Genomic DNA, 72089 nt, shown 5'->3' with positions numbered 1-72089 from the left:
TGTTTTATATTGGAACTATTTTATCTAATTAATTATGTTTCATATTTTATTATGAATATCTTTTATCACATTTAAAGTGTTCTGATTTACTGTTCCCAATAATTAAGATTTCATGGTCTGCTCTTGTTTATACGTTTTGTTTTATAAATTTTTAATAATGATTACTTTATTATTTATTATAATAATAATATGATTGGGTATAAGCTTATTTGGTTTCAAATTGTTTATTCGTTTTTATATCGTATAACGGTTTATTTATGAAGGCACTGATACGATTATTGATTATTTTAGTTTCAAATTGTTTATTCGTTTTTATAAATTAAAATATTTAAAAACTTTTTAATCTTATTTCAAGTTATTTGACATTAGTATTTTTCCCTTATTTAATTTAAATTATAGTTATAAAAATGTATATTAATTTCATGTATGGCCCATTTTTGTTGCTACGCCCCGAGCCTATAAAATGATAAGATCGGGCCTGCCCATGGGCTCCCCTTTGTAAATGATGTGGGATCAATTTGATCCCACATCGAAAATGTTTGGAAAGAAGAGCCCTTGAGCTCCTCTATATTAAGAGGAGCAATGCTCCTCTTCCAAACATAATTGATTGTCCATCAATATGGGCAAGTATTGAAAAGCGAAAAGGCTCGTATTTAAGAAACCTTAGCATAATGACTTCTTATTTTAGTTTTTTTTACCCTTTGTAAATGATGTGGGATCATTTTGATCCCACATCGAAAATGTTTGGAAAGATGAGCTCTTATATAGAGGAGATTAAGAGCTCCTCTTTCCAAACATTTTTGATGTGGGATCAAAATGATCTCACATCATTTACAAAGGGTAAAAAAAAAACTAAAATAAGAAGTCATTAAGCTAATGCTTCTTAAATAAGAGTCTTTTGGCTACTCAATACTTGCCCACATTGATGGGCAAGCAATTATGTTTGGAAGAGGAACATTACTCCTCTTATACCTTGAGCTCCTCTTTCCAAACACCTCTTATATAGAGGAGCTCAAGAACTCCTCTTTCCAAACATTTTCGATGTGGGATCAAAGTGATCTCACATCATTTACAAATGGGAGCCCCCTTTGTCTCTCTTTTTTTAAAAAAAAAATTTTCTTTTTGTATATAGTTTTGTTTGGATTATTATTATTATTATTTTTTTATTATTATTATTATTATTATTATTATTATTATTAATGTAATTTTATTTTATTATTACATAGGGTTTTTATTATACTTGAACAATAATATTATCAATTATATTATAGAATATTTTTTTTTATCTAAAAATGAAGGGAAACACCCGAATTACAAAGTTTGATTGCCAAGTTGACACCAAAAAGGAAGCCCAAGCTTGTCTTCTTCTAGAATCTGATGTAAGTCCTCAGGGGGGTGATCAAATAATGACAGCTGGGTTTTAGCGAGATGATCAGCAGCCCGGTTGGTTTCTCTTTGGGTGAAGGCGAGATGCCAGGAGTTAATACTGTAGAGTTCGCGTTTGCATGCGTCTAGAATATTGTCTAACAGGTTTCCATGCCCTGTATTGTCGTTTATAGCATCCACAACCAGCATGGAGTTACTTTCGAAGCAAAGATGATCGTTGGCTATACTCTTCGCGAGTTGGATTCCCTTTAGGAGGGCCCAAGCTTCTGCTGAATCAGCATGGCAAGTCCCAATTACGTAAGAGAAACCTTTTATCCACTCGCCTTTTTCGTTCCTGGCCAGACCACCACACCTCGCCCTTTGGGACTGGAGATCATAGCTGCCATCCACATTAGTTTTTATCCAACCTGCTGGAGGTTTCGACCAAATGACCAGACTCCAATCTCTCTTGGCGAGCTGGTGGCCAATGCCTTTAGCCCGATCAAAAGTTCTGTTAAACTCCGCAGCTTACATTTGGATCCAGTAATTCTTCTGTCTGATGTCGAGCCTTCTGTTGTCAAATATCCTTTCATTTCTCCATTTCCATAACCACCAGAGAGTTGTAGAAAATAGAACGTTGTTGTTGTTTTTCCTACGACCAGAGAAACCCCTTATTCCTTCATCAAACAATACTATGAAAGGCAGATCTTGGTTGTTGTCAATCATGTTAGGGAAAACCAGATCCCAGATCTCTTTAGCTTCTGGGCACCAGCGAAGAAGGTGTTCAGAAGTTTCGATCTCATTGGAACAGAAACCACATTTGTTATTTTCCGTGAACTTCCTTCTTGCACTATTTGCATTTGTCATCAGCCTATGTAACACCCCGTGTTACGGACTTTAATCCAGGATTAATTATTTAATTAATTCTATTAAAGAATAGTTGAAAAGGATTTAATTTAGTTAGAATCTCCTTAATTAATTAATGTGGTCCACAATGGATCGTGGACCCTTGCCTATATTAAAGACATTAAGCCTGTTAGAAATAAAGAAAGTAGATCTTTTATTATTCAGATTTTGATTAGGAATCATAGACCTATGTATCTGTTAGGAATAGGGAAAGTAGACCTTTTCTTAATCAGATTCTAATTAGGAATCCTAAACCTCTTACCCAGTTAGATTCATATTAGGGATCCTAACCTATATACAGGGGGGATTAGAAGGCATTAGAACCCTATCACCCATATCTCCCTCTCTCCACACGAAATCCCCTCCAGGCCAAGGAATTCCCCATCACCAAGCTTATGGAGGATCGATTGAGGAAAGACCTTAGGAAGTTGTAAGGAGTTTTAATTAAAACTACCAGGTAACCCATGTCTTACAAAACCTATTTTCCTCTCTATATCTTATTTATTGGCTCCTTTGGAAATCGTATGTGTGATTCTGTGATTGAGTCTTGATAGAGCCCTTACCTAGGATTTATATTGTGTTTATTTGATAATCTAGATGATCTTGATGTTGTGGATTGATTATATGTGTGATCTTGTATTTTAATTATGTCTAGAGCTTGTCCCTAGGGTTTGTATCGTGAATCTCGTTGTTAGATGTTCTTGGTATATTTGGGAGGGTTTATGCATGATCGGGTGTTAAATCTAGCCTAGGACTTGTCTTTAGGGCTTTGCATATAGATTTCTTGATGTTCTTGAGGTTCCGGATGCTCCCAAACTGTTATACGATTAATGTTGAGTCTTGGCATGTTTAGGAATCGTGTTAGAACGTATTTGGAATGTTTCTTGATTTAATTCCGTTAATTGAATCCGTGGTGTTGTTGTTATGTGTTGGAATATGCCTGGACATGGTTTTGGGTTCCACGAGAGATCCCGGGACCGAAAAGTTGTCTGTGTATCAGTGGGTGGTGTAGGTGGGAGGATGAACACCCGCCACCTACCCACTGCCCGTGCCCCCTTTCCAGCGGGCAGGCGACTGCCCGCCGGGCGCCCGCTGGAATTGTACGCCGCCACCGGCCACCGTGGTCCTCCACCCGCCGCCCACCCGCTGGAAAATTGGTGTGGGTCATGATGTTTTTCGCCGTTTTTTATTTCCCCGAGTCCCGTTGTGCCCCGTTGTACCCCATTTGTCGTGTATGAGTCTCGTTTGATGTTTTGAATACCGTTCTAAGAATTTATGTGCAGTGCGTGTCGGTGTTGTTATGTCTTGATTGGAGTGAATTCCATTTTTGGTCCTACTGTTATAGGGGCATTTCCAATTTGAGTCCACTTTAATTTTTTTTGCCACTTTACAACCACTGTTATTGAATGTGTTCCACTTTTAGTCCACCGTTAATATTTCCATCAAGAGGCCGTATAATCAAAGGGTATTTTGGTCTTTTTATGTTTGTCTCTTCTCTTTTAATCCAGGCGCTTCGTCCTCCTCCTCCGATATTCGAAGATGGCTCTTCGAACAACGACAATGGGAAGCCAAAGCTACATCGTTTCGTTCGTTCCAACATGGGTCGGCGAGGTTTCTTATGTTTTAGGTTTAATGTTCTCATTTCTTTAGTCAAACATAGTCTTGGATGAGAAGAAAGGTCAAAATACCCCTAGATTACACGACCTCTTGATGGAAATACTAACGGTGGGACTAAAAGTGGAACACATTCAATAATAGTGGTTATAAAGTGGCAAAAAAAATTAAGGTGGACTAAAATTGGAAACGCCCTTATAACAGTAGGACCTAAAATGGAATTCACTCTCTTGATTGCTATTGATTGATTATGTGTTGATTGATTGAATGATGATGGGTATCGTGGTCATTGCGCAATGACCGGTGTGAGTTGTGATTGGTGGAAATGAATTGTTGGCGGATGGCACAACGAGTTCCCGGCCATTGTACTAAAGGTACAGACCTAGCAGTTACTGTGCTGAAGGCACAAACCCACCTTCGACTAGCTTGCCGTTGAGCATGGGTCAGGTTATAAGTGCTGCGGTGCCATGTCGGGGCTATATGCGCTAACCCCTTGGTATTGGTACTAGAGGTACGGATCATGCGAATGGCACTGCGGTGCTATCATGATATGAGGTGGTTGATAGGTGGTTTGTCGGTGGAGGCATGTAGTTGCCCGGAGGAATAAGGGAGGCGATATAAGGGTGGCCTGGAGGTTCAGGTTGGAACTGATATAAGGACAGAGGGGAGTCAAAAGGTTGGAACTTGGTATAAGGTTGGAAGATGGATTGTGTGCTTTGATGATTACTTGTTAATTGATTGTCTTTGGGTGCCCTCACTACAAGAAAAATGCACATAGACAACGGTTAATAACCGTTGTCATAGGGGTAAAATTTATGTTGTTGAAGCCGGTGTTGTTGTAAGTCCCGCGCATAGACAACGGTTAAAAAACCGTTGTCTTTTCTAGAAAAGACAACGGTTTTTTAACTGCTGTCTATTAAGTGTTGTTGAAGTTGGTGTTGTTGTAAGTCACGCACATAGACAACGGTTTTAAATCGTTGAATTTTCTAGAAACCATAACGGTTTTTTAACTGTTGTCTAATAAGTGTTGTTGAAACCGGTGTTGTTAAAAGTCATTCACATAGACAACAGTTTAAAACCGTTGTCTTTTCTCGAAACGACAACGGTTTTTTAACCGTTGTCTATTAAGTGTTGTTGAAACCGGTGTTGTTAAAAGTCACGCAGATAGACAACGGTTTTTAACCGTTGTCTTTTCTATAAACGACAACGGTTTTTTAACCGTTGTCTATTAAGTGTTGTTGAAACCAGTGTTGTTAAAAGTCACGTACATAGACAACGGTTTTAAACCGTTGTCGTTTCTTTCAAAGACAACGGTTTTTGACCCGTTGTCTATTTAATATTGTTGAAACCGGTGTTGTTAAAAGTGATGCACATAGACAACGGTTTTTAACTGTTGTCTTTTCTTTAAAAGACAACAGTTATAAACTGTTGTCTATTGTGTGTTGTTGAAATCGCTGTTGTTAAAAGTCACGCCCATAAACTGTTGTCTTTTGTAGAAAAGTTAACAGTTTCAAACTGTTGTCTATTGTAAAATAGACAACGGTTTTTAACCGTTTTTAACCTGCTTAAATTTTAATCATATAAAAAATCAATTTATCCATTCACCATGGCCAAGTGTAGTTACATAATTTTGCACAAGCTAATAAGGTTCAAAATAACAAGTCAAAATACTTCCATCACCAATTCTAATTATCATCCAAGTCATAATACTACAAAAAACAATTCCATGAACCAAGTCTAAATGATCACAACGTTCTAATGATCAAATCATACCTACTCTATATAACTTGATAGAATATCCGCCCATTGAGAACGCACCAGATCAACAACCGCTTTGTCATAATCAACATCTTGGAACTACATGTAAAAAGTGAGGAAATAAATTAGTATAGATATAATAAATTTGAAATGAAATGAGAAATAAGTTAGCCATGAACAACATATTAAAGAGATTCCCATGCGAAATAAGTTAGCCATGCGAAATAAATGCCATATAATATAATAACTTGCTGGAAAGAGATTCCCAGATTAAAGAAGTTGTTCCATATTTCCATGAACAACAGAAGTACAGAACAACAGCAAATTAACTGCTTTTTCAAACATATATATAAATTTGAATTGCAGAACACACCGTTTTTCTTCATGATCAAATCCCCCATTTTTTCTTGCCCAATTACACATTGAATTTATTCATTATTCCATATCTGAAACCCTAAGCATTGATCATTGATTCTCAATGTCTGCAGCTTCACAATTCTATAGAGATGGGGTTGATAGGTGCTTTCATGGATTATGCTATTGGTTTTTATAAAACTTGAGCAATTTTGGTTAATAAAATGTGGACTGCCCAATCACCATGCATGCTTATTCTCCTCATACTTTTATCATCTTTATAAAACTAACATCCTACCATAATATATATCTAATTGTCCTCAGCTATAGTGTTTTTTCTCAATTTTGTCTTAAAAGATTTTGGTGTCATAAAGTAGTCTTAGACTTTTGTGTTAGAGAAAATGGAATTAACTCTAATAACACAACCAAACATATTAATATAACATACACTAATATTAACCAAACACAATTCCAATACAACATCCCAATAACCTAGCATTCCGAACTAAACTCCCCCCAAGTGCTTGGTGATAACCATTAACCAGATAAGGTGGGAAAAGGACCTACAAGGATAAGTTGTGGATTTCCTTTCCAGGAAAATTTTAGTTAAATGTTTTTTAAACATCAGTCAAAAACCATATTTTCAAAGAATAGAAATACACCGTAATTAACTAATAGCAATAAATCAATACTCCATAACCTTGTGTACGGGAAACAAAAAACTATATTTTTATAATGCCTCAAAATCCTATACCTTCCTAGTACACAATATTGTACACTGCCAGTCTAGAAATCTACATGAAGTTGAATAATATATTTGAGTAGATTCATGGATATGAAACCATGCAATAAAGAAATGAGGTGATTTCTACTCCATTGATCATGTAAACAATTAGTGAAGAGATTTGAAAATAAAGAGCTGCAACAATAATAATCTATGTAGTAATTAGCCAACAAGACACCGGTAAAAGCTAGGGTACAAACAATAAGCTAGGTGAAGGAAAACTACGGAGTGAAAAGATGCCATAGAAGAAATTATAAAAACAATTAAATAACATCATATCGTATTCCTTGACAGATCAAAACATGAACTATAGAGACAATCATTGTCTTGGTTCTACAGAGACGTAGTAATTAGAGGTTTCGGGTTCTATCCTTCTTGGTGGCCTCCTTACCCTATTTTATACAATCATTGTCTTGGTTCTCAGAGACAACATAGAAGCAAACTGGTTATATCCTAGATGTTGCGCTTAAGTTCATAACTATTGGTGTGATTTGGTGGGTTTAGTTTAGTTTGTTATGTTAGAGGTCTCATGTTTTATTCTTCCTGCGGGCATCCTTAACTTATTTTATAAAATCGTTGTCTTGATTTTCACAAACAACACAGAATCAACCCAATTATATACCAGATGTTGCACTTTTATAGATAAGAATTTGTGTTGCTTAGTTGGTTAAACCTTATTTGCTATGTTTGAGGTCATAGGTTTGACTCTTGTTATTTACATCTTTGTTTATATTTTATACAACTGTTGTCTTTTATAAAATAATGATGCGCAAAGACAACGATTTTTTAACCGTTGTCTTTGTAGTGTTGTGTATTCAAATACGCTTAAAGACAACATACCAAAGACAACAGTTAAATAAAACTGTTGTCTTAAACAAATAAAGAACGCGCAACGACTGTCGTTGTAATGTTGTGTATTCAAGTGCTATTAAAGACAACACATAAATGACAACGGTTAAATAAAACCGTTGCCTTTTAAAATATAATAATGCGCAAAGATGACGGTTTTAAAAAATCGTTGTCTTTGTAGTGTTGTATATTCTAATGAGCTTAAAGACAACATACAACGACAACGGTAAAAAAAACCGTTGTCCTTTAAATAAAAAAGAGTGTGCAAAGACAACGGTTTTTTAAAAACCGTTGTCTTTGTAGTGTTGTGTATTCGAGTGCGCTTAAAGACCACACCAACGACAACGGTTAAATAAAAATGTTGTCTTTTTTAAAAAAAAAAAAAAAAAAGAGTGCACAAAGACAACGGTTTTAAACAACCGTTGTCTTTCTAGTGTTGTGTATTCCAGTACGCTTAAAGACAACACACCAACGACAACGGTTAAAAAAACTGTTGTCTTTTAAAAAAAAAACGCACATAGACAACGGTTTTAAAAAACCGGTGTCGTTGTGGTGTTGTCTTTTCACAAAATGCACAAAGACAACACACTTACAAAAACAGTTAAGTAAAAACCGTTGTCTTTGACAAAAGTGTAGCATCATAGAAAACGGTTTTGGACCAAACTGTTGTCTTTTATACAAAAGACAACACTTTTCTTAAAAACAGTTGTCTTTCTAGTGTTGTCTATGTGCATTTTTCTTGTAGTGCCTTGTTGCCTCCATTTGTTATTTATATGCTTATCTGTCTATTATGTCTCTTATCGTGTTCTTAGGACGCATGCTAGTCTTTATGATTGTTCTATAATGTCGAGTTTGTTGCTGTTGCATCTTGAGTCTTGATCTTGGATTTAAATTAGAGTCTCGTAAGTTATATATGTATGCCAGTTTCAAAATGATCTTTCCTATATCTACCTATATTGTACTTAACGCGTTGGAGTGGGTTACTAGCATTTTTCGCTGACGGTTGTTACAAGAGTTAATACCATCTGAGATCCTCCGAATATAGTGGTTTTTCCACGTTTAGTCCTAAACTTTCAAATTGACCATTTGTGGTCCTTCGACTTTCAAATTTAACCATTCGTAGTGCAAGTTAACCACCCATGGTCCTTCAACTATTAAATTTTAACCAACCATGGTCCTTTCAAGAGGACCACGGCTGGTTAAATTTTGAAACTCAAAGGACCATTGGTGGTTAACATGGACCACGAATGGTTAAATTTGAAAGTCGAAGGACCACAGATGGTCAATTTGAAAGTTTAGGATTAAACGTGGCAAAACCTCTATACTTGGAGGACCCCATGTGGCATTAACTCGTTGTTACAACGTATGTTTTTCAGGTGCTGATCATTAGCTACGAAGTGCGCTAGTTGGACCTGTGGACTTAGCTTAGTTAGTTATAGCATTAGTAGATGGCATGTGTGTCTTGGATTGTATTTGAATATTGATTTATGGATTACATATGTTTGGTTAGTTTAGCTTGTGCATCTAGGTTCTCAAACCTAGGTGTGGCATAGCACCCCGACTCTTATGGATAGTTTATGCTCTGTTTGGATGATTATCATTAGATTGAATTTATTATATAAGCTTTAAATGTTTTAAAAATTAGGGGTGTTACAGTTGGTATCAGAGCCTATGTTCGACCCTATGATAAGGCCCTTAAGACAAGACTTTAGGACATTAAGCTTGAACTTTAGGTGTTTAAGTTCTTAGGATATAAGAATCTTAGGACACGCGGTGAGACTGTGAGTTTATTTATCGCTTTCTGTTAAGTTCCCTATACTTGTTCCTTGTTTCCTACGCTTGCTCCAAAGTTGTGATATCCTTGCATACTTTTACATGCTTTGTCACATATCATTCTTTGATTATTAATGATTTACCTTGACATGCTATTGATTCTGTTTCTTAATAAATGCCGGCCCTTAGTTATTTGCTTAAGCATGAAAGTTGGGTTATTTTCCTAATTAATTCATTCATATATCGGCTAAGGACTTACATATTATTATTGCTTAATTATTTGGTCAATATGCATTATTTGGATATTTGTTATTTATTGGAATATTTTGGAACTTGCAATTGGCGACTTTATTTGACCGATAATTGCTCACTTTTCTTAATTATGATTGTTCGATTATTTTGATAATTAACTTACTTATAGCTTGATAAGTACTTGTATGAGTTTGCGTGAAAGTTGTGGGAACGTAGCTTTATTCTTTAGGAGGGGAGGAATGTGATGTGTGATCCTTATGATGTCTTGAACTTTCGTTTAAGTCTTCCGTGTTCCTTGTTGATATCATAATAATGTTATTCCTTGATGTTTACCATGTATTCAAGTCCCTTTTGTTGTTCATATGAGTGTGGAATTGTTTGGACTTGAATTTGTGCATTCTTGGGACTCTTCCCGAAGTGATTCCTTCTTCATAGTCACGTTCCAGTGGGACCCTGGCAGGAGGTCGACCTCCCACCGCGTGCCCACTGTCACGTTCCAGTGGGACCCTGGCAGGCGGTTGACCGCCCACCGCGTGCCCACTAGTACGGTGTGTTGATTTCTTGACTTCTCGTTTTATTGATCCATTGTGTGCTTGTATGTCTTCCTTGATGATTCCTTATGTGTTTAATATGTGAATAACAATCTATACTTGAACATGAAGGTTGGATTATTTCCTAATTATATATATATATATATATATATATATATATATATATATATATATATATATATATATATATATATATAATTAATAGATAAATGCATAGGTACGTAGGAGCATATATATGTACGGTACGTAGTAATCCTTGTCCCCTAACTCCATTACCTAATATCGTCATAAACCCTATTACATGTTGGGCCCAATACTATACTCGTAGTTCTAATATACGTGTACATAGTTATACATATATGTACCAAGTTTTGACCCAGAAGACAATCTGAGAGAAACCGGGAGAAATCTCTGAATCCTAAACCAAGTGGTCACTTCAAAACTATTTTTGGAAGAAATCCATCTTGACCCCCCAACTATCCTTCTAGACTTTGGTCCATGTTGCATGGTGGACCACAAGCTTCCAATGCCTTGTCTAATACTCTTGATCATTAAGATAAGAACCCACTGAACAAACATTTATACATAAATAGGTATATCCCTACTATTCTAAACATATTCCCCTAAACTTCAATTATATATATATATATATATATATATATATATATATATATATATATATATATATATATATATATATATACACGTTCCTAAACTATGTAGTAATCCCAATTATATTCGTATGCTACACTTACACGCATATTATTATTATTATTATTATTATTATTATTATTATTATTATTATTATTATTATTATTATTATTATTATTATTATTATTATTATTATTATTATTATTATTATTATTATTATTATTATTATTATTATTATTATATCCTAACCCTAATCACTTTGCCTAATCCTAAATAATACATATGTACCCTAGCTATGTTAATCCTATATGTATCTACAAGTTTACACTTAGCGTATCCTAACCCTGAAATATTATTCCGTACAAATTACATTACTCTTATATATATACACATATCCTGAGATAACCCTAATTATATATTTCCTCCTCGCATAATCTCTCTGTTACCAAACCTATCTTCCCTAAATAATTCAAAAAAAAAAAAAAAAACTTTAGCCTCATCATCAAGTCATCAATTGATTCAGGAATTAGCAATCAAGGGTCTTCAATTCTAAGTTGTTTAGGTATTCTGGGCTTCTAGAGGTAAGATTTATGCCTACCTAAAATTTATTTACCCCGAGATAAAATTGATTTTCCTAAGTGCTTGTGTGATCAAATTCTTTCAAGATTTCTCAAAGATAAATATTTCAGTATTTATGAACCTAGGTTATTTTACTCATAATTATTAAAGAATATTTGTATGTGAATTGCATGTTCAAATTGTAGGTGGAGATTTATATTTTCATGGTGTATGTATTGTGTGTCAAATCAGATAGCTCGCATGTTTGTGTTAAAATACATACTTACACTCATTCATGTATATATAAAGCATGATAGACAAAACTGTATGTTATAAGGCATCCCATTATGCATATATACAATATTATTAATTGCAAGCAATCTGCATATACATGCTAATACTTGTATACTTAGTATGCCATGAACAATCTCGTATAACACCTCGTGTATTCATGGCGTACGAATTAGACATAAAGTATTCGTCTATGAAATCCGATGAAATATTCTGTATGTGCTAAACATTAGTATTTATGTAAATACTTGTTATGTGATTATCCATCATTATTCGTAATGTGTAATATGAGGGTCCTAATTCTACCGTCTCCCCAAAAAGTTTATTTACCCCATAAGAAGCAAGAACCTTTCTCCTAATTGCTTACATGAAGATCTTTTCATCGAAAATTGATCTTTTACTAGTTTGGGTAATTGTTATATGATTTATGACCTTCCTGAATTTATATGACAATTGTTTGGTTATGCCACGATGTTGAGTACGTGAATTTATTTGTTAATCATGCACTAGTCTAACATATTGAATAATACATATATGTGTTGTGTGATTCCATAGGACTAGTTATTATCTAAGACTTGAAATATGTTCACATGCCTTCATACTCTATTCCTATAGACTTAAGAAATTGCATATTTAGCATAACTACGCCTGTATACATATAGGCATGCCAACTTGCAGGTTCCGCATATAAATAGTTAATTATCATACGTGTTAGGCTTGTTATTTTGTAATTGTGAGTATTTGGTATAGTCTGTTTAGCACAATGATTAGGTATAGATCCTGTATATATGGCATTTGGTTCACGACATGCTACACTACAGATTAAATGTTTGCATCCATTCGTAAATGTGATTCGCCTGTGTTGATATACGTGCATATGTACTTTATAATGATTATGTGGCTATTCGAATCTGCACCCGCGTGACATTAACCTCTTATTTAGGTACATAAATAATTATATTTGCATGTTCGGTGCAACTCGTGATCCTATATGTTAAATCATTATAAATTATTTAAACAATGAACATGCCGTGGGCAAGACTTCTATGTTATGTTATTATTCATTCATAAAATTAACATAATGTGAGTTGCATATTCATAACCTTATTATTTGGTGCATTTTGCTAGCACAATAGTTAGCTTTATACCTAGTATATTTATATGTATATATTTTCCATATAATATTTTCCCTATGGGGATTAATTATTTAATTAATTCCGTTAAAGAATAGTTAAAAAAGAATTAATTTAGTTAGAATCATCTTAATTAATTAATGTGGTCCATAATGTACCGTGGACCCTTGCCTATATTAAATACATTAAGACTGTTAGGAATAAAGAAAGTAGATCTTTTATTATTCAGATTTTGATTAGGAATCTTAGACCTACGTATCTGTTAGGAATAGGGAAAGTAGACCTTTTATTAATCAAATTCTAATTAGGAATCTTAAACCTCTTACCCAGTTAGATTCGTATTAGTGATCCTAACCTATATAAAGGGGGGATTAGAAGGCATTAGAACCCTATCACCCATATCTCCATCTCCCCACACGAAATCCCCTCCAGGCCAAGGAATTTCCCATCACCAAGCTTAGGGAGGATCGATTGAGGAAAGACCTTAGGAAGTTGTAAGGAGTTTTAATCAAAACTACCAGGTAACCCATGTCTTACAAAACCTATTTGCCCTCTATATCTTATTTATTGGCTCCTTTGGTAATTGTATGTGTGATTCTATGATTGAGTCTTGATAGATCCCTTGCCTAGGATTTATATTGTGTTTATTTGATAATCTTGATGATCTTGATGTTGTGGATTGATTATATGTGTGATCATGTATTTTAATTATGTCTAGAGCTTGTCCCTTGGGTTTGTATCGTGAAGCTCGTTGTTATGGTGTTCTTGGTATATTTGGGAGGGTTTATGCATGATCGAGTGTTGAGTTTAGCCTAGGACTTGTCTTTAGGGCTTCGCATATAGATTTCTTGATGTTCTTGAGGTTCCGGATACTCCCGAACCGTTATACGGTTAATGTTGAGTCTTGACATGTTTAGGAATCGTGTTATAACGTATTTGGAATGATCCTTGATTTAATTCCGTTAATTGAATCCGTGGTGTTGTTGTTATGTGTTGGAATGTGTCTGGACATGGTTTTGGGTTCCACGAGAGATCCTAGGACCGAAAAATTGTCTGTGTATCAGTTGGGGGTAGGAGGGGGGGATGAACACCCGCCAGCTACCCGCTGCCTGTGCCCCCTTTCAAGCGGGCAGGCGACTGCCCGCTGGGCACCCGCTGGAATTGTACGCCGCCCACCCGCTAGAAAATTGGTGTGGGTCGTGATGTTTTTCCCCATTTGTTGTTTCCCCGTGTCTCGTTGTACCCCGTTTGTCGTGTATGAGTCTCGTTTGATATTTTGAATACCGTTCTAAGAATTTATGTGCAGTGCGTGTCGTTGTTGTTATGTCTTGATTGCTATTGATTGATTATGTGTTGATTGATTAAATGATGATGGGTATCGTGGTCAATGCGCAATGACCGGTGTGACTAATAATGATGATGATGATGATGATGATGAGATTGTGATTGGTGAAAATGAATTGTTGGCGGATGGCACAACGAGTTCCCGGTCATTGTACTAAAGGTACAGACCTAGCAGTTACTGTGCTGAAGGCACAAACCCACCTTCGACTAGCTTGCCGTTGAGCATGGGTCAGGTTATAAGTGCTACGGTGCCATGTCGGGGCTATATGCGTTGACCCCTTGGTATTGGTACTAGAGGTACGGATCATGCGAATGGCACTGCGACACTATCATGATATGAGGTGGTTGATAGGTGGTTTGTCGGTGGGGGCATGTAGTTGTCCAGAGGAATAAGGGAGGCAATATAAGGTGGCCTGGAGGTACAGGTTGGAACTGATATAATGATGGAGAGGAGTCAAAAGGTTGGAACTTTGTATAAGGTTGGAAGATGGATTGTGTGCTTTGATGATTACTTGTTAATTGATTGTCTTTGGGTGCCCTTGTTGCCTCCATTTGTTATATATATGCTTATCTGTCTATTATATCTTGTATCGTGTTCTTAGGACGCATGCTAGTCTTTATGATTGTTCTATAATGTCGAGTTTGTTGTTGTTGTGTCTTGAGTCTTGATCTTGGATTTAAATTAGAGTCTTATAAGTTATATATGTATTCCAGTTTCAAAATGATTTTTCCTATATCTACTTATATTGTACTTAACGCGTTGGAGGCTGACGGTTGTTACACCGTATGTTTTTCAGGTGCTGATCGTTAGCTACGAAGTGCGTTAGTTGGACCTGTGGACTTAGCTTAGTTAGTTATAGCATTAGTAGATGGCCTGTGTGCCTTGGATTGTATTTGAATATTGATTTATGGATTATATATGTTTGGTTAGTTTAGCCGGTGCATCTAGGTTCTCAAACCTAGGTGTGGCATAACACCACGACACTTATGGATAGTTTATGCTCTGTTTTGATGATTATCGTTAGATTGCATTTATTATATACGCTTTAAATGTTTTAAAAATTAGGGGTGTTACAACCTATCTCTTCTTGCAAGCCATAGGAACTTATGAATGCGGCTTGGAACCTTGAGCTTCCATATGTTACACCAGGAACTTGTGCTGCCTGCATCTGCATTATTCATGATGATTTTGTAGGCCGAAGACACTGAGAATTCTCTAGTTTTCTCTTCTCCCCAACCTATAGTGTCTTCCGTGTTCTTTGAACGCACAACAGCTGCTAATTTATCCTTGATGTCAGGAGGCAAGAGGCTGATTTGAAAAGCCTAGTTCCATCCTACTTGGGCATCCCAATACCCTGCTACATTAGTGTATAATTCCGGCAATGGTAGGTTGATGGTAATAAATTCCTTTAGCGGTGTTTGGCTTAGCTAGATGTCTAGCCAGAAGAGCATGCTCCTTCCATTCCGAACTAATTTCCTAGTGCCTTTGATTAGGGTGGGGGCTGCTTTCATGATACCTTTCCACACATTCGAAGAGGCTGGTTTACTTAGCCAGGTCTGGGGATCAGAGCTGTGAATAGCGTATTTAGCTTTGACCATTTGGAACCATAAGTTGCTGTCTCCGGATTGGAGTCTCCAACCTGTTTTAGCGAACAAAGCAATATTCATAGCTTCTAGATTCTTTATTCCAAGACCTCCTTTGTCTGTAATTTCCGTGACTGTATCCCATGCCACCATGCTACATTTACTTGTGCCTTCATTACCTCCCCAAAGAAAGTTTCGTTCTATTTTCTCTAAAGCCTTAGTTATCCCAGTAGGCAGAAAGATGGATTGCATTGTAAACAAAGGTATTGATGACAAAACATATTGAACCAGCGTCCTTCTGCCTGCGAAAGAAAGAGTCTTACCGCGCTAACCAGACAACCTGCTCTGTACTTTGTTGATAAGACCATCCAAAGACTCTTTTCTTTAGACCACCATGTAACGATGGCACCCCCAGGTATCTTCCGAGATTGTCAAGTTTTGGGATCCCCAGAATTTGAATCACTTCCTGCTGATCATTCAGACTGTTGTTTTTAGAAAAGTGGATGGTCAATTTTTGGAGGTTAACCCTTTGTCCAGAAAACTTGCAGAACGCGTCCAGGCAACATTTAATGGTGGTAGCTTGATGCGTAAAGACTTCTCCAAACAAGACCATATCGTCTGCAAATAGTAAATGAGACAAACTGAGGGCATTCCTGGATACCCTAATGCCTCTCCATTCTCCCGAATCGACTTTACTTCTAATTAGGTAGCTAAGGCGTTCGATACAGAGCACAAACAAGAGAGGTGATATGGGGTCGCCCTGCCGAATCCCTTTGCTTGGTTTGAACAAGTCTGCCTGCTCCCCATTGAATGAAATAGATAATCTGGAGGTTGACACACAGCTCATGATGTTTCGAACCCTGCTGCCTTTAGTGAATCTTGGATAAAATCCCACCTTAAGCGATCATACGCCTTCTCAAGGTCAATTTTAAGAATCATTCATCCCCCCTTTCCTCGTTTCGTGCTCATTGAATGGAGAACCTCCTGGTAAGCCAAGATGTTGTCTGAAATAACTCTGTCGGGAATGAAGCTCGATTGGTGCGGGCCAACTAGCTTCTGCATGACATTTTTTAGCCTTATAGCCATGGCCTTCGTGATGACTTTGTAGGATACATTGCACAGTCCAATAGGCCTTAGTTGTTTAACATTCTCCGGACTTGGTACCTTGGGAATTAAAGTGATGATTGTGTCATTACTACCTTCGGGAAGAAGCCCAGTTTTGAAGAAATCCAGAGAAAAGGCAGTAAGATCTCCACCTACGGTAGCCCAAGCTTGTTGGTAGAAACTAACATGATAACCATCGGGTCCTGGGGTTTTGAATGCTGACATCTCGAATAAAGATTCCTTAATCTCCTGTTGAGTGAAAGGCATGTTAACTTGATGCCAGTCTAATTGTTTAAGAGCTGGGAAAGACCTTGTCCACATGGAGCCCGACTATGCATCTTCATCCTCTGTGAATAGTTGAACAAAATAGTTATGGATATGGGACAAAATCAGACCTTTGTCCATAATCCAAACCCCTTGATCATCCTGAAGTTTGAGAATTTTCGAATTAGCTTTCTTAGCAACTTTAACGGCATGATAAAACCTTGTATTCCTATCACCGGATGTAATCCATTCCTCACGAGACCTTTGGAACCACAAGAAATCCTCTTGTTGTAGTATTTCCTCAAATTCTTTTTGGAGCTTTTTCTGTAGTTTGATAAGATCAAATCTATAATTGGAAGCCAGGCATCGTTGGATTCCTTCTATTCTGGCCATGACCCCTATTTTTTCGTTGAAAGATATTGCCAAAAGTATCTTTATTCTAGTTTTGCAGCTTTGCTGGCAACTCCTCTTTATTTTATTCTAGCACCTTTCCAGGAAACCAATTATTTTCAATGAAGCGAAGAAAATCTGGGTGGGTAGTCCAGGATGCATTAAATCTGAACCTCTTACTGTGATTGGCTACTTCAGGTGGTGAAGTCTTGACCATAAGAGGGGCATGGTCAGACCTAATCATTGGTAGGTAAATCACTTCTGCGTTTGGGAACTGCATGCGCCACTCCACGTTACAAACTTCGTGGTCTAGTGATAGGTAGGCATATTTTTACACTCTTATTTCACGTACATCTTTATAATATTTTTACATTAATTAATTACTATTATATAATAATTATTTATTTTTAGAGTTTAATTAATTAATTAGTGTTTATAATAATAATTATCCTTTTCCTCCCTAATAATAATAATAATAATAATAATAATAATAATAATAATAATCCTATAACATGATACCCACCGCCCCTAATCTTAGAAAAAGACAAAAACAAATAAAACATGAAACACTATATTTACATTTGTTTCTTTCTAATCCCTACGTACAGTACATGCGGAGACTTCATCTTCAGCGCAAATTTTGGAGAGGCGTGCAGCTGGCGAATGGTTTCATGGATTGGCGCAAAAATAGTGAATGAAGGGCAGATAATAGATTAATCCTATTTTTAGAATACTATAAATAGATGTTAGAGTAGTATTGAAAAATATTCATTCTTCCCTTCTCGATTATTCTTCAAAGCTGTTATCAATGTCCATTCGTTGCTAATTTCGTTATCTTGGTTTAGTGAATTGAAGCCCTGGAATTGATTATGCTGTAAGATTATTTATTTATTTTTATTATATAATTTTTATGCATTTGGGTATTAAATATTCTTCTAAGTTATTTATTTAATATAATTATTTGCTATATTAGTTAATGTTGTGCTACAAATTATTCTAATATTCAGTAGCAACTGAGGTTAATTATTGACGGCTTAGTGATAATTGGTCTCGGGTAGAATATTTTCCTAAATTAAATGCAACCGCTTGTGCTTGTGTTATTTAGTTTGTCGATTTTCCTAGTTCCTATTGCTGCTATTAAATTAAATCTACAACGCTTGTCTTAGATTATTTAGTAGTTAGGGGTAATTAAACCACGTGTGCTTTAGTTATCTACAACTAAGGGAAAACAGAAATGAAATAATTTCACGATAAATATTCAATTGCATATCAATTACCTTTTTGAATCAATGATCAGCGTTAAATGCCGGTGGTGGATCTTTACTAACCAAGGTTTTCTATTATGAGTGTTTTCAATATATTGTCTGCATTGCTTTATTTGATTATTTACTTTGATTATCACTTTCATACCAAACCCACCCCCCCCCCCCCTCTCCTTTCCTTTAATTTGAGCACATACGTTAAACTAGTTACTCCTCGTGGGCTCGACCCTTACTCCCGCTACTACGTTTGTAAGGTTCTAATTTGGGAGCCTACAACAGCTCACCAAATTTTGGCGCCGTTGCCGGGGAGATTTTCTAGCTTATTTTGTGTTTATTTAATTATTTATTTCTTTATTTGTTTATTTGCTTCTCATTTGTCCCAAAAAAAAATTAAAAACAATCTTTTCTTTCGTTACTTTTACATAAATGCTGCAATATATTTCTTTTTTTTTTATGCCTATAACTCGATCTGCTAATAAAAAAAAATCTTGTCGTACTATCTGGAAATTGAAAGAACTATACGCAGGTGGAAGAAACAAGCTTTGAGAAAATTGGAGTTTAGTGATCTGGCTACCGATTCTACCAATTCTGATTTAGAAGAGGAACTCATGGCTCAAAATCAGACTTTAAATGAGCTTGGAGCTCCAAATTTAGATCAGCAACCTTTATGCATCAATTTTCACGCTCTAGATGCTAAAATACAATTTGAATTAAAATCTGGATTAATTCATCTTTTGCCTTCTTTTCATGGACTTGCAGGTGAAGATCCTCACAAACACTTAAAGGAATTCCATGTGGTGTGATCAAGCATGAAACCCACTGGGGTTACTGAGGAACAAATCAAGTTGAGAGACTTCCCATTTTCGTTGAAAGATTCAGCGAAGGATTGGCTAGATTATTTACCCTTTGGAAGCATCACCACATGGAATAACTTAAAAACATCATTCCTTGAAAAATATTTCCCCGCTTCAAGGGCGGCCAATGTTAGAAAGGAAATCAGTGGTATAAGGCAAAACAATGGAGAGTCATTATATGAATATTGGGAGCGTTTCAAAAATCTTTGTGCAAGCTGCCCACACCATCAAATTAGTGATCAATTACTCATTCAATACTTTTATGAAGGACTTTTTCCAATGGATAGAAGCATGATTGATGCCGCAAGCGGTGGTGCTTTAGTTGACAAGACACCAGACTCTGCAAGAACTCTAATTGCGAACATAGCTGCAAAGTCTCAACAGTTTGGCAATAGAATAGTCCAACCGTCTAAGCAAGTGAATGAGGTAAATATTTCTTCTCTTGAACAACAAATTTCTGGTTTAACTACTCTTGTTCGTCAATTAGCTGTATGCAATATGCAAACTGTAAAAGCATGTGGAATTTGCTCGGTAGTTGGGCACCAAACTGATGCTTGCCCAACTCTTCAAGAAGAACATATTGAACAAGTCAACATGGCTGGAGGTTTTCGTGAACAACCTCAAGGTAAGTATGATCCATTTTCCAATACATATAATCCTGGATGGAGGGATCACCCAAACCTTAGCTATGGAAACTCACAAGGGAACCAGTTTGTTCAGAATCGTTCTAATTTTCAACAGTATAGACAACCATTTCCTTCAAGACAACAACCGACCCAAGGCTCTAGCTCAGGTATGAATCTAGAAGATATTGTTAAATCTCTTGCTACAAACACTCTGCAGTTTCAACAAGAAACACAAATATTCCGTCATGAAACAAAGGCTAGTATTCAAGAAACAAATGCTAGTATTCAAAATTTGGAAAGACAAATGGGCCAACTAGCAACTACGGTTAGTCGGTTGGAAGCACAGAGTTCTGGCAAACTACCCTCTCAAACGGTGGTTAATCCAAAAGAGAGTGTAAGTGCAATTAGTGTTGACAGTATGTCGCTGGAAAAGAATGTTGATTTAAATAAGGGAATAAGTGCAGGAATCATTGCCAACAATAAAGAGAAGTCCCAAGGTAAGCTTTCTTCTTTTTCTGATTATGAACCAGTACCCCCATTTCCTCAAGCTCTTTTAGAACCAATAAGAGGAAACTCAAATAATGATCTGTATGAGACCTTTCGTGAATGTTATGCTAATAAACCACTTTTAGATTCTATGGAAAAACTACCTCGCTATGCAAATTTTCTAAAAGAGGTACGCACTATGAAAAAGAAACGAAATAATGAAAGAATTGAGGAAGTGAAAGTGCAAGAGAATGTCTCTATGGCTAGTCAAAGCAATCTTCCTGAAAAGTGCAAAGACCCAGGTATGTTTACTATTCCATGCACGGTAAGTGGGGTGAAATTTGAAAATGCTATGTTAGATTTAGGAGCTTCTATTAATGTCATGCCATATTCTGTTTATGCTTCTTTAAATCTTGAACCCCTGAATAAATCTAGTATAATAATTCAATTGGCTGATGGATCTACTACATATCCTAGGGGTGTGATTGAGGATTTGATTGTTGAAGTTGATAACTTGGTTTTTCCTGCTGATTTTTATGTGCTTGATATGGAAAATAATAATCATATTTTGTTTGGAAGGCCATTCTTAAAAACTGCAAAAACAAAAATTGATATTCATAGTGGTATGCTTACTATGGAGTCTAATGGTAAACTTGTGACTTTTAATATTTATGATACCATGAAATCTCCTTGTGATGATAATTTTGCATTTTTTGTTGATTCTTTGAAGTTTGTTACATTTGATGAAATTGCTTCGAATGAAAAAGAAAGAAATAATAAATCATCTTTGAGTACTAATCTGCATGAAGGGATTGTTTCTTTGAATACTCATAATCATCGAAGATACTCAAAAAAGACGATGGAAATTTAAAGAAATATCATAAGTCGAGCCAACGACGATAAACAAAGGCGCTGCTTGGGAGGCAACCTAAGATGTGTTTGTTCCATTCTTTTTCTTTTATTCCCTTTTCTCATTCAATAACCCTTTTTCTGTGCTTTTTTGTTCAACATTGGGGACAATGTTGATAATAAGTGTGGGGGAGGGAATTTAGTTTTATTATTTGTTTGCTTATGTCAAAATTTTCAAAAATTTTCACAAATATTTTACTAGTATTTTATGCTAAATAACTATTATTTTGAAAAATTATCATATTTTCCTTTCTTGGAATTCATAACATGATTGAATAAATAGTTTGGCAAATTGTGATTAGTTTGTTATCATTTCTTGTTTGATATGTAGTGGCTATATTAAGTAAGCAATAAACCTGTGAGTGTTTTGAGCCATTGACTGACACTTCGGTCTTATTTTCTTTCTATTGTGTGATTTCTTCCATAATTTTGTTTCTCTAGAACTTGCCTTGATTCTCTTTTAAAGCTAATTAGACCATGCATGACTCAAGTGTGATTAAGACCATTATATGATTTTGAGCCTCACTAGCCAAATAACCGGTTTGTCCTATGATTTATTTTTCCTTTGTTAACCCACTTTGAGCTTTATGGCCATTCTTTTCTTTATATTGAACCACATTATAAGCCCTTTATATCTAAAAATAATGCCTTGACCCAGCTGAATAACTAGTGGAGCAAATTTTGAATTATTCTTGTAATCTACGTGAGGTCGTGAAGAATAAGTGTGGGGGAGACCGTTTGTTTTGTTGACATGATTGAGAGTGAGGTGGGTTGTATCTTCGTTGCCAATGTCGTTTTGGCCTTTTATGGAAAAGAAAAAATGAAGGCAGTTCATCATTTCAAAAAAAAAAAAGTATGGAACATTGAAAAAATGAAATGGAAAAAATAGAGAATATATGTTTGAAAAAGAAAAATATTTCTGAAAATTTATGAGAAAATGAGAAAGAATCAGCAATTGATTTTGAGTTGAAGTTACATCCAAATAAGTTAAGCAAGGGAATACTGAGGAAGAATTCTATATTTTTAAGAATGATAGTCATGTTGAAACCTCAATAGATTGTGTTTTTGAATGGAAATTGAGGGTGTTGAGCAAGTATCTTGAATTATTTGCACATATTTTGTTCCTCTAGTTTAAAGCTTTTGCTTAAGCTACTTTCCTAAATATTCCCTACCTTAACCCTAGCCCCATTACAACCTGTGAAAAGTCCTTATGATTTGTGTCATGCATGACTCTTGTAGTGGTGATTGAGAAGATATGCAAGCCTATGGTAGAGCAATTTTATAGGAATGAACTTGAGTGAAATTTATATCCATCAAACACTTGAGTGATGAGTGATATTCCTGTGAGGGCTTACTTACTTAGTTCACTTTATTTTCAGACAAGGGTGTAAACTTATTAATTGTAGGGTGCTTCAGATTGTTGTTCATGATGTGTTATGAGTTTTGAGAATTTCATTTTAATTTACTTTGCAAATAATATTTTGCTTGGGGACAAGCAAACGTTCTAGTGTGGGGAAATTTGATAGGCATATTTTTACACTCTTATTTTACGTACATCTTTATAATATTTTTACATTAATTAATTACTATTATATATTAATTATTTATTTTTAGAGTTTAATTAATTAATTAGTGTTTATAGTAATAATTATCCTTTTCTTCCCTAATAATAATAATAATAATAATAATAATAATAATAATAATAATCCTATAACATGATACCCACCGCCCCTAATCTTAGAAAAAGAAAAAAACAAATAAAACATGAAACATTATATTTACATTTGTTTCTTTCTAATCCCTACGTATAGTACATGCGGAGACTTCATCTTCAGCGCAAATTTTGGAGAGGCGTGCAGCTGGCGAATGGTTTCATGGATTGGCGCAAAAATAGGGAATGAAGGGCAGATAATAGATTAATCCTATTTTTAGAATACTATAAATAGATGTTAGATTAGTATTGAAAAATGTTCATTCTTCCCTTCTCGATTATTCTTCAAAGCTGTTATTAATGTCCATTCGTTGCTAATTTCGTTAGCTTGGTTTAGTGAATTGGAGCCCCGGAATTGATTATGCTGTAAGATTATTTATTTATTTTTATTATATAATTTTTATGCATTTGGGTATTAAATATTCTTCTAAGTTATTTATTTAATATAATTATTTGCTATATTAGTTAATGTTGTGCTACAAATTATTCTAATATTCAGTAGCAACTGAGGTTAATTATTGACGGCTTAGTGATAATTGGTCTCGGGTAGAATATTTTCCTAAATTAAATGCAACCGCTTGTGCTTGTATTATTTAGTTTGTCGGTTTTCTTAGTTCCTATTACTGCTATTAAATTAAATCTACCGCGCTTGTCTTAGATTATTTAGTAGTTAGGGGTAATTAAACCGCGTGTGCTTTAGTTATCTACAACTAAGGGAAAACAGAAATGAAATAATTTCACGACAAATATTCAATTGCATATCAATTACCTTTTTGAATCAATGATCAGCGTTAAATTCCGGTGGTGGATCTTTACTAACCAAGGTTTTCTATTCTGAGTGTTTTCAATATATTGTCTACATTGCTTTATTTGGTTATTTACTTTGATTATCACTTTCATACCAACCCCCCCCCCCCCCCCCCTTCCTTTAATTTGAGCACATACGTTAAACTAGTTACTCCTCGTGGGTTCGACCCTTACTCCCGCTACTACGTTTGTAAGGTTCTAATTTGGAAGCCTACGACAGCTCACCATCTAGACATGCAGCTCTGAAAGAAGAATCATTAAGACCTCTTTGCCATGTGAATCTTGATCCAATATAGCCGAGATCAACCATCCCTTCCCTCGATAGCCATTCGTTAAAACCTAAACAGCGTGTGGACGAAAAGCTGGAACTGTTTGATACTTCCTCTTTTCCCGTAACAGAGTTGTAATCTCTGATTGATAGCCCTGGGCCCTGCAAATGAAGATAATCTTGTGAGAGAAGAGTAAATAAATCCTTCCTAAGGTAGTGGTCGGGGCTCCCATACACCACAGAAAGGTTCCAAGATTGGGAGTTCAAATCGGTGAGTCTTAGAACTACAAATTGGGGATGAGTGCAGAGGACTTCCAAAGTAATGGTGTTCTTCCACAACACCCAGATCCCTCACGAGAAGCCAACAGCTTCAACTCTAAGCCATTGATCATAAGCTAGCCTAAAACAGATTTCGTCCGCATGACATCCTGAAACCTTTGGTTCCAAGAGGCAAACGATGGTTGGTTTGTATTCACTAAGGCGTTAGTGAAGGGTGCGATGAAACGTCTGTGACGCCGTACCCTGACAATTCCACACTAGGACATTCATCATATAGGGTAAGAAGAAGGGAAAAGAGGGCTCAAGAGAGCATGTGAGAATCCGCATCAAGGCCAAACTGGCCATCAACATTAATGTCCTGCTCTATAGCGTCCTTTGGAGTGTCACAGTCATAGAAATCGAGACCATCCTCCTGCTGAACATTGAACAGAGGAGAGCCAACCAGTGGTGGTGATTTTATTCCCGGATCCTTTGGGCGATGATGGATCGTGGACCTGATCACAGCCTTTCTCTTGGTTGATCCTCTCACCAATACATGCTCACCTTCTGCCGCCGCCCTACGGGGGGTGGCTACTCTGTCCCCACTCCCTTTGGGCGTTGCTCTTCTAGGGATCCTGATTTTCATGGGACTGGATGTGGGTGATGATTGTTGTATCACGTTCTTCATGGAGGTGCCACCTGGCTATGAAGACGACGAAGGTTCATCTTGCATACGCAGTTGAGGTTGAGTCATTGACGGTGGTGTGTTCTCAGGTTGCTCTTCTTCTATATCTCTTAAGGGAGTAAAACGAGAGTTGAATAAAGGGTTTTTTTGAATTGAGTGGTTCTGGCTCTCAACCGGAGGTTTGGAAATATCAATCTCAACGCAGATTCTTGCGAACTTTCCCCTTGATGCCAAGCATGTGGTGGTGTCGGCTTTCACTGCTCGCCCAATCATATTGCCTAAACACATCAGTATCTTTTCATCAAAATATTCCATTGGGATGGCTGGTAATCTTATCCATGTCAGGGTCTTCTCCGTAGTATTCGACCGTGTGTAGAAGTTGGGAATCCATTGTTGAACAACGAGATAGTGGTCCAAGATCATCCATGGGCCTTCGAAATGTGCAACATCATAATTATCTTGTGACTCAAATCTTGCTAGGTAGTAATCTTGATCAAGGTCTATGAGTTCCATGTGTGTCTCGGGTTTCCAGAGAGCTTGGAGGCGTCTCAAGAGGTAATTCTACCCTACAGTCTTGCCTAGCAGGCGGAGGATCAGCGAACGACGCCATGGACGCCTTATGCGTTCTTTATCTTCTTCTGAGATCTTGAGTCGGGGGCAATCCGAGTTTCCAACGTCCACCATTGTTTCATCAGTCGAGGCAGTCTCCTTCGGAAGATCATCGTTCCTGTAGAGGTCGAAGTTCATCAGACTTTCTTTGTAATTACTGACTGCTGGCAGACTCCCATTGTTTGTCTTTGTCGTCTTCTGGAGCACCGCGTCTTGTAGAGGTTCAGACTCAGTGGCTTGTATTAGAGGAGCATCTTGTTTAGTTTTTTTTATGCTGCGTTCAAGAAAATCTTGAACTTCTGGCCGCCTTGCTCTGGCTTCCGGCGAATCCGTCATAGAGAGCACCATTTTTCTTCTCGGTTTTCAATTATATTATAGAATATAATACCATACATAATATTACTGATTATGCAATATTACCAATTAATAGATTTTAATTAATTTCCATTTGACATTTACTTACCAAATAAGCTTTACTACAAAAGTTTGGACGAGAAAATGAAATAGGAAGATTTTGTTTATATATATATATATATAGGGTTGAGTTCAAATGAGGACAACAATATATAGAGGACTGTGAGGACAAATAATGAGCACACAACAAATTACAATCATGCACACAGTTTAATACATAATGGCACACAAGAATACATGTAAACACCAGGTATCGAACCCAGGCTGTATTAATTAACAAATGTATGCACACGACATACAAACTGTGGCACACGACTACATTCGGCCATGCACACGACATACAGACTAATGGCACACACTACATATGTCCTCACAGTCCTCTATAATATACTTGTCCTCATTTGAACGCAAGTCTATATATATATATATATATATATATATATATATATATATATATATATATATATATATATATATATATATATAGTTCAAATGAGGATTGAAATACATAGAGGACTTTGAGGACCAATATTTGGGCACACAACAAATTAGTATCAGGCACACAACTTAATACACAATGGCACACAAGAATACATGTAAATAGCAGGTTTCGAACCCAGGCTCTATTAATTAACAAATTTGTGCACAAGACATACAAACTGTGGCACACGTCTACATAAAGCCATGCACACGACATATAGAGTAATGGCAAACGTTATATTAGTCCTCACAGTCCTCTATGTTTGTTCAGTCCTCATTTAATCTCAAGTCTATATATATATATATATATATATATATATATATATATATATATATATATATATATATATATATATATATATATATATATATATATATATATATATGTTAGGAATATATTGTATAAGTTTTGATGAGCCAAATGTAATTTGTAGACCCCAATTTTATTCTATTTGAGTCAGTTCTGGTTCACAAAGTATGGTGCACCCTTGCCATGAAGCCTACGTGAACACTTCGTTGATGGAAGAATAAATGTAAGCGGGATCATAGCTTAACAAATTTATGAAGCATTGGAATTATTAAAGGTTAAGATGGACGAGATGGAAGAAAACTTATTGAAGCGTACTTGATACTTGATGATTAATGGTTTGAATCTTGTTAAGAGCATTTTTTGTTTAAAAAGCATTCGACAAGCTATCACGAAGTGGTAGACAGGAAGTGATATTGGGAAATAATATCACGAAGTGATATTGCAGGAAGTGATAATGGGAAATAATATCACGAAGTGATATTGAGAAGCTAACATGATATTCCTTATAAAACAACCAAATGATACATGGTTCGACTCTCACCTGAAGTAATTTTTATTGAAGACATGATATAAAATCGGGATATGACATCATCAAACAAGCTATGACATCATCAAACGAGCTATGACATCATCATGCAACAATTGTTAGACAGGATGTCTTTTTGGAACCCACCAGTTTTGCGAAGGAAGAAGAAGGAGTCGAAGAAGCTGATTCACGAAGGAAATCTTTTTTATACTCAAGCAAGAATCAGCAGATAAATTATTTGACCAACTTGGCATATCAGATCAATAATTCAAAAGTCACGCCTAAGATTAATTCAAATTTGGAGGCTACACACTCCAAGAAAAGTTTTGTCAGATTAATGAAGAGCAACGGCAAGATTATTCAAATCTTCTGACAGACGGCGAAATGACTTTGCAGACCAAGTTGGCACAATTATTTGATCAACTACAATTCAAAATGGACGATCGAGATCGAAAGTTGATCAACGGACAAATAGCTTTCATTGGCTATAAATTGTCCAAGCAGACTTGAAGACAAGGACGGGGAACCACGGCTAATAACAAGTGATTTACAAAGAGAAAATCAAGCAATATTTTTAGCCAGTAAAGGGAGAAATAGATCTTCATTAGAAAAAATTCAAGTCTGAAGAAAGAAATCATTGTATTTCATTGTAAACACTTCTACTGAGTGTAGAAAAGGGGTAGAGTAATTAGAGAGAGTGAAAAACCCAGTTTGAGTGTAGCTTTGTGCGTAGCACTTGTTGTAAAGGGAAGAGTAACAAGAGGAGCTTGTGAAAACCCTGTGAGAGCGTAGCTTTGTGCATAGTTCTCGTGGTGTAGGAGTACAGCTTGGTGCGAAGTACTCGGGAAGGCGGAGTAACAAGAGGAGCTTGCGAAAAACCTTGGTAGAGTGTAGCTTTGTGCGAAGCACTCGGAGAAGTGCCGTGGACACTTATTCACTATTGTATCTGGGTGATCGAAGAATAGTGAATTTCCTCCTTGGAGTGAAAGGAGAAGAGTGGAGTAGGAGAATTACACCATCTCCGAACCACTATAAATCTAGCTCTCACTCTCTTTACTTACTGCTCATTATATTTCGTGCATGCTATTATCAACTGTGAACTAACCCTTTACGATTTATCACGTATCTTTATCTGTCTGGGTTTCACTAGTACAAAAAATATCAATAAAATCGAATAATTCGTGTCCAAAGTTAAAACTTTGGACGCCTAAAGTGTAGTGCGGTGGCATTTTTGTAATTAATTTATTTATATTTTAATTTTAAAACAGTATAGGCGTCCAAAGCTCTATATTTTGGACGCCTATATTAAATGCCTAGTATTATTCATGTCCAAAGCCAGTACTTTGGACGCGCGTTTTTATTTTTATCCAAAAAAACCCTAGCAGCCGATCAGATCGCACGCACCGCTATCTCTCCATCTTCCCGTCGTCGACGCAGATCCGATCTTCATCCTTCACTTCGATCGTTGACGCCGTCCACCGCTCTCCATCGTCCCGTCCAGCGCCGTCCACCGCACTGTCGCTGCTGATCTTCATCGTCCACCGCACGCCGATCGACGTCCCCGCCGCTGCTCTTCAGAATCTACGTATGTGTATTTATTTTGAATATTTGTTTCATTGGTTCTCTCTTTCACTCGGATCTATACTGCTCTTCAGAATCTACGGTTCGGTTATTCAATTTGAGCAGCATCTGTTCCCTATGTGAAAATGGTGAGTCTCTCTGTCTTATCCGCTTTCTCGATGTTTTTCCTGATAAAGGAGCTGCCATCTATTCTAGGAGTGAATAGAAAGCTTATTAAGCACAAATCTTTTTTGAAAGCTTATTCTAGGTATGAACTGTTATGCTAAAATATGATAAGATGTATAATAACCCCCTGATGGTGTCTTAGTTTCCCTCTCCCAGACAATGAGCAAGTTGTGTGTTTTGAATCTGCAGAGCATCTCATGCATTGCCTTCCACTGATTAGTTTCTCCTTTGGCAGATACCTCAAGACACTATTTGCCTGTTGAAATTATCAAGCAAGTTATTGAATCCATGTCATATGCTAAACTTGTATGATACGTCAACTACTGCATTTACTGGTTCTTTGAATTTTTGTTGTTGTATTTCTGACATTGTTTATTCAATTCAGTAGAATGTTGTTCATTGGCACATCATAGATGAAGAGTCATTTCCTATAGAAGTGCCTACATATCATAATTTGTGGAAAGGGGCTTATACAAAGATGGATCGCTATACTGTTGAAGGTGCGTACGACATTGTCAAGTGAGATTCATGTTTGTTTTTTTATATTCTTTGTCCCATTCATTTGTGAATTTTCTTTAGTATGGAGTAATGATTTTCCTCTAGGATTATTTAAATCTCTCGGACTTGTTAAATAGAATGAAATTGATTGATTCCTCCTGGATATTTTTTATGTGGCACTAATACTGTATTTTGCATTTCCCATTTCTATCTGTGGACAAAATTGAAGCTTTGCAAAAATGATAGGTAATGGCATCCCAAAATATTTTTCCAAACGTTTAAGATGTTGCTTCTTTGTCAATGTTGTCTCACTCAATGAACTTATTACAGGCATCAATATTATGGCAGAGGTAGATTTTCCTGGTCACGTAGAATCATGGTGAGTATTTGGATAGTGATTCTCTTAGTACCTCTCCAATTTTCTTCTCCATAACTCCTTTTTAAATGCTTTATCTAATGTCCAACTCTTACATGTAAACCTAAGTTTATGATATGCCTGCATTTTTTTCAATTGATATATATCCATGCAGATGAGCTAAGAACTTGCAAAATTGAGCTCTTGTTTGATTGTCTTGTTAGAGTTGTCTCGTGACAAAAAGTGATGTTGCTTTGATAATCTGAAACTGAGTACTCGGTATTATTTACCATTATTCATGTCTTTCTTCATCACACAATCAACTCTATATTTTTATGTTTTTACTTTATTCCAGGGGTAAAGGATATCTGATCTTTGGCCTTCACCTAATTGTGTTTATGTTGTTTCTTCCTTTTTATGTTACACTTTTGCCTTGTCTTTGCATTAATAGCTTGGGAAATAGTTCTTCATGGTTTCCTAGTTGAGGTTTGAACATGCAACAGGGAAAAGGTTTAAATCATTTCAGATATTTATGAAGCTTGAGGAATTATAATACCCAGACATTTATTGGCTCAATGGTTAATTCCTTTCATATAAATCCTTTAAATGAGTTCTTTGTCATCATTTTTAGTTATTGATATGCGTGTACATGCAGCAATAATAGAGATCTGTAAAAAGAAGTGATATGTTTTTTAATTAACTTTATATGCGTGTACATGCAGCAATAATGTGGAATGAAGTAATAAGCTGAAATGGATGTCCTCCCTCAGGTAGTATATGTTTTTTAATTAACTTTTCAAACTCTGATCATTTCATAAACTACAAGTTAAGCTAAGTCAATTAGTTTGATTTGGTCTTCACACTAGCTGCAGTATAACTCACTTTTTGTGTCACCCATCTCTAACCTTTGTTTAATTCTCATTAACTAAAACTCTAGAATGATAATTTCATTTTAATACAAATTAGGTTAACAGAGATCTGTAAAAAGAATGTCATACTATTTTAAGTTTTGAGGATAGCTTACTGTTTATGGGCTTAGGCTATAGGGTACTGCTTGCATGATTCTCTGTGCTAGAGAAGAATTATTTTGTTAAAATTGTTCATTATGATGTTTATGGGCAGCATTTTGTAAGGATGTGATAGGGATTGGGTGACTTATTCTGCGGGCTTGGTATAAAATGACATTTTTCAATCGTTAGGGCATAATTGTTCTCCCTTTCTTTCTCTATCTCTCTGTAAATGAAAACAAGTATTAAAGGCTTTTCTGAAACTTGTGACAGGGATGAGGTTGGCCATGTTAGGTGGAATCACAAGCATGAGACTTTTTTAGCTTCAAGTTCTGGCAGGAAGATTCTTGTTTGGGATATTAGCAGGTATTTCTTCAGTACTGTTACGTGGTGCATAGCTATATCTGTGAAGAATTCAAGAAATGAATGCATTGTTATATGAGTTTTTTACTTTTCTTGAAATTTCTCTGTCAAAAATGTCCCCAAATTTAAAGATAGATATACAAATGCAAGAAGAAAACAAACCTGTGTGTAATTCACTCTTTTGGCTAGTTGTGGGCAAGAAAGTGTACTGGATGGTCTAGTGGGCAAGAACACCACTAAGGTTAATGCTCGGAGGGCTTTCACTTCTCTAAAGTCTTCTTTCCCCACTTGGGAAGATGTATGCTCTTAGTGTGTTTATATTTGTTCTTTTAAACTTTTGTAATAGTTGTTTTATAATGAAATATTTCTTAAAATGGGATTGTTGGACTTAAAATTACAATATGGGTTGTGCTTTAAATTATTTAAACCTACATTTTAAACTAATTGCTATTTGGGCCAATTTGCATCCATTTATTTACAGGAAAATATTTATTTACAGGAAAATATTGGTAGTTTTATAAAAAAAAATATTTTTTTTAAAAAAAATTACTATTACGCGTCCAAAGTTATAGTTACTTTGGACGCGCATAGTATTTTTTTAAAAATAAATAAACACTATATGCGTCCAACGTTCATAAACTTTGGACGCGGTATAGTGTTTATTTATTTAAAAAAAAAATACTATACGCGTCCAAAGTTCTTCAACTTTGGACGCGAATAATCATTTTGCGCGTCCAAAGCTACTTTGGACGCGAAAAATACTATACAATCAGCGTCCCCGCCATCTGCGTCCCAGCAACTTTGGACGCGAATTAGCCTTAACTTTGGACGCGAATGACTGTTTCTGTACTAGTGTTTGATAGTTCCCACGTCTGCATGCAAGTGAAATTTTACATACATCATCCTTAATCTATATCAAGTGTTTCTAACGTGTTGCATGTATAGAATCTCTCTTTGAGCACCACACAATCAAGCATAACACTTTGTCATTACATATTCCGCTGTGCACACTCTAAGTTGTTTAACTTGTTTATGCTTGTTACTTAGAAGTTGAAGTTACCAAAGTGTGGTGTGATTAAGAAAAGTTTGAAAAGTTAGAGAAGTCTATTCACCCCCCCCCCCCCCCCCCTCTAGACTTCTCGCCACCCATTCGAGACCAACAAGTGGTATCAGAGCGGTTGTCTATTTAAGTCTTTTCTTGACTGCTAGGCATATCTCAAAACTTCAAAATGAAGAGAGATATGGTTCTTGCTCAAAATTTGCTTTTCTCACTTGATAAATTTGATGATTGGAAAATACGTATGCAGGCGCACTTATCTGCTTTAAATGATGAAATGTGGAAAGTCATCACTACTGGTCCTATCAAGATCATGGAAGTTAATACCACCACGGCACGAGATCCAAATGCTCCACAATATGTTCCAAAGCCAAAAATGGAGTGGACTAGTGAAGATAGAGGGCGAAATAACTTGGACGATATTGCCAAGGATATTTTGTTTAAAGCGGTCGATGACACTATATTCCCAAAGATTCGAAAGTGCACCACAGCAAAAGAAATATGGGATACTCTCATAAGCATCGGTGAAGGCGACGAACAAGAAAAAGACAACAAGTTAACCATCGCCATGAAAAGATTTGAAGATTTCAAAATGCTTTCTAACGAAAGTATTACCGATATGGAAGCTCGCTTAGTCAAGATTCTTGGTGAAATAAGTGATCTTGGCAAAACCATCTCCTAGAAGGAAATATCACTCAAAGTATTGCGTGGACTACCTTCCAACTGGGATATGAAAGTAACCGCGATGCGAGACCATAGAGATCTAAGGACATTATCTACGGATAAACTCTTTAGTGATCTCAAGGCGTACGAGTTCGAGATGAAGACAGGAATGGAAGAAGAACGCGATGAACGAACATCCGTATTAATGGCCGATCAACCGTCTACATCAAGGTCAGTAGGAAATAATGATTTTTTATCTGACGAACAATTTTCCTTATTTGTTAGGAAATTCAAAAAGTTCATGCGAAAGAACAAATTCAAGAGTTCAACATAAGGAAGCTCGTTTAGAAGACCAAGGAAAGAACCGGTCGAAGATAACACAAATGTGTGTTATAATTGTAGAAAACCCGGACACTTTATGGTCGAATGTCCACACCCCAAGGTAAGCAAAAATTCGAATGCTTCTAACCCTTCGCAGGAAGAATACAAGTCGAAGGAAAAGAGATTCAAGAAGGATAAACGAAAAGCTTTGATAAGTGATCCGCTAGAGGCAAGCGAATCCGAAGAATCATCCAGTGACGAGAGTGATTCATCACAAGAAGACACGGCATTGCTATGTTTAGTAAGTCAAACATCTGAGCACGAAGAATGCCTAATGGCATACGAAAATGGAGAAGAGGTATCTTCTAGTTCTTTTAGTTCCTTTAGTTCCGTTGACACCTCTTTCGAGACTCAAGAATCATTTCAAAGTCTCATGGAAGATTGTCAAAAGGTCATGGCCACTCATACTCAAATCAAAGAGCGCAATAATACGTTAATCCTTGAAAAGGAAGAAATGGCACAAAATTTGCAAAATGCTCTAAATGAAATGAGTAATTTGAAAGCCGAAAATGTTCGACTTCAAGAAGAGTGCAAAGCTAGAGAGGTTCGAGAACATAACCTTCGGGAAGTAATCGCATCATTTACACATTCATCCAAAATAATGGATAAAATGGTAAACATGCAAAAACCCGATGGAGATAAAGCCGGACTAGGCTACGATCCATCATGTTCTAAAACCCCTCAAAAACTGACTAATCCTACTACTAGTTTAATTAATAAAGTTCCAGTGGTAAAATTTGTGAAAAGTCAGTATAGCACAATGAGACAAGAAGTTGGAAACAAAATTAATGCCCATAAAAATGTTGCAAGGCCGAATCAACACAATGATATCTCGGCAAGACAACAAAATTCTAAAAAGACAAAAATTTGTATCTCAAAGGAGAACCAACGAGTCAAGTGCAATAAAACCTCATAGGAATATGGGAAGAATTCCGAGAATTGGGGTTGAGAGATTATATCCCTCAGAAGAAGATTGGTCGCTTGAAGAGAAACCATGGACCAAGTCCAGATTTGCTCTATTTCATAAAATCAAGCAACTATCAGCTTCCCAACCCGCACCAAAGCATTATTCGCAAGTGTGTTATGATTATAAAGTTTTTAATGGTTACAAATCACCTATTCTTGGATCAATGGGATCAAGGTGGATTTGGATGCCAAAAATTACTAACACAAAAGGACCCAAACAAGTGTGGGTACCTAAGAATAATTAATTTTATTGCAGGAAACTTGGTATTTCGATAGCGGATGCTCTCGACACATGATCAGCAATAAAGCTAGCCTAGTTGAGTTCAAAAGTATCGATGGACCAAAAGTAGTCTTTGGAGGAAATGATCGATACGGAAAAACAAAAGGCACCGGAACAATTGTGAAGAATCGCTTACGAATTGTTGCATTCAAAAAGGATCAAATTTGCGATGCATGCCAGAAGGGAAAACAAATCAAAGCATCATTCAAATCCAAAGCTCAAGAGTCAACATCAAGACCTCTAAGTCTACTGCACATGGATTTATTTGGTCCAATAGACCCAGTAAGTAAGTGGTAAGAAATATACTTTGGTTGTTGTTGATGATTTTTCCAGGTACACATGGACGCTATTCATAAAGAAAAAGAGCGAAGTTGAATCAAAGTTGCCAGAGCTACTAAAGCAACTACAAGTCGAAAAAGATATGAAGATTGCAACAATTCGAACCGATCAAGGAACCGAATTTGTGAATGGTGTGATTCAATCATATTGCAATTCACAAGGGATTCTACACCGACTATCTGACGCACGAACGCCGCAACAAAATGGAGTAGCTGAAAGAAGAAATAGGATACTCAAAGAAGCTGGACGTGTCATGATATCAGCCGCTGATCTACCAAAGAGATTTTGGGCAGAAGCTATCGATACGACGTGTTATACTCAAAATCGTAGTCTAATCCACAAGTCATATAACAAAACACCATATGAATTATGGAAAGGGAGGAAACCCAACCTCACTTATTTTCATACGTTTGGGTGTAAATGTTTTGTACTTGTTAATGGAAAGTCTTATTTAAAGACTTTTGACGAACGTGCAAACGAAGGAATATTCTTGGGATATTCATCTACTAGCAAGGCGTACAGAATTTTCAACAAATCCAGCTTATGGTAGTAGAAGAATCAATTCATGTTGTGTTCGATGAAAGCAACAGCAAAGAAGTCAAAGATAAAGGAGGTAACTCTAATTTAAATAATTCTAACAATATCTTTGAGGAAAATGTCTTACAGGATTTCGAAGAAACAAGTGATACGGGTATTCATCAATTTGAGCCAATACCCACTATGGCACGTGAAGTACCAACCGTGACGGCACCCGAAATTCAAATGGAAGAAATCCCAGTAGATGAATCCGAAGAAATACCCGTCAACAATTCGCAACAAGAGGAAATCCAACAAATGGTGTTTCAACAAGAAGGAAACTCTGAGAACCCAATGAGTTTACAACCAAATCGAACGTGGCTAAGAAGTCACCCACATGACTTAGTCATTGAAAATCCAAGAGACGGAGTTAGAACACGATCATCTACAAGGGACCAACATGCAATGTTCTCATGTTTTCTATCACAACTTGAACCAAAAGAAATTGATGAAGCTCTAGCCGATCTAAGTTGGATAGATGCAATGCAAGAAGAATTGGATCAATTCAAGCGAAACGACGTATGGGAACTTGTTCCAAGACCAAAGCATCAAAATGTAATCGGCACCAAATGGGTCTTTAGGAACAAAGCAAATGAAGACGGCGTCATTGTTAGGAATAAAGCAAGATTAGTCGCAAAGGGGTACTCGCAAGAAAAAGGCATAGATTTTGATGAGACATTTGCCCCCGTCGCACGACTCGAAGCAATAAGAATTTTCCTAGCATATGCAGCCTACAAGAACTTCACAGTATACCAAATGGAATTAAAAAGCGCATTCTTAAATGGCTTACTTGAAGAAGAAGTTTACGTCGAGCAACCACCCGGATTTGAGGTAAAAGGCACTGGTGATCAAGTCTACAAACTCAAGAAGGCGTTGTATGGGTTGAAACAAGCTCCGCGAGCTTGGTACGATACCTTGTCAAAATTCCTAATTGGTTGTGGATTCACCAAGGGCCTAGTCAATAAAACCCTTTTTAGAATTCAAGAAAATGGTCATATTTTATTAGTGCAAATTTATGTTGATGATATTATTTTTGGAAGCACTGATATATCTTTGTGTGAGAAATTCTCTAAACTTATGCAGAACAGATTCGAAATGAGCATAATGGGAGAATTGAACTACTTTTTGGGACTTCAAGTCAAACAGCTCAAAGAAGGAATTTTCGTGAATCAAGCCAAATATACAAAAGATCTTATAAAGAAATTTGGGCTAGATGGAAAATCCTCAGTCAAAATTCCCATGAGTACTTCTCAAAAATTGGACAAAGATGACGAAGGCAAAGACGTTGATCAAACGATGTATCGAGGAATGATTGGATCTTTACTATATCTAACCGCGAGTAGACTAGATATATCCTACTCAGTTGGAGTATGCGCGAGATTTCAATCAAAGCCAAAAGAAAGTCATCTGATTGCAACCAAGAAGATAATTTGATATTTAAATGGAACAATCAATGTGGGATTATGGTCTCCCAAAGAAGGAGATTTTACACTAACTGGTTATTCAGATGCAGATTTTGTAGGGTGTAAAATTGACCGAAAAAGTACCTCAGGGACATGCCAGTTCTTAGGGAGAAGATTGGTCTCTTGGTTCAGCAAGAAACAAAACTCCATAGCTACGAGCACTGCCGAAGCCGAATATATTGCAGCTGGGAGTTGTTGTGCATAAATTTTGTGGATGAAGCAACAATGGTTGGACTATGGGATTAAATGCGAAAATGTTAGTATTTTATGTGATAATACTAGCGCAATTGCAATAACCCAAAATCCAGTACTTCACTCGTGAACCAAACATATCGACGTCCGACATCATTTCATACGAGACCACATCGAGAAGAAAGATTTAAAGATCGATCATGTTCCCACAGAAAATAAAATTGCCGACATTCTCACAAAACCGTTGTGTGAATTTCGATTTGCAACTCTAAGGCACGAAATTGGAATGATCGAAATGAGCTAAGTATTTCAAAACTCTTAAATTCGAAAATATGTGTACGTGTTTTGCATGAAATTGCATGAAATTTGTTACCTATGTGTTCTACGTGATTTAATTTGAGTAATGTGTTACAATTTATTTGTGTACATGTTTGTAATTTTATCTTACGAGATTTGGGTACGTAGAAATTGATTGTTTGTTTTTACTTGTGTAAAAGGTATAATAGTTAGGGGGAACTAACATGATAGTTAAATAAATGCATGCATATGGTTTAGGGGGAATCAGCATGATATTGGATCAAATAAGTTGCAAATTGAAATTGATGCATTGTATGTAATTTTAAAGATAAGGATGAATTATGTGCTTAACAGCTTTATTTTTTAATTTTGACGTGCTCAGAAGTCAATTGATGTGATTTTACTTAGAGATTACAAATATATCTAGCATCAATTTTAATTGGAACTTGCACCCATCTGCCTGATTTTATTTATCTGTTGCTCAGAAAAATTTGTCAAAATTTATCGGATCTTAATCTAAAATTGTTGGCGTGAATATATTTATTGCACTAACAATTATGTGTCGAAGAAATTTTTTTCTCCATGAACATCTACAGGTGGAAGTTAATTGAAGCTTAATTTTTGGCGCCATGTACCTACAAATGGAGTATTAAAATCTGAGTTGGCAAATTTAAATCAGTGAAAGTTCGAAGTTGCCCTCAATTGTTCTACAATCTCTTTCTATCCACTAAAGGGCAAGATGGTAATATTACCTGGGCATTTATTCTTGCCTCCAACGGGTAGAAGAGGAAGAAAGAAGTCTAGCCTCCATCTTCCTCAATCTCACCGCCGGCCGAAAGCAAGAAGAAGGAAGGGAAGCTCTAAAATCTTCTAAACCTACCCAACCCATCCCAAATCTTCCACACATTTCTCTTCTACACATAAATACCCATCACCCATCCTCACCTTTAACCTTAAACCCACTCGCAACCAAAAATCCATCCCCTTCAACCCACAATTTCGGACTGCCGAAATCACCACCGAAAAATCCACCTCAAAAATCCCTAATTTGTGTTCTAATTCAAGATGGAAGGAACTCCAAATCAAATTGAAGCCGAAGGATCAAGGAAATCTACACGGGTGATATGCGGGATGATCCTAGACATTGAGGACTACAACAAGCATGTTCAATCAAAAGACTTGGGGGTAAAAATTTTAAACTCTCTTGAATCTAGTGGGTTATTAAATTTTTGCTCTTTCAAGTATGATGGTTTCTACAAGAATGAAGTAGTAGATTTTTATAAGCATGCATATGTCGAAAATGGCTTTATAAAATCTATTGTTGGAGGTGTAGAACTATCAATTGGATTAGATGATATTCGAACAAGTATAATTTATTAGAGAAAGGTTTAAGAGTTGAAAATCATGGATTTGATTTAAATGCCTTTTGGAGTGAAATACCGCACGATACCGCACCGGTCGGGACTTGCAATCATGGAAATAAAGTGTTGTTAAAACATGAGTATGGAATGTTGCTAGATATTGTGCATAAATTTATTGAATGCAAGTATGCTAGTAGGAATTATTTTACTAAGGAGAAATTGGGTTTGATGCATATTATCTTGAACAATGTTGCTGTGGATTGGGGAGTTTTTGTGTTTGGACGAATGATTGAGCAGGTTGGATGTGCGAAACCATTGGTTAATGGTTGGTTTCCTAATGATCTTGGATATGGCTTTGTTATTGGAGAGTTGTTGAAAACCAAAGGAGTTGCCCTGTTTAAGTCTAGACCTATCCAAAACCAAAACTACATCTTTAGAACACCAACCCCAATCGAACCTTCACAAAAAGCCACCCGAAAGCGAAAACCAGCAAACCCGCCCAACATATCCTTAACCAAGAAATCCCTTGTCATCCGAGAGCCTAGTCTTGGAGAGTCCAACACCCACGGGAGAGCTAGTGATGATGCTTGTAGCCATCCCTTTGTTACCTTACCCGCACCCATCGTCAACTCCTTGAACCCGAATGAAGACGAAGTGGGAGTTCTAAGTAAGATTGGGAGTGTGGATGACATTCCTACGTGTGGGGCGGACAGTGTTTTGTTGGAGGAACTTAATCGTGTCAAGTTTTGGAGATCTTGGAGATTGAGTGATCATCCTTCGGTTGCTACAACCATAGGGCCGAATACACTTGAGTTGGAGGAGTTTGCTCTTGCATATATGGTTAGGTACATGAAACCTTGTTATTGCTACGAGGCTATCGATGATCAATGAATATTTTATGAGGAAAGTTGCCAATAGCCAAGGAAAGAAAGTTTCACAAGTTGTTACTGAAGTTGCCGTTGAGACAGTTGATGGCTTTGCTCGTGATGATATTGCCCGTGCTATGATTATTTCGAGAGAGGAAGCACACGGACCACCGGGAGAAGCATCAATTTTGAAGGAAACCGATGGTGGAAGCCTAAATGATTTGGATGTATTTCCTTCGACTTATGGAGGAGATAATCTTAGCTTTGATGCTCTCTCTCCACACACGGCTACGAATGTGACAAAATCAGTGAATGAAGGAAATATTGGTGATATGAATGAGTGTGAAACCCGTGAGAATGCACAAGAAGGAGTGATGCAAGTTGAATCGTCTACTCCGTTACTTTTATGTTCTACCGAACCTGTTGATACTACCATTTCCGAGCCATTACAACTTGAGAACACACCTCACGTGGATGCACTGGAGCTGGTAGATTACACATTGCCAAGACCACAACCTACGGCACACACCGAGGTACATTCCCATCCTATTGATGTTGAAGCTTTAAGGCAAAATATTGTTGGAGATGTACGCAGGGAACTACAAGAAATGAAGGGAGATGTTTCTCAAGAGTTTGAAAAGGTTCACCACCGAATTGGTAATGTTGATACCAAATTGGATGATTTTCACAAAGGCGTGTATGAAAGGGCCGAATCATTGCTACTTGGCCAAGGATCAATGAAAGGTGATATGGCTATGATGACTACCAAGCAAGAAGAACACAACCGTGAAGTCTTGAAGATGTTCCTTGAATTGGGAAAAAAATGCACCGATTGCGAATCAAGACTACGGTTGGTGGAAAATCAGTTGAAGGCATTACTTCATCAAACCGGTGTGAATAACGATCTAGTAGTTGGAGTTCAGAAAAGCCAACTCGATGCTTCGGCAAGCTTTCAAAGTTATGTTGCTGCTGCCGAAAAGGGGGAAAGGGCTAGAGGAGCTCCAAGTCATTTGGTAAATCATTTAATTGGACCGTCATCACAACGTCCACTTGTTGAGCTTATTCGACCTCCAGAAGTACCACGAGGAGTCTCTCCTATGCCAAAGAGTCAAGGTCGAGGCCGAGGAGGAAAGATCATGGAGTACCTCGTGACTGCTCAAAGTTTGGACTTACCAAATCCACAAGAATGCCCAAGATCATCACCTTCAAGATCGATTTATGATGAGACCAAGATGAAGTTAGTACATGAGTTGGAGACATTTTTCGGGCACTCAAGCAACGAGATGGTAGATGAAAGATCATTTGAAGAATGCGTTGCTTGGTACCAAGCCGGAGTGTTGCGGGGTGACAATATTCAAGAGGCGTACGGGAATTATGTAACCGAGCAAGTCACGGCAAATTATATCATGCACCACGGTGCATGATCAATCATGCACCGCGCATCTTTTTTTTAAATGAAAATAAACAGTGTTTGTTTTCCGCTGTTTCGCACCCTTTTGCAAAAAGTAACCCTGTTCTTCAGTGTCATTTTGTATACACTGCAGTGTCAGTTCAACACAACTACAGTTTCATTTCGATATAACTATAGTTTCATTCGATATTTATAGATTCAAATATGTGAAAATGTTATTTAATTTTATTTTATATACGCTATAGTTTCATTAAAACACAACTACATGATCATTTTGATATAATTACAGCTTCATTGTACAATATACACTCCAATATGTGAAATGTTATTCAGTTTCATTTTATATACACTGCAGTTTCATTTCACTATAACTACAGTATCATTTTGATATAACTGCAGTTTCGGTTTAGATATACTGTAGTGTCAGTTGATGTTTAATACACCAAACAAGCGGACTCCGTTAACTATAACGGCGGGCCGTTTCTTTACTTAAAGAAACGGCGCCGTTTTTTACCGCGGTGCTATGATATAACGACTGGCAAGTCACCGCACCATACCAACTCAAGGAAGGTGAAAATGATTTCAAGAAGCTAAGGGCACACGTGAATGCCTTGATTGGCAAGAGGTAAAATGAAGTCTCTTATTCTCTTTTGGTGTATATAATCCTAGCTAGCTTGTTCGAATTATCTCTTTTGGTACGCAATATAAGTTGCTAGCTCACGGCTTACTTAAGTTATTTGTCTAGTTTGTTTGTTTATATGCTTTATGTCTCAAGATTTTAAAATTGGACTTAGCAAATACATGTAATGCGTATAATTGAGAAAATAAAATTAAAAGGGGGAAGAAAAATTAAAAGATAAAAATCAATACGCAAACCTCGCGTCTTAGTCTCAATATACGTTTAGGACCGTCCAAAATTAAAATCTCTAAGTCTTAAATGTGTTAAACCCGTCAAATGGCTAGTCGCAATAAAATTGGACAAACAGATTATTTTTCAAAATTTGACATAGCCAAATGACTTGGGTATAAGTTTCGGCATCATCAAAAAGGGGGAAATTGTTAGGAATATATTGTATAAGTTTTGATGAGCCAAATGTATTTTGTAGACCCCAATTTTATTCTATTTGAGTCAGTTCTGGTTCACAAAGTATGGTGCACCCTTGCCATGAAGCCTACGTGAACACTTCGTTGATGGAAGAATAAATGTAAGCAGGATCATAGCTTAACAAATTTATGAAGCGTTAAAGTCATCAAAGGTTAAGACGGATGAGATGGAAGAAGACTTGTTAAAGCATACTTGAAGATACTTAATACTTGATGATCTATGGTTCAATTCCTGTTGAGAGTATTTTTTGTTAGACAAGCTATCACGAAGTGGTAGACAGGAAGTGATATTGGGAAATAATAGGAAAAAGTGTCAAATTGGCCCCCTAAGTCAAAAAGCTCCATGCAGGTCCCCTAAACGTGTAAAATTGTTTAATTAAGTCCAAGTTGACTTGTTTATCAGGTTAAATGCATACGGTGTTGACACGTGTCCTTATTTTATTTTTTATTAAAAATATTATATATTATAAATTAATTAAAATAATAATAATTATTAAAAAATTAAAAATTAACAAAAAAAAAGGCCAGATAGTCGGTGGCTGTCTTCCTTCTTCAAAGACAGCCGTGGCCGGACGGCCACGGCTTTTTTTTCTTTTTTTTGAAAAAAAAAATATTTTTAATAATAATAATTATTATTTTAATTAATTTATAATAAATAATATTTTTAATAAAAAAAATAAAATAAGGACATGTGTCAACACCGTATGCATTTAACCTGATAAACAAGTCAATTTGGACTTAATTGAACAATTTTACAGGTTTAGGGGACCTGAATGGAGCTTTTTTCACTTAGGGGACCCAATTGCACTATCCGCTCGACTTAGGGGGCCAATTTGATACTTTTTCCGAAATAATATCACGAAGTATTAACGGGAAGTGATATCGGGAAGTGATATCAAGCCAAGACATGAAGTGCTATCAAGCCAAAGTTTTGCTAACATGATATTCCTTTTAGACGGGTGATGACGTCACAACGTGATATCTTTTAGACGGGTTATGGAACCTATATGGAGAGAAGAGACAAAAGGAATTTAAGTCATGATATGTATCAAAAGGTTAACTAGTTGAGTTGGAAGAAACCTTGTAAAGCAACTAAATGATACATGGTTTGATTCTCACTTGAAGTAATTTTTATTGAAGACATGATAATAAGTTAGACATGATATAAAATCAGGATATGACATCATCAAACGAGCTATGACATCATCATGCTACAATTGTTAGACATGATGTCTTTTTGGAATCCGCCAGTTTTGCGAAGGAAGAAGAAGCTGATTCACGAAGGAAATCTTTTTTATACTCAAGCAAGAATCAGCAGATAAATTATTTGATCAACTTGGCATATCAGATCAATAATTCAAAAGTCACGCCTGAGATTAATTCAAATTTGGAGGTTACACACTCCATGAAAAGTTTTGTCAGATTAATGAAGAGCAACGGCAAGATTATTCAAATCTTCTGACAGACGGCGAAATGACTTTGCAGACCAAGTTGGCACAATTAATTGATCAACTACAATTCAAAATGGACGATCGAGATCGAAAGTTGATCAATGGTTCAAAATGGACGATCGAGATCGAAAGTATTATTGTTATGTTATGATATTAAGAATTATTAGTCTTATTAAATTTTAAGTATAAATATATTATGTAAAACTTATTCATTTAAAAAAGTTTATTTATATAAGAACAATGTTGATTTTATATTTAAGTTCTCATTTTTATATATGTGGAGTCCAATTATAATTGAGGTATGGTTCAATTATATATATATATATATATATATATATATATATATATATATATATATATATATATATATATTACTGTAATTTTATTTTATTATTATATTATTACATAGAGTTTTTATTATACTTGAACAATAATATTACGGAGTATTAATTATATTATAGAATATAATACTATATATAATATTTTGAATAATACCTCATTTTACAGAAATCATTTTCCTACTTTCTAAAACAAACCTTAATATCTATACAATTAATTTGTTAATTGCCCCATAATAATTACGTAGTATTAGATAATAGGCTTGTTCGATTATTGACCAATTCACAAAAATTTTAACAAATCCGCCATTTTGACATTTTATTTCTAATCAAAACACAAAAAAATATTATTTAATAACTCAACAATTTGCTCCAAACTGCTAAAAACAAAACAACACGTATACATTTTGGGGAAAGATTAAGATTAATATTTTCCCAAAACCCTAATAAATTTATGGCAGAAGTGTCAAATAGGCTCATCTAATATCTCGAAGTGTTCAATTCACCCCACCGTCTAAAACATATGGTAATTAGGCACACTTACCTCCTAAAATTGTTCAATGAGCTTTTTTCGCAGGTTACCTTCGGGTTACCAATCCACATTACTGACATGTAATTTTAGTATAATAAAAGTATGTAGTCAGGTGGAAATGTGTGGTCATATGTGGCTCCATCACTGACTTCAGAGTCTTCCTCTCTGTTGTCTTCGTACGGTTCTTCATCGCTTCCTGGTATAAGTTCTGCAAACCCTGTCAGCTGTCCACGACGGCGTAAGTTCTTCGATTCTCCAAAAACGTTCTAGTTGCCGGCTGAAAACTGGGGTTCGGACAAAACAACAACAATTCCGATGAAGAATCGTCCACAATTAGGGATAACCACTCGATGTTCTCCATATTGTCAACCTGTAAAAATGAAATTTTCTCCCATATATTTACTTTTTCTTTTTACGAAAATAAAGTTATGTAATTTCGGTTAAAATTTTTCTAAAACGATTACCGTGATCAGGAATTGGCCTGTAGGGAGAGGGTCGAAATCCTCGGTGCCGGAAAAAGTTTGGGAGTTGTAATTCCGATGATGCGGAGACACCAAAGAGAAACTACTCTTCCGCCCCTCAACTTCCTTGGAGTCTAAAGACAACCGACTATCGCTGAAATCTTTATCGGAAAACTCCAATAGATCTTTTGGGAATTATTGAGGAATAATCCATGGGAGATCAGAGGAGCAGTGGAGTACAAGGGCGTGAGATCGGGGTTCGAATTGGATGTGAGGAGAGGTGTCGTCTATGGAGTCTTCACCTCCTCCGCCGACGTCGATGGCTGAAATACCGTCGTCAAGATTGTTGGTTGCGAAGCTTGTTTAAAGATTGTGGCTGAAATGCCATCGTCAAATCCGACCGACTATCGTTTAAAGATTGTTGTTGCGAAGCTCCGTCAATTAGGTTAAGGATTTGAAATTATGTGGGTTTTGGTTCGTGTTTCGAAAAATATTAGTATTTGTAGACTGTCGATCGAGCTCATACTTTCGCTTCTTCCTCCAAGCTTTCTTCTTGCCACCAGTAGCACGCCTCTTGTGTATTGAATCACGAGAGATACCCATGTCTGCGAAGAGAAGAACTTCTTCTCCTTTCTCCTTAAAAAAAAAATTGTTTTAATTTTGTTTTAATTTCTTTTATCAAATAAAAACATATTAAATTAATTTACCATGCCACATCATCTTAACTGGTTGCCAAGTCATCACAACCGGAGAAAAACCTGGAAAAAAAAGCTAATTAAACAATTTTAAGAAGTTAATGTGCCTGATTACCATATATTTTAGATGGTGGGGTGAATTGAACACCTCGGGGGAGTAAATGGGTCTATTTGATACTTCTGCCTAAATTTATTAATTAATTAGTTAAAATTAATTTTTTTTTAAAAAAAATAACTAAAATAATAAGCTATTAAGGCTTATATAAGAGTCTTTTGTTTTCTCAATACTTGTCCACGTTGATAGGCAAGCAATTATGTTTGGAAGATGAGCATTGCTCCCCTTTGTCTTATTCTTCTTCTTATTTTTTTTTTTTAAATTTAAATTTTATTTTGAATATAGTTTTGTTTGGATTATTATTATTATTATTATTATTATTATTATTATTATTATTATTATTATTATTATTATTATTATTATTATTATTGTAATTTTATTTTATTATTACATTATTACATATGGTTTTTATTATACTTGAACAATAATATTATCAAGTATATTATGAAAAATAATATCATACATAATATTACCAATTATGCAATATTATCAATTAATAGATTTTAATTAATTTTCATTTGATATTTACTTACCAAATAAACTTTACTACAAAAGTTTGGACGGGAAAATGAAATAGGAGGATTTTATATATATATATATATATATATATATATATATATATATATATATATATATATATATATATAGAGAGAGAGAGAGAGAGAGAGAGAGAGAGAGAGAGAGAGAATTTATTATTATTATTATTATTATTATTGTAATTTTATTTTATTATTACTTTATTACATAAGGTTTTTATTATACTGGAACAATAATATTATCAATTATATTATAGAATATAATACCATACATAATATCTACTATCTACTATACTAATAAGAGCCGAAGAGAGTTGAGTCTATAATGGGTAGAAAAAATGGCGGTCAAATTTTTTAATCAAATGAATGGCTCAGATTGATCAGATTTTAATTTTTCCTTGAGATTTCCTAACTTATCCTTAATGAATATGATTATCGGTTAACTTTTTCGTTAAATTTTATCTTTTTCGTTAATTTCTGTTAGTTCACCGTTAACTTACTCATTGATTTCAATAAGATAAGAAAAGTCTTAGGTTCGAAACTCATCCCAATCAAATTAAAGTTGGCATAATTAGTACTCTATTTTACTCTTATTAAATTAAAATAATAATTTAGTAGCTACAACAAAAAATAATACATATGCATTTCTTTAATTTAGAATTATATGTCTACAATGCATGCCTTTATTCAAAAAAAATTTATTCATTATCAATAAATTAAATAAGAGAAATAATTTCATTAGTTATATTGTCTTTATTTTTCTCCAATATAAAAATTCTTTACATTCAAAGTTCAAATTCATTAATTGATTATATTCGCTACATTGTCGCTACAATGTCTTTATTAAAAAAAATTATTCATTATCAATAAATTAATTAAGAGAAATAATTTCATTAGTTATATTGTCTTTATTTTTCTCCAATGTACAAATTCTTTACATTCAAATTCATCAATTGATTATATTCACTACATTGTCTATTATCTTTTTTGTGCACTATTTTTAATTAAATATCAAAGTTATAATACAAAATAATGCTATATATTTATTTACCAAGTATTTTATTAATACCATGAAAAAATTTAAAAAAATTTAAATTAATAAAGCCAATCATATTAACTACTTGAGAGAATTGTTGACAAAGAGAGTATTCAAATCACACAACAAATTGAAGTGAGAAACTACCTTGCAATGTCATTGTTTGACAATCAGCAGTTAGTGGTTAGCGTTAACGGATTATATTAACGGATTTGACCAGCGAATTATATCAACGATTGGTAAAAGAGTATTTGAAAAAATTAGTTGTTTAAATTAACATTTAAAATGACCTAAGGGTATGATGATGATGATGATGATGATGATGACGATGACGATGACGATGACGATGACGATGACGATGACGATGACGATGACGATGACGATAACGATGACGATGATGATGATGATGATGATGATGATGATGATGATAATAGCCAAGCAACTTGTGCTTAGATGGCATGTAGTGACATCTCCCATGTGGGAAGTTATGAGATTGAGCCTTAGTCGAGGCGTTGTTGAATATCTTTGGGTTACATTATAATTAAAAATTTTAAATTTTTACTACATCTAAATTCCTTAAATTAGGAATTTTTTTATTCATAATAATTTATTCAACAATAATGATTGAACTAAATGAACACTGAGCAACACCTAAATGACTGGTACCGTTGATTCTTTCATTGATCTTGTATATATGTGCATTCATTAAATATATTAGAACCCTTTGCAATAAAAATACTTGGTTACTATTTAAAAAAAGTTAAGTAACAATTATAATGAATCTCCTATATTACATTGTATTCATATACTATGAATTACATATTTAAATAAACAAATTAGACATTAAATTACTTATGTTGAACCTATCATATATAATCTTGCATTGATATACTTTCAAATATTTATTTAATTATAAACATTGGGTAGAAAAAATGACCGTCAAATTATTAAATCAAATGAATAGTTTGGATTGTTCAGATTTTAATTTTTCCTTGAGATTTCCTAATTTATCCTTAATTATATGATTATCCGATCCGTTAACTTTTCCATTAAGTACCGTTAATTCGCCATTAGTATAATTCTAATATTAAAGTCTAATATAGAATTATAACTACAACATTAATCTAATTCTAATATTAAAGTCTTAATAGAACTCTAACCACAAATCCTACTGTCGGAATCTCCTCAAACAATATTAGTATATATTTAATATTTTATGCTTTAATTTTTATTTGCTCTCCCTTATGTCCCGTATTTGGTATCAACCATACCCATACTATTATTTTATTGACAATTATAATCAATATTGACTATATTATCTTGCATTTGTAAACTTAGAATTACCAATTTAAATACGCAAATTTAACATTCAATTATCTATGCATGAACAATTCCAATATAATCTTGCCTTGATGTACTTTAAAATACTTATTTAAAAAAACATTGGGCATTATCTCAATCGCGCAATGCGCGTAAAAAACTAGTTATTATATAGATATACGCATCCGTGCTGAAACTTTTGAGATTTTATATATCATTGTTTAGGATTTGTATTAATTGGACTATGTAGCTTGTTGTCTAGCAACTCAGTTATAGAAATTATTTGTACGGAAGATATATATTTTCTATGTAGATATATAGCAATTTTGTCATCTTTGTATAAAAAGAAAACATAATATCACTGATTTGAATTACATATTATTGAAAACCTTTTTGTAGATGACATTGGTAGTAGTAACAGAATTTTGTCCATGCACCTTTAGGCCATCAGGATGGCTGATCGGAAAAAATACACGTACACCTGAAGGACAATATCATATCAGAAGGGATGAGAGACATTCAGGGGATAAGAACTTTGGTTTCTTGATGTGTCTCATTAACTATTATTGCTTGAACAATGTGATGTGTCAATCTTGTGACGATGAGGCGCGTACCGTTGCAAAGACCAAGAGAGTGGTCTATGTTCCGAAATAACATAATAGGTGCACCAACCTTTAATGTCAATGAATGATTAAGAAGTCCAGACAATCTCAAACTATTTAAGAATTCAGGAGTGTGTACTTCTGATAGATTTTCATCGTCTGATTATGCTTTACACAAATAGTCACAACTTAAATATATATGTTAGATCTTCTGCACTGTTCATGTCGCAACATTGAGAACAATATCACCACGACTCCTTATCTTTGACGATAACGTTCTCCACACGAACGTCTTGGCTGTTCCTCCGTAACCATACACAAAGAAGAATTCACCCCCATTAGAATCAATATCATTCATCACAGAGTCGTAGACATTCTTTGCTCGTCCGTTAATTGTGTTACCAACGTTTCATGCTATGTCTTCAACGATTCCTTGTCATACATCAACTCTTCGGCTACCAACATGTTTTCCATCGAAACCCATGTTGCTTTCGTCTGGATTCGGCATTTTTGGAAAGTCCCTCAGCCTCTTCCCCCTTACAAAGATAGCAACTTCTCCAACTCCACAAGAGGCAACTGTTTCTTATCCGAATCCGAAACACCAAATTTTATTAATAGTATAGATTAATTAATATTCATATTAGTTTGGGCGGTAAAGTTGAAGAGGAGAATTTTACTTTTATTAATAGTAAGTATAGATTGGTGTAAAATCAGTATTCGAATTATTATTATTAGAGTAAATAATAATTAATAAATCATTAATCCAGGGGGTGGTGTTTGGAGGGAGGGCAGTGCCCTGGAGGCAGTGGTCACATACTATTATAAGCAAATTTTTACAACGGGGGGGGGGGGGGGGGGGGGGGGGGGGGAATCCAGGGGTTTTTAATGTTGATACCCTGCAGGCTCGTGTGACCAGAGAGCAGAATGATGATTTGCTACGTCCCTTCCAGCCGGATGAGGTGCGAAGTGCTCTATTTTCTATGGGCAAGGATAAATCTCCAGGTCCGGATGGCATGAATCCGGGCTTCTATCAGGCCTTCTAGGATGTTGTAGGTAATGATGTAACTGATTTTGTGCTTAATTGCTTATCTGAGAAGTCTTTTCCTGTTAATTTGAATGATGCTAATATTGTGTTGATCCCAAAGAAATGCTCCCCTATGTCTGTATCTGATTTAAGGCCGATAGCTTTGTGTAATGTGTTGTATAAGATAATGGCAAAGATGTTAGCAAATCGCATGAAACCATTACTGGAGGGGTTGATTTCTGTTTCGCAAAGCGCTTTTTTACCAGGTAGGTTGATCTCAGACAATATACTTATTGCGTCTGAGGTTGGCCATTATTTGAGGAGGAAGCAGTTGGGGCAGGTAGGGTGGGCGGCCTTAAAACTTGATATGGCAAAAGCTTATGACAGAATGGAGTGGCCGTTTGTGCAACGGATGATGACTGGCTTGGGTTTTGATGATAGATGGGTCTGGCTGGTTATGTTGTGTGTGCAGACAGTACGTCACAGGGTGCTGGTCAATGGAAAGCCAACCGAGGAAATACTGCCCACGAGGGGGCTGAGACAAAGAGATCCATTGTCTCCTTATCTGTTTATAATCTGTGCTGAGGGCTTATCATTGTTGTTGCAGGACTCGCAAGCTAAGGGCCTTTTACATGGGTGCAGAGTGGCACGGGGGGCTCCATCAATCTCACATCTGTTTTTTGCAGATGATAGCTTACTCTTTTTTAAGGCTAATATGCAGGAAGCTATGGAGGTTAAGAAATGTATGGGGATTTATGAGGCATATTCTGGGCAGGTGGTAAACTTTCAGAAATCGAGCATTACGTTCAGTCGTAATACGCAGGTGGAGGAAAGGGACCTGGTTGCAGATGCATTGGGGGTGGGCCAAGCAGAGGATTTTGGAAAATATCTGGGTTTGCCTTCGGTTGTGGGCCGAAACAGGAGAGCAGTATTTGCATATGTAGAGCAAAAATTGAGACAGAGGTTCGGTTCATGGAACAAGAAGTTGTTGTCTAAGGCTGGGAAAGAGGTGCTCTTGAAGAGTGTAGCGCATGCAATGCCCACCTACACAATGAGTATTTATTTACTTCCTACGACTTTGTGTATTGCTCTTGAAAGATTGATGAACAGGTACTGGTGGGGTCAGGGTGGCTCGCAGGGGAGTATACACTGGATGTCCTGGGACCGTATGTGCGTCCCTAAGAAGTTTGGAGGTATGGGTTTTAGACGATTACATGAGTTTAATATTGCTCTGTTAGCCAAGTAGGGGTGCGACTATTAACCAATCCGGAGTCCCTTTGTGGCTCGTGTAGTTAAGGCCAGGTACTATCCTACATCCTCGTTTTATGAAGCCTCAATTGGGGGTAACCCAAGTTATGCGTGGAGGAGTATATTAGCAGGTCAGGCTTTGCTAAAGGCTGGTTGCAGGCGAAGGATTGGTAACGGAAGGTCCACCAGAGTAATTAATCATCTGTGGCTGCCCGATGCTGTTGATCCCTATGTAGTCTCGACCCATCCAGGTTTGGGGCAGGAGCTTCTGGTTTCGGACTTGATTGATAGTACCACGAACGGGTGGAATAATGACCTGCTGGATGAGTTGTTTGCCCCACGAGATGTTATGTTGATTAAGCAGCTTCCTGTGAGTTTGAATTGTGATGATGTCTGGTTTTGGGACAGGGATCTGAGGGGTTGCTACTCGGTTAAAGATGGATACAGGAGGATGGGAGAGGTCAACGGCCCATGTTTGCCTGCATGGAGTAATTTGTGGAGTTTACAGGTCCCCCAAGATGGAGGATATTTATGTGGAGAGCTTTGTCTAACATTCTGCCCACTCTTGATAATTTGTTCAATAGAAGAGTAGAGTTGATTAATATATGCCCAGCGTGTGGTGTGGGGGAGGAGAACATCATGCATGCTTTATGTACTTGTCCTTTTGCATCACAAGTGTGGAATTTCTCTCATCTGCTAATACCTTCTTTTGACAACAGGAATTTCAGCCAATGGACTGATCTTTGGCTTGGCATCACGAGTACTTATAATGCTGAGGCACGGGGGAGGATTTGTGGCTTGTTATATGACATTTGGACTGTCAGGAATGAGGCAGTTTGGAATGGTTGTTTGCCAAGGCCATGTGTGGTGGTCAGGAGGTTCACAGTGAAGTGGATTTCTTGGACTACAGTGGAACAGCAAAGGGGAATCACGTGCAGAGCCCATGATACTCCCAGTTCGGCAACTATGCTAGATGATGGTGTGGTCTGTCATGTCGATGCAGGCTTTAATGGTCCGACACAGGTGCCGGCTTACGGTTTTGTAGTGCATGAGAAAGATAGAACTTTTGTGGCGGCAGGGAATGGCCCTCTTAATTGCCCATATGACCCCCTCTTGGCGGAAGCAATGGCGATGTGTGAGGCCTTATCATGGCTAAGGGAGAATGGATACTCGAGGATCTCAGTGTGCTCCGACAGTCTTGTCTTAGTTTCTAGTCTTAAGCATGCAAGTTCATTTCGTACTTATTTTGGTTATGTTTTGTTAGCTTGCAATCGTTTGTTGTCTTCTATGACTAGATGAGTTGTTATTCATGTTCGTAGGGGTGTATTACAGGATGCCCATGTCATGGCTAATCATGTAACTGACTCTTTGGTGCGAACTACCTGGAGGGATTTACCCCCTTCTTTTCTTGAGCCTGGAATGACTAATGCAGTATAAGTTTGTTGGCTTTCAAAAAAATTAATAAATCATTATTTATTTACAAAATTACATAATAATTAATAAATAATTATTTCCTTATAAAATTACATTATTAAGCAGAATTTCCAAAGAATATTACCAATTAATAGATATTAGTTAATTTTTATATAACATTTTGTTACCAATTAAGCTTTATTAATTCTTTTAATAATAAATTAATTAATTAATATTAAGAAACGTTAGAGCATGAAAAGTTGAAGGGGGTGATTTTACTTTTATTAATAGTATAGATTAATTAATAATATTCATATTGGCCAAAAATATTGATTAGGAGGATTTTATTTTTATTAATAGTATAGATTACGTTCTTTTGCAGAATTTTCAAAAAATATTATTAATTAATAGATATTAGTTAATTTCTATATAACATTTTGTTACAAATTAAGCTTTATTAATTATTTTACCAATAAATTAATTAATTAATATTAAGAAACGTTTGAACGGGAAAAGTTGAAGAGATTCTTCTTCTTCTTCTTCTTGGGAAAACACAAATGAGGATTTTGTTTTTCCTTTTTTCATTATAGTTCTGTATTTTTCATTTTATTATTATTATTATTATTATTAATTATTAATTATTAATTATTAATTGTTTGAGTGGAAGAGTTTGGACGAGAAAACAAAAAGGAGGATTTTGTTTTTAATAATAGTATAGATATAGATTGTGTTTCTAAGTCAAAAGTCTAAACACATAACAACGGTAGAAAGAGAATTTGTAAATACAACACAAGGTCATCAAATCTTAATCTGTTAATATTGTGTGATTGCAGTATTTGAAAGGAACTTGAAAATACAACACAAGATAATCAATTGCATATATATGTTAATATTGTGTGTTTGTAATATATAAATTGTGAATTTTTCAAAGGGAAATTGTGATTGTTTGCGAATATAGATAATAATTAATAACTCCAACAAACTTACATTAATGAGATGAAGACAAAAGAGTATTAGGTTTTCAACAAAACATAGCTGAACCAAACAAGGCCTTAGGGTTTAGCACGAAGTCGCGGGCTAGGCTTAGCGTAATGTTGCAGCTAACGCTGAGTGATAAAGGGGGAGGGGCTTAAGCGTATTGTTTGACTTGCAGAGGAGAGAGAGAAAGAGAGATAAGAGATCGAAATCGGAGAAATGGATCCTGACGCCGTAGCCAAGGCATTCGTCGAGCACTACTACTCCACCTTCGACGCCAATCGCGCCGGCCTTGCAAACCTCTACCAGGATGGCTCCATGTTGACTTTCGAGGGCCAGAAGATTCAGGGTTCTCAGAACATCGTCGCCAAGCTAACCAGTCTCCCCTTTCAGCAGTGCAAGCACCAGATCACCACCGTCGACTGCCAGCCATCTGGACCCGCCGGCGGCATGCTCGTCTTTGTCAGCGGCAATCTCCAACTAGCCGGCGAACAGCACGCCCTCAAGTTCAGTCAGGTATCTATTTTCAGTCCTCTTCGCCCAGATTGTGTTATGCAATTGTTCCTAGATTGATTTGAAACTGTCTGTGTTTTATCGTGATTTTGGATTATTGTTGAATTTTGGATACATTGAAGGACAATCAAATCTTTATTTGGATGCAGATTGTAGATCAGTTACTGATAAAAATGTCTCCCTAAACACTAGGGCAACGTTTGTAGTTGCCAATTTTGAAGTTAATTGATCTCTCCTAATTCTAAACTCATGTTTTACCCTAAATTTTGATTTTGTTAGATGGGCATTAGATGTATTCTGAAGTAGATTTTAGGTATTTCTACCATACTTACATACATTGTTTCAATGTGTGCTACATCCTTACACACACAAAAAAAAATGTGAGCTACATCCTATGACTATTTGCTCATTTTTATTAAAAAACGCTTTGGTTTTGACGTTGGAAGAGAGTGAAAATGCAATTGATCTGTCTATGCCATGCCGGGAACATTTGAATTGGAATTTGATTCAAAACTAGTCTAACCATGCAGTTATCTGAAATCTAAATGCTATGAAGTCTTGTCTTGTACTCTTGTTAAGGGAGGCATAGGGGTGGGGTATTCATTCTCTGATTCCTACCTCAAAAATGTAATATGGTGTTCTGAAACAAAGTTACTTGTGAGCAAGTGGTCGCTATTACATGCTAAAAAAATTAGAAGTTGATAATATTAGTGAGATGATGATTTCCCCTTTGACCCTTTAGCCTGGAATATGTTTACAGATGTCTCCTTTTTGAGTATAAGAACCATACTGCACTCTTCTTATTTACAGATGTTTTTATTCAAAGGTGTTATGGGATGTTTTATTTCATTTACAAACAGATGCCTTATTATTAGTGAAGGATTATATGATGACATTATTTCATTTACAAACAGACTTGTTAAGCATTCCTTTTTTTGTTTTTTTTTTTTGGGCTGTCAATAAACTTTGAGCGGTAATCATGTCTTTCTATCATCTTTCAACGTGGTTTATATGATGGCAGATTTCTTTAGAAGGTCTCTGTATTCAAACTGACTCTTTTGTTTTGGCTTACAGATGTTCCATTTGATGCCGACACCCCAAGGAAGTTTCTATGTGTTCAATGACATATTCCGCTTGAACTATGCATGAAGGGTGGAAATTGTTTCAAAAAACTGAACAACAATATGGAACTTCAGATTCTTCTAGAATTCAGAAGATACTTGTTTCAATGTGTTTGTTTTGCTTGTTTGCGCTTATTCAATTTTGACTGAAACAGACTGTTGAATTTGATTGGAAACAATTTGGCTGTAACTTATTACTTTGGCATGCTTAAGAAATGGAAAGGGTGGTTTGCTATTTTATATGGCTTGTTTCCCCTGTTTGGTATACACCTCACATTTTCTTCTGATATTGGTTTCTTTCATAACCAGTTTGCAACTTGGGTATTTTGCGAAATGTTCATAAGCTGTTAGTCATTGGCACACAAGCTTAAGAGACAGAATTATTACTGATGGATATGATGGCACATGAATTCATCATTACACTTGCTTTGTGCAATATAACTACTTGTGGACTAATCTGTGAAGGGAAGTAGTAACTGTAAAGGGTGTTTGGATTTCTGTTTGCTTTTGATTTATTTACAGGAATATACACACCTGGATTCCAAGCTAGAAAAAGCAAAGGACGATATGGCCGGTGGTGGAATTGGAATATATGTAGATACATATATAGATCAACCGGAGCGTATGTGAACACCGATGGCGACCATGACGATGGTGTATATACAGAAGTATAAGATGGCATGAATTAGGATGGAGACCCCACTGGTGTACATGTTTCCAAATTCTATACACCTCGTCCTGGCAGGTATTTGGAACAGCAACCCCGGTGATAATAGGATGAACATCCCCACCGCCACCACCACGGGTCCCCAATCAACGTTCATCATCTCTTCTCTGATCTAATCTATGCTAACAACATATATTCAAGCTATGATCTGTGTGCATGTGATATATAGTTGTGGCTTCAACCAACCAAATATGCTATTATATATACACACACACAATGATATAATTTACTTAGTGAAGAAGGAGATGGGAGGGGACTAGGGAGTGCAGTTTTGGGTTATTAGTGGGATTTGCTTTTTATCTTAATGTGACGGAAATACACGTACAAGCTTTTCCATACTATTGAAAACCTGCTTTTTATGTTTCATCTTTTTCTTTTTAGGTAAAATACAGCTTTAATATATCTTATTTAACAATTATTACAACAACCTCAAATTTTATTATTAAATTATAATATCTACTATAGGAAACAAGGGTTTAATATTTTAATTTAAGAAACATTTCATAATTTTTTTCCACAAAATTCTTAGCTTAATTTATTCAATTGGAACAAGAAGTCGTCGTCATCAGCTAGCGTAGCTTTATATATATTGGATCTTTACATGCTGCGTTTTGGGTGCTTTAGCTTTAGGCTTGTTGGGGGAGGGGGAGGGGGAGGGGGTGGGGGCAAATTATGATGTGGACACATGTCCACCTTGCAAGGTGGATCTTAGTTATATTTACAATTTTCAAATTTTATATTCACAATTTTTTAACTTTATATTCACAATATTAGAATTGAATATTCACAATTTTAGATTTTAATACACAAAATTACAGAGCTCAATATTCAAAATTGCTTAACTCTATATTCACAATTTTTGAACTCTATATTCACAATTACATAATTGAATATTTACTCGTTGAGTTGTTTTTAATAATTTCTTTTTTTTTAAAAAAAAAAAAAAATCATTGGTTTTAAATATTCAGTTCTAAAATTGTGAATATAAAAAGTTCAAAAATTGTGAATATAATCCGGATCTACCTTGTAAGGTGGATCCGATCCATGACATAACTATCCGGGGGTGGGAGTTAAATTAAACAATTATTCATGGTAGAAAGCAAAGCTATACTGATGTTGCTTACCATAGCAATTGATTAAAAGCCTAAACAAAAAGATATGGATTGAAAAGGTGGAGATCGAGGATAAGGAGAATGAGTTAGATAAGGCAAATTATATCGTGGAGTAGGATATATGTTGCATTGTGAACTTTGATTCAAATAAAATTTAGATTATGTGTTTGTAGTTGACATATTTTGTACTTATAGTTAAGTTTGTAGTAAAAATTCAATTTACACATAAACTGTTAACTGCTACAAGTATAAAAATGTCAACTACCGACATAATTTTCGGATCAAGGTCTACAATGTAAGATGGATCATGGTCCATGGTATAACAATTGGTTAGATAGCGCAAATTATGCCATGGAAACGTGTTCACCATGCTTGGTGAACACGCTTCCAAATGACGTCGTTTTTGGCGTCTTAAAAAAAAAAAAAAAACACTGTTCTATTAACGGCGTTAGGAAGGCAATTCTGATCCGACAACTCTTTGCGTTTGATTCTTTCCTATTCGCAATTCTCTGAAGGCAGTTGTGATCCGACATTCGCGTTTCTTTCCTATTCGCGATGGAGGAGACGACGGTTCGAGGAGAAGATTCCACCGATATGATTTCTGCGATTCCAGGTTGCGTTCGATTTTATGCGTTTGATTTCGTTTGATTTATGAGATCATGAATTGTTGAATGTTTAGTTATTTTTATTGGTATTTGTTCAGTATATATGCAGTTTGAATGTTCATAATGTTGTAATTGTGTATTAGTACCATGTCTCTGTTATGAATTTTACAATATGAGATTATGTATTTTCTGTTACGCAATTATGAATTTTGATACTCTGTTCATGCATGTGATATGAATATTCATAATGTAATAGTACTATGTTCATAACATATTAACTGGTATGTTACACTGTTTGCATATACTCAGTGAATGAAGACTTTGTTGGTGATTCAATAAGCAATGAGCAAGCAGACTTAAACATTGACATTGATGGCTCGTCTTCAAGTCCAGGTTCTTTTTATTAGTTTTGTGTATCATGAATGTTGTTTCTGATAGGTGTAGGTACTGATTCATGGTGATTATATGCAAATTGAATGTTGTGATTGGTATTAATACTCTGTTATGAATTTACATTTTGAGGTTATGAATTTTCCATTATGTTATTATGAATTTTCTATATGAGATTATGAATTTTTTATATGAGATTATGAATTTTATGTTATGAGTTTATGTGTATCTGTTATGGATGGAGAATATGTTCTTCTTATGTAGAGCATGGCTGGATTTATTCGGCATTCCCCGTACCCCCTCTACGTAAATGAAGAATATATTTCTATCAAATCTGTAATGAACTGCAAATGCATATTTTAGTAGTTGGTATAGGTGTGGTTATATTTTTGTTGCAATTGCAGTTGATGAAGACTTGGTTGGTGTTGTAGTAAGCAATGTTGACGAAGCTTTTGAGTTATATAATGGATATGCATACAGAGTTGGTTTTAGTGTGAGGAAAGGCCAACAACGTTATAAGGCATCTACTAAGTCAATTCAGATGAAGAGGTTCTTCTGTGCTAAGGCTGGGTATAAGCAGAAACCAAACAGTGGTGTTAAGCTTTATTCAAAGATTGATATGAGGACTGGCTGTGGTGCATTTGTTCAGTTTGATGTGGGGGGTGATGGGATGTGGACAGTTACAAAACATTTGAAAGAGCACAATCATGAGTTATGTTCATTTGGCAAGAGTCATCTGCTCCGGTCGCATAGAAGAGTGGGAAACAATCAGCTTGAATATTTAAAAGACATGAAGAATAGTGGTGTTGCATTGGCGGATGGTATGAGGTTTTTGAAACATCAGTCAGGGGGTTCTCCATTGGTTGGCTTTACCAACCGCGATGCTTACAATTCGATGGCTTCTGTGAGTTTGAAGTGTTTGGATGGAACTGATTCCAATTCTTTGATTGAAATATTCAGGAGGAGGCAATCTAATGAGGCTGATTTCTTTTTTGATTTCGAAGTTGATTTGGATGGAAGATTGTGTAGTTTTTTTTGGAGGGATGGTCAAATGAGAAGGGATTATGAGGTGTTTGGTGATCTGCTAGTGCATGACACAACATATCGCACTAACAAATATGATATGATTTGTGGTCCTTTTGTAGGGATGAACCATCATTGCATGAATCTAATGTTTGGATGTGGTTTTTTGATGAATGAGAGGATAGAGTCATTTGCGTGGTTGTTTAGAGCGTTTTTAAGATCCATGGATGGCAAGTGTCCACAGACTATCATGACGGACCAATGTTCAGCTATGGCTGCTGGCATTTCCATGGTGTTTCCTATATCACGCCACCGTCTTTGCATATGGCATATTAGTGAGAATTCGAAGAAGCATATCAAGGCATTAAGGAATCATAAGGATTTTCTGGATATGTTCAATTGTGTGTTGAAATACACCGAGACTGAAGCGGAGTTTGAAGTTTACTGGACAAGGTATGTTATTATGAATTTACATTATATAATTCTGAATTTTGTGTTATGTCATTATGTATTTTCTGGTATGTCATTATGTATTTTCTGTTATATGATTTATGAATTTTCTAATATGAGATTATGAATTCACAGTTATACAATTCTGGATTTTATGTTATGTCATTATGTATTTTCTGTTATATGATTTATGAACTGTGTAATATGAGATTATGAATGCAAGTATACAATTATGTATTTTCTGTTATGTCATTATGTATTTTCTGTTATATGATTATGAACTTTCTAATATGAGATTATGAATTTTCAGAATATGATTAGTAAACATGTGTTTTAACTTTTTTCAGGATGGTTACAAAATATAATTGTCATAAGAATACATGGCTAGAGAAGCTTTATGACTGTAGGGAGAAGTGGTGTCCAGCGTTCAACAAGGATTATTTCTCCGGGGGTATTTTATCTTCGCAAAGGAGTGAAAGCACAAATCATTCAATTTCTAAGAGGTTGTCTAAGACTGCTGGTTTATATGATTTTTATTCATCCTTTGTGAGTGTTATTTCTGAATGGAGAAGTAAGGAAAATGGTGAGGATTTCCGGTGTTCTCAAGGAGTACCCTCCATGATGATGGATCATGTGAAACTCCTTTCACATGCTAGAGAGGTTTATACAATTGAGATATATTTTTTGTTCGAGGAACAATTTATGAAAGGTAGCTCTTGTTATCAAGAAATGGTGTTGAATGATGGTTGTAAGTGCAAGTATCACGTGTGGCGACCAGACATAGATATCATAAGGCATGAAGTAACTTTCAAGCCAATCAATTTGGATATATGCTGTAGTTGCAAGCTGTTTTCAGAATTGGGAATACTTTGCTGCCACTGCTTACGTATACTTCATGTGCACTGTGTTTCCAGTATTCCCGATAAATACATTCTAAAAAGATGGACTAAAAAGGTTGTTGAGGGTAGAAATGTGGACATTGCATCCGTGTTTTATAATGGTGGTGTCCCTTCTTCAATTTGGGCTGTTGAGATTAGTAGGAAATTTCAAAGGCTTATTGTTTGTAGCCAAGATAACAGTGTTGCTAGACAATTCTGTGATGAAGCTGTTGAGAATGCAAGGAAAAACATTGAAGTTGAGATTGGGGATGTGAATACTGAGGAGGGTGCTGTGTCTTCGTCAAGTGGTATTGTCCAAGACCCTTCAAGTCGGAGGAGTAAAGGTGTGAGAAATAAAAGAAGTAGTAGTGTTATTGAGAAGAAGTACAATGCAGCAAGGGGGAGAAAGAGTGCTGCAAACAAGCTTGCTTCAGTTACAAAGGGCTCTGTCCAATCATTGGTCTTGGAAAATATTTCAGAGATTGCTCGTGATGGATATCTTGTACATCCAAGCACTGGGGGTTCACAGTTTGTTCATTTTAATAAGAATGTAGACCACGATGTAGCTATAGATTGAGATTGTGTTAATAGAACTTCATATGTTTAGCAGTGTTGTAATGAATACTATGCAAAATACTATGTGTCAGTTTATGAATTTTCATTCATGTGATTATGCATTTTCCTTTGTGTCATTATGGATTTTCCTTTATGTCATTATGAACTTACAGTATGTACTTACGAATCTTATGATATTAGACTGTGAATTATGTGTCAGATTATGAATTTTTTTTTACCAGTTTATGAACTTTCCTTTATGTGATTATGAATTTTCCTCTATGTGATTATGAATTTACAGTATGTACTTATGAATTTTATGCTATTTAGAGTTTACGAGAATTATGTCTCAGATTATGAATCTTCCTTTATGTGATTATGAATTTTCCTTTATGTGATTATGAATTTTCCTATATGTGATTATGAATTTACAGTATGTGCTTATGAATTTTATGCTATTTAGATTTTATGAGAATTATGTGTCAGATTATGAATGTTCCTTTATTTGATTATGAATGTTTACTTTATGTGATTATGAATTTTTCTTGTTGTCATTATGAATGTTATTTTAATGTTATGTAATAATGAATTTTCAGTTATAGCTAACACGTATACATTCATAATCGCATAATAGAAAGTTCACAATTGCATAATAGAAAATTCATAATATGGTAGTTGAAAATTCATAAATCTACATGATTCATATGTAATCTGAATTAAGAGTAATAGATTGTATATTCACAGGTGCAAAATATCGGTGCACATTACAAAATGAGAGATTCTCAATCTAGGGTACCAACAGTCAAGATTTCAAAATGAAGTATTGACAAAATTAATGCTTCATGTTCACAACATATTCAAACACCAAAAAGCGGTATAGTTTCATTTCTTCTTTGAGAGATCCTTTGCTGCCTTTATAACTCGCAATCTTTCAGTGTTCCTACCCCATGTGATAATGTTTGACGTGTATTTAGCTCTAAGTTCCCAAAGGAAGTCAGCCTTCAAAAAAAAAAAAAAAGATGTTAAAAAACAAAAAAAAAAAAAGAAAAGAAAAAAGGAAATCTAAGTTGAAATTAATATATCTTATACTCTTACATTTACACGGGTGCCTATCTTGAATCCACTGTCCCAATCTTGAACATTCCCCTTGTACGACTCCATGTGTCGCATGACATATATGCCATAGTCAATCACATTGTCAAGCTCCTTCCAAGGAATGGCCAAGTGTGATACAGGAAGATTTTGTATCTTACGGAGTAGGGGTGATTTTTCTGCAGTCAAGTATTCTCTCAAAGCAGTCATCTGGACAAAAATGAAACTAGTGTGATAATGATTCATAGGAAATGTATAACAAATGTTTGGAAGGTCAAGTTTAAGGTTAAGTTACCAGTAGACTAGGGCAATCTTCATACTTGTCAGCTTCAGTAACACCCTTAGGCAGCATCTTGTTGTCTATGATTTCAACACTTTTTGAGATGGTGTTGATGCAGACAATGAAGTAGTGTTCGTGTCGAAGCACGGGGAAAAATATCTAACATCAAAAGAAAAAGTAGTTAGAATAGAGAAGAAATATGTCATTAATGAATAAATGTTGAACGTGGGTAATTATAAATTACCAAATCAGCATCATTGACGTCAAGATTTCCAAATTTGGAAATTTCATACTGTAAGCGGTCATTGAAATTCTCCTTCCGCTTTTGAAGCGGAAGATTCTTCATCCACTGTTCACTTGGGTCAAGTTGAAGCTAAGGGGAAAAAATACGTATCAATGATAAGTTGTGCAATATGTAATGGCGGTCATACATAGTTCATACAATAGAAAATTCATAATCTCATATGAGAAAATTCATAATCACACACAGAAAATACATATTTACATGACATAAAATACAGAATGTAAAAATTGTTGGTTTTAACTTACATGTACCAACGTGCTAAAATAGATGCACTTTGGCTTCCCCAATGCCCGTTTTGTGTTGAGGAGTGTAAGCCTCAACGCCCATACATCGATGAATGTGCTAAAAATTTCACCGCTGCGTAGGGTGTGGAAATCTCCTCTTGTCATTGAGAAATCATCAAAGCTAAACAGAGTTTCACTACATCAACAAAAAAGTTTTGATAAATACATAAATGAATTAATACATGTTTATAAATGTGAAATATTCATGAAAATAAAAAGTTTTTTAAATGGTTAGATTCAAACATACTCAATTGGATGATTTGTAGAAGCATCCATGAAGGCGTAGTTTGATACGGCCCTCTCGGTGACACTAGCATTATGGTCAGACGGTACATTCTTTGTCCAGAAAGGTGACCTCAAATTTAGCGGGATGTTTTTGTATTTTCGGATTGGTCTCTTTCGTATGGTGACATCCTCGACATCAGATTCACTGTCCAGAAATGCACTGTAAACACATGAAGCTAGTTAATATCATCATAATTGCACAATCTCAGTTCAGAAAATTCATAACTGCAGTACAGAAAATTCATAAATACAGAACAGAAAATACATAATTGCATATCAGAAAGTTCATAATATCAAAACTGTAATTTCATACTCATAATAGAAAACTCATAATCTCATATGCGAAAATTAATAATATTTCAGAAGAAAAGTCATAATATAATATAAGAAAGTTCATAACACAATTTCATATTCTAATGAGTTTACCTATCAATATCATCGAGGGTAGCAGGAAGTGTAGCAGCAGGCGTAGAAGTATCAACAGCACCAGGTACATATCTGGCAAATGGAACCTTAATCAATGGAGCTATTTCTCGTCTTTCAGAACTTGATGTAGCAGTGGTAGCAGCATGTGTTTCAGAAGATGAAGCAGCAGGGGTAGCAGCAGTGGTAGGAACATGTGTAGGAGCAGGGGAAGAAACAAGCGTAGCACCATGAGTAGCAGCAGGGGTAGTGGTAGGAGTAGCAGAGAGTGTAGCAGCATCAGTAGCACCAGGAGTGTCATTCACAATGTTCTGAACAAGGGCATCCAATTGATCTTCATCCAATGCGCCCTGCTCCTGTGGTTCGTCAACCAATGGCGCCGGGGTATAAGGAATCCCTAAATCAAACGAGGGAGGGTCAAACTCCATTTGCCGAGTGGTCTTTTGGAAGGCTTCAACCAAGGCATCAACAGCCTTTGTGAAAGACTCTTGGCCAAAGAAGATGTCGTCAAGTTGAGAGGAGGTTGGAGTTGGTGGTCTTTCTATCGTGCTTGCTACGCCAATCATGGTAGAAATCCCAGAAAATGCAGCCTTCATAACATCCACAGGGGCGTTTTGTTTTCCAACTTCAGCCATAGCCTCACCGAATTCCAAGACATCAGCAGCAAGGCGTTGTAGAACTTGCGTGACCTTGTCAACACTGGATGGTGGCACAGAGATGGTTGGGACTGGTTGGGCTGAAGTAGAAGCAATACAGTCAGCAGTAGGCTTTGCAATACGAGGGATAACTTTCCCTTTACCATATCCGCCCGACCTTTTCTCAGCAGAAACCCTTTGTCGTGCAAGTTTATTTGTCCATGCAGTAATGCTTGGATATGTTCTTTGAACCCTCATTCCTTTGAACTGGACCCGATCAAAGTAGAATAGCTACAATGTTCAAGAAAAAGTTAAAATAAAAAAGTTATAATCATAATTCCATAACTATAAATTCATAATATCCTAACACAAAATTCATAATTACATTACAGAAAATTCATAATACCATAATAGAAAATTCATAATCCATATGAACACTATATTCAACTATCATATTATGGATTTTATGTTATGCAATTATGAACTTTCTATTATGAGATTCATTATTGCATAACATTAAAAGAACATTCATAATGACAACAAGAAAAATTCATAATTACATAAAGGAAAATTCATAATCAAATAAAGGAAAATTCATAATATGACACATATAATTCTCATAAAATATAAATAGCATAAAATTCATAAGTACATACTATAAATTCATAATCACATAGAGGAAAATTCATAATCACATAGAGGAAAATTCATATGCTGATAAAGGAAAATTCATAATCTGACACATATAATTCTCATAAAATCCAAACAGCATAAAATTCATAAGTACATACTTTAAATTCATAATCACATAAGAGGAAGATGCATAATGACATAAAGGAAAATTCATAATCATATAGAGGAAAATTCTTAGAGGAAAATTCATAATCACATAGAGGAAAATTCATAATCTGACACATATAATTCTCATAAAATCCAAACAGCATAAAATTCATAAGTACATACTTTAAATTCATAATCACATAGAGGAAGATGCATAATGACATAAAGGAAAATTCATAATCATATAGAGGAAAATTCTTAGAGGAAAATTCATAATCACATAGTGGAAAATTCATAATCTGACACATATAATTCACAATCTGAATATCATAAGATTCATAAGTGGAACTAGAACTTACCAATATGAAAGTCATTGGTCCAGTAAAGAAGCTACTACTTTTCTGCTTGTACTGCTCGATGGATTTGATCAGAGAGTTGTAGGTGTAGCTACACCAGTTGTACTCCTTTATCTCATCAACATTAATCAAGGAGTTGAGGATTCTGTTGTTGCAGTAGCGTGTCTGAAATCCCCGCATCATGCACGAAACAGTTAAGACCATGAAGTCTCTCTTAAATTCATCTCCATAATCTCCCCTTTGAACTATGACATCTCCCATCTTGGTAGTGATTGGTGAACCAAGATTAATATTCCATCTTTGCCTCCAGCTTTGCAAGAGAGCCCTGTACTCCGGTGTCCCCTGTTCATCATATTTTGGGGCCTCAACAACCTTCTTTTCTCCTCTTGGAATGCCAAGAGTGTACTCAATGTCCTCTTCTTCAACAGTGAGCTTGTCGTTCTCCAGTTTGAAATGTGTTTGGAAAAGCTCAAAGTTGTTTAGCAAATACTGGACTAATTGTGACTCATTTGCACACAATTGAAGGTCCAACAGGGCTCCGAAACCAATATCACGGACATATTGTTTTTGTTCTGGCTTTAGCTGTTGTACAAGCCTGAACATGGTCTTTGGTCCCATCCGTGTGCTGAAGTAGGAAGTAGAACTCCCTTCTGCACGATCACCTCCAATGGCTGTTTTGCCCCTATGTCTATCATTTATCTGCTTTGATCTCTTTTCTCTAATCACTTCTTGCTCGAGTAGGTCATCAGACTGCTGCTGGGATGGTTGAGCAGCTTGTGAGTCAAGTACAGCCCTTGTTGTTCGTTTTCTCTTGTTTTTTGTCGTAGTTTCGACTGCAGTGTTTTGTTCAGCTGTTGTCTGTGAGGGTTGTGATGGTTCTGCAGCTTGAGAGCTCAAGAGTGCCTTTGTTTGTGAGCGTGTTCTCTTTCGTTGAGCAGTGTCCATTGCTTTTATTAAAAACGTTAGAAAGCAAGTAACTCATATACAACATATAATATAGATTGATGGAAAATATATTCCTAATTTCAGTAGAGGGGGGATGGGAGTGCCGAATAAATCCAGCCATGCTCTACCGAAAAGAATACATTGTCCATCAATAACAGTCACACATAATTCATAATATAGTAACATAAAATTCATAATATCACAAAGAAAATTCATAACCTCACAACAGAAAATTCATATCCTTAGAACAGAAAATTCATAACTGTAATACAGAAAATTCATAAATACAGAACAGAAAATTCGCAACTGACATTGTAGAATTCATAATCTCATATGAGAAAATTCATAATCTCATATTGTCCATCAATAACAGTCACATATAATTCATAATATAGTAACATAAAATTCATAATATCACAAGGGAAATTCATAACCTCAGAACAGAAAATTCATAATCACAGAACAGAAAATCCATAACTATAGAACATAAAATTCACAACTCACAATACAGAATTCATAATCTCCTATGAGAAAATTCATAATCTCTCACAGAAAATACATAAGCACATGTCAAAAAGTTCATAACATCAATAACAGTCACACATAAGATATACATTCATAAGCTCATAACATTACATTCAAAACCCCATTTTAAAATTTCAAAATATGTACACAGAATACAAAAACCCTAAATCATAAACACACCATATACAAAATACCTGTAAGACAAGTGAAGCAACGTTGAGAATGAGCGATGGAGAGGCTGTCTCCTTTGATAGCTACGGGAGAACGCGAAGTTTTGTTCGAGAGATGCGAGAACGAGAAATGCGAGAGCAGAGAGGAATGGCTGTGGAGCAGAGAGTTTGAGAGTGATCGAAGGAAATGGCTGTGGAAGACGAAGTGAGAGAAGAGAGCTCGAGAGTGGAGTTCAGAGAGCAGAGTGATGGACGTTGCGTGGAGAGGAAGTGAAATGGTGTAGTGGGAACTGCAAACGCTATTGGCGCGTTTAATTTAAAAAAAATAAATAAATAATGTGAGTGGTGGGAGTTAACGGTGCCACTTACGGGCACCGTTAGTCCCACTCACTCAAAACGGCGTCGTATGAAACCGTGTTCACCAACCATGGTGAACACGGTTCCATGGCATAACAACTGGTTAGATAGAGTGTAGGCCGCCATGTTTTATTATATTTTGATAAAATGGTCAAATTAACCCTTAAACTTTGTAGGATAAAGCAATTAGACGTCTGAACATTTAAACGTTGCAATTAAACCATCAAACTCATTAAAATCAATCAAATAGATTAAATTTACGATAACCAATAAGTTACCAGTAAATCTACACCGTTGATCATTGTATTGCTGTTGACTGACCTCCAAATCCACCACCGATGATTAGATTGATTGCCATCTCCAAGGGAGAAGGTGACCAGGTTTTGGTTGCCTTCTCCAGAGAAGGCGACCGATTTTGGTTGCCTCTCCGGAGAAGGCAACTAATCTGGTCAACATCAGTGGATTTGGACCGCGGTTAGTGGCAATACAGTGGTCAATGGTGTAAATTTATGGTAACCACAGGTTATCGATAAATTGGATCTATTTAACATATTTTAATGAGTTTGATGGTTTAATTGCAATGTTTAAATATTTATAGGTCTAATTATTTTATCCTACAAAGTTTAATGACCTATTTGACTCATTTTCCCTTATATTTTTGTATTTTATTTTATAAATGCCTCACATATGTATATATATTGCTAGATTATATATAGGATTACGGATGGATATGCTGCTTTTCATTTCAAAAATTTTATATAAAAAGGAGGGGGACAAACCAGTTAAACTACATTATGGATGGTGGCGTCCCTGGGGGGCATCAAGACCATCATCCATTAACTTCTCAAGAGCCTCCCTTATCTGATGAGCCCAAACTCTCATCCCACACTCCTGGCTCAAAGCCCGCTTAGCCAATCAATCTATCACCCGATTTTGTTCTCTGAAAGCATGAATAAGTTGTACTTGCCAATCCTTCACCATCCACCTATGACAATCCTTAATGAGATTTCCCATCTAACCATAATCCCCGTCTCTATTATCGCTACAACTCAACTTATCAACAATTCTCCTAGCACCATTCTCCATGCACAGGAGCGTTATGCTGTGGGTGCACACGGTTGCAAAAACGACGTCGTTTTGACGTCCAACTTAAAAAAAAATAAATCAGTTTCGATTGTCGTTAACAACGTTATGTTGTGCATAATATGAACTATACATCCATAACTTCATAATTATACATTCAGAATTGCATAACTACACATCCATAACTTCATAACTATACATTCATAATTGCATAACTACACATCCATTAACTTCATAACTATACATTCAGAATTGCATAACTACACATCCATAACTTCATAACTATACATTCAGAATTGTATAACTACACATCCATAACTTCATAACTATATATTCAGAATTGCATAACTACACATCCATAACTTTATAACTATATATTCAAAATTGCATAAATACACATCTATAACTTCATAACTATACATTCAGAATTTCATGCATTACACATCCATAACTTCATAACTATACATTCAGAATTGCATAACTACACATCCATGACTTCATAACTATACATTCAGAATCTGAAATTATAACTTCATAATATAACTATACATTCAGAATTGCATACATAACTACACATCCATAACTTTATAACTATACATTCAGAATTGCATAATTACACATCCATAATTTCATAACTATACATTCAGAATGTGAAATTATAAAATTATGAACATATGTTTACGTAACTAATGACAATCGAAAATGATTTTTTTTTTTTAAAAGTAAAACGACGTCGTTTTTGCAACATGGTGCACACGGTTGCACAGCATAATTTGCCACATGCACAGTTTGTTAAAACCCTTATCCTAGGCCAGCCTCAAACCCTACAAAATAGCCCAGGCTTCAGCCACCTTGACCGAGCAATTACCAATATTTGATGTAAACCCAATAATCCAATCCCTTCTATCGTTTCTAATGATCTCCGGCCCCCACAACCAGCCTTCCTTCCTGGTCCTGGTGAGGGTTAGGGCATCCTCAATAGTTTAGGATTTTACCCCACATTTTTGTGGGCCCCAACATCCACCTCATCATCCACTATCTCACTCAGTCACAAAATCTCTTCTTCCTATTAGTTTTAAAATTTTGCACAACTTTTTATGGACCCACCTTTTATATCTATATTTTAATTATGTCTTTATTTATTTGATTTATAATTTTATAATAAACATAAATGAATGAACATATGTAATTATGGAGATAATGTTATAAATGAACATACATAAATATGTGTATAACATATCTACGGATATAAATTTAATTTAATTAATAAAAATATTAATAAATATAAATAAATTTAATAACAATAATTTAACATTTTAAAAATAAGAATTTTAAAAAGTTAAATTAAAATATAAAAAATTAAAAAAAAATAAAAAGAAAGAAAGAAGCTGGCAGTTGCAAATGCAACGGCCAGCGTATATATATAAAAAAAAAGTAGTTTTTCAATTGAGAGTGGCCGCCAGCTGGCGGCCACTCTCAATCTCCTGACATTTTTTTTTTATTTTTAAAGTCTGACAAGTTTTGGGGGTGTTGCAGGAGAAAGATTTCTCCAAAATGCAACACCCCCATTTGTCAAAATGTCTTTGGCCAAGTTTTACTATTTCAAAAGTTTTGTAAAATCCCTCTTTTGGGGATGTCCTTAGGATACAAGTCTAGGGGGGGGGGGGGTGAATAGACTTGTAAGATTTTTAAAACTTTTACGAATAGTTAAAGCAACCGAGAGGTAACTTCAAATCTTCGAGAGAATGCACAGTGGAAATTATTTTAACCCTTTTAAAATTACTTTGCACGTAGTTTGAATCTTGTCAAATTTTAGGTTTGGTTAAGAATGTTATGCGATGTAAAGCAGTAAATAATTAAAGAGAGTGAGAGAGAGATTTTTATAGTGGTTCGGATATAGCCAGTCTATTCCACTCTTCTCCACAAACACGAGGAGGGTTACACTATCACAAGTACAAAGCCGGACGTTCACGCTTTGAACACAAAGCCAGCCATGAACTACCTCACTAAGTTTTTCAACTCAACACGAGTTTACTCTGCATCTTTCTACTTCAATAAGTAGATATTACAAAGGTTGAAGAAAAGGGTTTCTTCTTTCTCCAACTAGAGAGCTTGGCTTGATGAATCTTGATCGTCACAATTTGAGTAGCACAAGTCTCTAAGATCTGGATGTAATCTTTTAGGCTTTAGCCTCTCTTTCTCTTTAAATAGACTGGTCGCTAGAACACTTGAATGCTTTTAGCACTTTATTAAATTTTAAAAAAGACTAGCACCTTTTTCAGTTGTAGAAGATGGTATTTATAGGCGAATGAAAAAGGTCCATTGGAGGGAGAACCAATTTTTAAACGACTGTGGAACACCATGTAGAGACCGACGGGTAATTCGAATGGTAGGTGAGTGTGTAAGATTTTCCAGCCGTTAAAAACTTAAATTGTGATGAACATATCTTTTTGTTCTGCACAAAATGTCAAGGCATTTAAGGAAATATCTTTCTTCGGATGTGTTCCTAGGACTCACTTTCCCTTAAACACATTCGCTCATCATTTTAAGGTTTCGACTGTTTGCTCAGAGAATGCCTTGAGCAGTCTTTTCAAATGGTTAACTTGGTTACCGGTTCGAACCTTAAGCCTCTCAGATAGGAATGACTGACTTTACCGCTCGTCCCTTTTACTCCTCGAAATGTAGGTCGTCCTTCCTATTCTTTGACCTTTGCAACCTTTCGGTTATGAATGGTTGACCTTACCATTCGTCCTTGATACACTTCGAAAGGTAGATCATTCCACCTCTCGGTCTTT

General features: G+C 35.7%; 2 protein-coding genes and 1 long non-coding RNA gene across 3 annotated transcripts; all 3 read left to right on the top strand.

Moving 5' to 3' along the window:
* Positions 1–29666: 29666 nt before the first annotated feature.
* Positions 29667–31778, top strand: LOC109179688 (probable beta-hexosaminidase fdl). The gene is made up of 6 exons (XM_019329180.1): positions 29667–29782; positions 29865–29995; positions 30204–30220; positions 30305–30353; positions 30685–30801; positions 31610–31778. Exons 1-6 carry the CDS (start codon positions 29765–29767, stop codon positions 31776–31778), a joined length of 501 nt encoding a protein of 166 aa, XP_019184725.1. The 5' UTR covers positions 29667–29764.
* Positions 31779–44849: 13071 nt separating this feature from the next.
* On the top strand, positions 44850–57248 carry LOC109178963. Its single transcript, XR_002053794.1, has 3 exons — positions 44850–45328; positions 57023–57025; positions 57236–57248. It is a non-coding gene; the product is annotated as an uncharacterized LOC109178963 (long non-coding RNA).
* LOC109178956 (nuclear transport factor 2) lies at positions 54525–56302 on the top strand. Its single transcript, XM_019328508.1, has 2 exons — positions 54525–54917; positions 55989–56302. Exons 1-2 carry the CDS (start codon positions 54621–54623, stop codon positions 56061–56063), a joined length of 372 nt encoding a protein of 123 aa, XP_019184053.1. The 5' UTR covers positions 54525–54620; the 3' UTR covers positions 56064–56302.
* Positions 57249–72089: the final 14841 nt, after the last annotated feature.

This window comes from Ipomoea nil, unplaced genomic scaffold (genome assembly GCF_001879475.1).
Source record: "Ipomoea nil cultivar Tokyo-kokei standard unplaced genomic scaffold, Asagao_1.1 scaffold0179, whole genome shotgun sequence".
Taxonomy (NCBI): Eukaryota; Viridiplantae; Streptophyta; class Magnoliopsida; order Solanales; family Convolvulaceae; genus Ipomoea; species Ipomoea nil.
This window is presented reverse-complemented; position numbering and strand designations above follow the sequence as displayed.

Bases quoted from the DNA above. Each gene is read 5' to 3' on its own strand.
- LOC109179688 (XM_019329180.1), top strand. The intron at 30,354-30,684 runs GTGAGTATTTGG...ACTTTATTCCAG, and splicing joins CCTGGTCACGTAGAATCATG to GGGTAAAGGATATCTGATCT. The intron at 30,802-31,609 runs GTTTCCTAGTTG...AACTTGTGACAG, and splicing joins TTGGGAAATAGTTCTTCATG to GGATGAGGTTGGCCATGTTA.
- LOC109178956 (XM_019328508.1), top strand. From the start codon at position 54,621: ATGGATCCTGACGCCGTAGCCAAGGCATTCGTCGAGCACTACTACTCC. The intron at 54,918-55,988 runs GTATCTATTTTC...TTTGGCTTACAG, and splicing joins ACGCCCTCAAGTTCAGTCAG to ATGTTCCATTTGATGCCGAC.